Source organism: Grammomys surdaster, unplaced genomic scaffold (genome assembly GCF_004785775.1).
Source record: "Grammomys surdaster isolate TR1022 unplaced genomic scaffold, NIH_TR_1.0 271, whole genome shotgun sequence".
NCBI lineage: Eukaryota > Metazoa > Chordata > Mammalia > Rodentia > Muridae > Grammomys > Grammomys surdaster.
The window spans coordinates 7,541,956-7,614,044 of NW_021604712.1; the positions used below are offsets into that span (position 1 = coordinate 7,541,956).

Sequence of the window (72,089 nt, forward strand, 5' to 3'; positions counted from 1 at the left end):
CTACCAAAGAATCTGAATGAAAAAAAAATTAAAAGGGAAGGCCATGGCTGCGCCCAGGTATGGTGGGGGAGGTTTACTGTAGCTAAAGGGAGAGCACAGCCACGGGTAGGCACATCTGGGAGAGTCCAGAGTAGACAAGACCCTGAGCCTGGCTGTGACGGGGGCAGGGAAGGAGAGGCAGGAGAGTAAGGAGAAGACAAAAAGGGGCTGGGTAAGGAAAATGGCTGGGTTATGTAGGAAAGGGCCGCTGGGGGAAGGGCAGCCAGTGCCTGGGCAGGAAAAGTATGGGGTAGGGGACAAGGTATACCAGGCAGCCTGGTCCACTTTGACATATTAAATAGGCACCACAGTTAGCCAGCTGTCCCAGGTTTAAGACCTAATGGAATCCAAGATAGCCTTCCAAATTCCTGCATCTCTTTATTAAACTTGAGGCATGGTGTCTATATTGTGTTAGTCCTGGTAACATGGTGTCTATATTAGATTAGTCCTGGTAACATGGTGTCTATATTGGGTTAGTCCTGGTAACATGGTGTCTATATTGTGTTAGTCCTGGTAACATAGTGTCTATATTGTGATAGTCCTTGTAACATGGTGTCTATATTGAGTTAGTCCTGGTAACAAAATTTAGCCCTAAAGGATGAGGTTTTGGCTCTTGTAAGTTTCTCAAAACTTATAAGAAATAAAGTGAATAGGGACTTCACTCTGATTTGCAGATTTAGATTTAGATCAACCATCCCACTATAAACATAAAATGTCTAGGAAAATATATGTTACGTTTTGAAAAATATCAGGAATTTGAGGAATCTGTGACTCTCTCTCTCTCTCTCTCTCTCTCTCTCTCTCTCTCTCTCTCTCCCCCCCCACCCCGGGGTGTGTGTGTGTAGTGTGTGCATGTATATGTATAGTCACATGTACCACAGCACATTCGTGGATGTCAGAGAAGAACCTCTATTGTTGATTCTCAACTTCCTCCTTGTTAGAGACAGGGTCTCTGTTGTTCACAGCTGCACACTTCAGGCTAGCTGGCCCATGCTGCCTCCTGCCTCACCAGAGGAATGCTGGGAATATGGCCATGTGCTGGCATATGTTAACTTTATATGGGCTCTAGAAATTGGAATTCAGCTCCCCCCCCCCTTTTTTAAGACTTAAACTTTTTTTATGTGTATGAGTGTTTTGCTTATGTGTATGTGCGTGCACGGTATTTATGCCTAGTGCCTGCTGAGGCTGAAAGGGGACACTGGATGCCCTGGGGCTGGAGTTATAGATAGTTAGAGGCTACCTTATGGATGCTGGGAATTGAACCTGGATCCTCAGCAAGAGCAGCAAATGCTCTTCACCACTGAGCCACCTCTCCAACCTAGGAACTCAGGTCTTCACGCTTGCATAGTAAGAGATTTACCCACTGGGCTGTCTTCCAGCTCCTCAGATTGGATCTTGAAGGTCACTGGGCCATCTATCTCTTCACTTACAGAAACACAAACTACATACAAACAAGTTGAGTGATCTACTTCAACAGTTTGCCAACTGTTCAACAACCGCTGGTCCACTTTATGTCACTATAATAAACGCCTGAGGTAATCAGTGTATACAAAGAACAGGTTTATCTGGGGCTCCCAGTCTTGGAGGTCTCAGTCCATGGTTGATTGACCCCATCACTTTGCAGTCTGTCTTGAGATAGTATACCATGGCAGGAATGTCAGGCTGATCAAAATCATTCCTTTGTGTCCAGAAAGCAAAACTGAGAAATGGAATGAGGAGATTAGGGTCACACAGTTCTCTCTGAGGGGAAGTGCATGGTGACCTAAAATCCTCCTACTAGGCTGCACTTCTTAAAGCGTCCAACCCCCTATGGCATCACCACAGGGACCAAGTCTTTCACGCTTAGAGCTGGGGGGTGGGGGTGGGGGAGGCATTCAAGGTACAAACTATAGCAGGAAAAGACAGATGAAGAAAAATTCAGGTTTTCTGTCCAGAGCAGGCCTGCTCAACCCTCCTGAGACAAATTTTTTAAAAGTACCCAGTTTTAGTAAAAAGTCCTCAAAGTGGTAACCCAGGGTCACAGGGTATTGTTTCAGAAACTTCAAGAGAAATATATTCAGCACTGTTAAAGGGAGAAACAGTGGCTCTAAAATATGCCATAGGGGATCTCAAGAGAACCATACAGAAGAGCAGCTGACAAAGTATCAAGGAATCCCCATGTCTACCCCACTGCAAACCCCAGACACCTTGAATACTCAGGGTGTGTATAATCCAGAGCCTCAGAGCAAAACCAAAAATGTTCCATCTCCCAATTAAATGTTTTCGGGAACTGTGGGTGTGGCTCAGTGGTAGAGCACCTGCCTAGTATGCATGAGGTCCTGTGTTCAATTCTCAGCACTTCTAAACCAACAACCACAAAACAAACTGGGGATTCATGTGCATGTCTAAATATAGTGGCCATCAGCAGAGTGAGGTGAGACACACAGACTCATGGTTGAAAACCCGGGAAAGTGAGCAGGCTGTGTTCCACTAACAGCAGAGAAGAGAGGTTAAGTCAAGAATGTCCCAGGCCACAAGTCTGTTTACTGATGGACTCTGTGACTCAGAGGAGAGTGCTCCGTGGGAAGATTCCAAATTCAAAAAGGAATGCACAAGATATATACATAAAGGAAGCAGGCAATTTTCTCATTTAAAATTTTTATGTGACACTAAGGGATGAGTTGGTTTTCACTGGTGTGGTTGTCCGTTTGTGTCCCTGGTGGGCTGATTGCACAGCCTCTGTATGTAAGAGTTTGTATGTTCTTCAAGTTCTGTATATAAAGTAGCAAAAGACATGTATATAATTGACCCGGCCCTCCTGTACATCTCAAATCACCTCCAAGGTATTCATAATACCTAACATGATTTAACTCCTATGTGGACAGTGGTTCTCCGGGAATACAGCTGTGTCATTGGAAAGCACGCTGTACATATTTCTTATAGGTGCTTTTGTTTCAGAATTCCCATTCGAGTTTGACTGAACCCATAGATGCGGAATCCACAGATGCAATGAGCTGAAGTTGTCTAATTGTTGGTGATAATACCAACACTTTCTTCTGGTCAACCTTCTTCCGTGTATACAGTAGCAGGAATCCTGATCGGGATGGGGTTGGGGGTGGGGAATGGGGAGGAGTTCCTGTCGCAGTACATTGCTGTCTTAACCAAGAGAGGGTAAGGACTAGACGGGCAGAAAGCAGAGTGGCAACTTGAATCATGGGAAAGTCTTGTTGTTCTATTCTAACTTTGCCACAGACTTTTTTTTTGGGGGGGGGGTTGTTGGGTTTTGGTAGTGGTTGTGGTGGTGTGTGAGTGTGTGTGCATGAGTGTGTGTGCATGTGTGTGTTTGTGAGTTTTGTGTGTTGCATAAAAATGTATTAGTGAAAGTATAAAACCAATGCTTTAGAATGGCTATTTTAAAAGGCCACTGAGATGTATAGACTTTGGGGTCTGGTTCATTTTGGTGTGTAATGCTTTTTATTTGCAAGATTTTTTTTATAATAAAGTTTTAATAAAAAGATTGAAGATAATCTAAGTACAGGGAACTCTAACAGTAACAGACAATCTGGAAAAGAAGTACACAGGAAGAGTACAGGAAGAGGATGGAAACAGGAAGTGGGTGGGTACACCTGGTGACACACTTGACATACAGCTCAAGGGAGGATTTATGAGTGGGAAGTGCTCTGGAAAACTTTTTTTGACTGTGCCAAAAGATGGCTACATAGTCAGTTCAGGGCTATCCTGGGCTACATGAGATGCAGAATATAGGGCCCAAGATATGGAAGATGAAGAAAGGCTTAACATGTATCTAAGCAATCCCTGAAGACAAAACAGAGAGGTGATGCAGAAACTGTATTGGAAGAGACTATGAAAAAAAAAAAAAAGAACCTCAAGAAATCATTCAATAATGAAGCATAAGCAGAACAAATAAAAGAAATACAAACATTGATATATCATCGTGAAGTGTCAGCAAACCAAAAGCAGGCTGCCAGAGAACCAGAGTAAAGACTCTAGGACAAACAGACACATCATCTGTGTTTTATCAATTGAAGCAGGAGATGTCGTCAGACAGCGGACAAGGGTACCATCAAGTGCATGGATAAAACTGAGTGATAGGCGAGGTCCTGCACCGGAGAGAGCTGTCTGCAAAAATAAGACCAAAATAGGAATGTCTCTTCTTCCAGGACTTCTGTGATCAAGCAGCGTCCCCCGTGACCAGCTGTGCTAGCTTCTAAACCTCCCGTTTTTAGGAGCAAGCTGACTACAGGCATGGAAGCATCTTAATGAGCAGGAGGATCCAGCCTTGACTCCCAAGGGAGGATGGGGATCACAGTATCAGAAAAGATGGAGGTCTTATGTGGTAGTTTTAAGAATAAGAAAACAAACTTGCTTTCAGAAATAAAAACTGTGGATGGACCTTCAGTCACATTCACCAAAGGAGCTTCATTTTTGGTTTTTCTCTTTGTTTTTTTGTTTTTGTCCGTTTGCTTTTGAGATGGGATCTCAAGTAACCCAGCCCAGGATGGCTCTGAACTGACTATGTAGCCAAGGCTGTATTTGAACTCTTCATCCCCCTGTTTCTTCCACACAGTGTTGGGATTACCGTTGTGTGCTACTATACCTGGCTGATTTATTAGAAGGAATTTTAAAGGCAGAGATATATTTGCTTCAAGGAATGAAGAGAGACTGGGGAGAGGTCTCAGTGGGTAAAGTGCTTGCTCAGCAGACATGAGGACCTGAGTTCTAATCCCCAGAACCCATGTAAAGCTAGTGTGGGGGGTGGTGGTGGTGGTGGTATACATTAGTAATCTCAGAGCTCCTACACATCGGAGGTCCCTGGGGAAGTTCATGAACCAGTTTACCTGGAGTATGCAGCAGCAAAATCCAAGAGACCTCATTTCAAACAGGGTGGGGGATGATACCATAACCTGTAGAACTGAGGCTGGCTGACAGCAGGAGGGGAGTGAGTATAGATCGTCAACCATTTAGTGTGACAAGGATGGCAAGACATGAAAAAGGGCTTATTTTCAGATTTCAAATAGTCATCTTGGTAGTAGATTTACATTTTAGTGTTTTTATTGTGTGTGCTATGGGACCAGTTCACAGATGAGGTCGCTCTTGGGGTGGGCCAACTCAAAGCCCTAGATCTGGTCCTGGGTAGTAGCTGAGCCAGTCAGCCTGTGGGCTCTCCCTTATCCATGCCACCAGGGTGAGCACTTCCCAGCTGGCCCACCCAGAGCCACTGCTGGCAGGAGTGGGGGGTGGGGGACAGTTCTCCCAATGCTCGAGCTCTCTCAGGAAGGTGGGACATCCGGGACAGCTCCAGTGTGCTTCTCAGGTGAGGTTCAGGGCCCTCTCTCCTAAATACTGTCGTCAGTGAGAGGTGGGGCCAGCTCTCCACAGTGTCACAGCCAGTGAGGGGCAAGGCCGGTTCTGTACAGCCCCTGGGCATCTACATGGTCCCAGGTGGCTACTGAGACCAGGAACATCCCCCTGTGGTCTCTAGTGGTGAGCCATAGATACCCACACTGACCTCGGCTGCTGTATGACCAGACATGGCCCTCACTAGCAACATGAGCTGGAACTTCACCATGGCCTCAGGTGGTGGGACAGGCTCCTTCCATCAAGCTGTTCCTCTTCACCCTCCAGTCTCCAGTTCCGTCTCTCTTCATAGTGCTCACACTCTTTTTCTCCCATGGGTCCACCACATATTTGCACATTGTAGTGGCTCCCATTCTAATTGGGCCCCATGGCCGGCGGGCTCTGGGATGACCTCCTCTACCCATGCCGTGTGGCAGCCGGCAAGCTTCTAGGTGTCTACAGGCCACCCACGCCGTGTGCTGGCATGCAGGCCTCTGTGTGCCTGGTGTTCAATTTTTTTGAGCTCTTTATCTCTTACATTGTTGAAAATCAAAACTCATGACATAGAGGGGAAGGGTTAAAGCTACAAAATGGAAGTAAATGAAACCTCTTGATAGTTTTGAATTAGACCAGAATTATCAATATTGACTCACAATATAGTTTATCTTCAAAGATATTTGTGTATATATACATACATAGTATATGTGTGTATATATATAAATGCACATATATGTATACACACACTATATATACATATACCACGCACACACTTGTATTTGTGATCCAGTATGCTGGAGTTACAAGAAAGTGTGCGTATTTAGCTCCTCTGCAAACATACTGATCATCGACCTGAAGAAGTGAGTGTCCTTACTACTGGGACTGTATAGCCACAAGGATAGTGTACCCAAGCACCAACTCTCTCAAAGGAGCCAGGATTTCTTCTATAAATTAAATGACTTCAGGACTGGCCCAGGAAATAGAACGGTAAGTGTAGAAGATCTTGTCCCACTAAGCAGAGACCTTTCAGAAGGTGCTCTGAAACTGGCAAGGGGGAAAAAAGTAATCAATAGTTCTGCGCAGCTGTAAAGCCTACAGCCACACGGATGACAAGCAGAGAGGTACAATAGTGGTACAACAGTGGCTCTTCTGTCTCAGGGATGCTCAGTAACCACCTGAGAGGACTTAAGGCCCACACAGTAGTTGAGACTTCATGCCTGGTACTGTAAACCTAACCAACTATGGCAGCTATAGAGGTCATGGACCCTCAGGGAGAATCTACTACAGCACTTTCCTATACCAATATAATTCACAACTGCATCCTAAATACTTATCCTCTTCCCCTCAGGTAAATGTAGCTCTGGACGCTCACCGGAAACCACTTCTTTGCATTAGATGGAGACCATCACATAGACGCACAACTGGTCAAAACCCAGAGCCCCTCTGACTGTGAGGTGCCTGCCCACCTCCAGCTGATACATCTACAACACACACTACACCTCACCAAAGACTCAGGGAACACTGAAGTAGGGGGCTAGAAAGATTGTCAGAGCCAGAGGACCAGGGTGTCTTCCAGGAGATAGTGTCTTTTATACATGACAGGGAAACTGTGGCCATGAAATCTTAACAATATGGTACCCAAACTAGACCAATAACAACACCAGCTGACATGTCAGTGGAGATGGAGGAGATCTCACAAGGTCCCAACCCTGGATGAAGAGCTGCAGGCAATTTAAAACTGCTAAGAGACTAAAGAACCATTCTCCTGGGACCAGCCCTAGATAGGTTATCCAGTCCAAAGTGATCAGCCCTAAATACATATGCATATGAGCAAGCCTATATGGACTCAGCAGGCTGCATTTACACGTGTGTGTGTGTGTGTGTGTGTGTGTGTGTGTATACATCTGTTCGTAATGATAATTAAAGAAGAGGTCATGAATTTAAGAGGGAGTGAGGAAGCCATGGAGGAGTTAAAGGGAGGGGGTGAGGGTGGGTAGAAGTGATGCAAAATACATTATTCAGATAAGTGATGTAAAATATGGAATTCAGATATGAAATTATTGGAAATTAAAAATGTAAAAAAAAAAAAACCAAACACAATAGTGAAGAAGCTGCTGAAGACCTCAAGGAACCTGCCTGAAGAGGATGTCACCGCCAAAGCTGGGGCAGCCTGGACTGCAGTAGACAATGTTGGATCAGGTGTGGTGGCGCACACCTTCAATCCCAGCAAGTCTTGAGGCAGAGGCAGCTGGAGCTCTACGGGTTCCAACTAAAAATAAAGGCGCTCACTGACAAGCTTAATGACCTGCGCTTGGTACCTGCAACCTACTTGATGGAAAGGAGACCTCCAGACCACCACACAAATGCCACGGTGTCCAGGTGCCCACACACACACACACACACACACACACACGCACACACACACACAAACTAATTCAACCAACCAATCAACCAACCAACCAACCAACCAAACAAACAAACAAACTGAAAATTGGGGGAAAGGATTTCAGAATTTATCCACTTACTGTCAGCAAGTGAATTCCTGGCACCACAGTGTGAGACCCTGATGCTGGCCCAGATCCCCAGTGCTGGCCTTTTAAATGAATGATAGAGATTTAATAAGTAAATAAAGGAACGGGATAGAGGCCAAGTGCTAGAGGACTTGGGGCAGTTGGGAGCAGGAAGTAACTCTGGGAAGCTACTGGAGTTTCTAAGAGATTTAAGCATAAGCCTGTGCAACCAGCGCAACGATACTCACTGTGACGTCATCTCTAGCTGTCAAGTGTAGATGACCCAAATGTCCTACAGAAGAACAGGCCAACAGGCTGTGGTGTGTGCACGTGTGTGAGGCTGGAGTAACTAACAAACACTATGTAGCAAAAACTGAAGTATGCATGCACGTGAAACCTGAATTAGTCTTTAAAATATCAACCCTAAGGAGGCAAGCACTAATGATATTTGATTCTATGTACACAGGCAGAATAAGCTGAACTCTACGTGTTAGAACTACAGGATTCATCTGTAACCCCCGAATCTGCAGTGATTACAACCATAGCTTTGTGACTGGAGTTTCTCATGGCTCAGGAAATATTTTTTCTTTTTCAATTTGCTTTCTTCCTGTCTCCTTTTCCTTCTCCTTCTCCTTCTCCTTCTCCTTCTCCTTCTCCTTCTCCTTCTTCTTATTCCCTTCCTCCCTCCCTTCCTTTCTCTCTCATTTATGGCACATGTTCCTGAATGTGTAGATGTGTGTATGCATAGGGAGGCCGGAGCAGAATGAGGTGTACGTCCATTTCCCTTTCTCACTGAACAAGAAGCCCATCGCTTGGGATAGGCAGGTTGCCAGCTAGCTTTGAGGAGCCACTGGTTCAGATCCCCAGTGCTGGCTTTTTACGTGAGTGTTGAGGATTTGAACCTAGGTCCTTTTGCTTACGTAGCAGGCACTCTTACCCACAGGACCATCTTCCCAGCCCCAGCAAACATTTCCTGTCTTGATGTGAGTCCTGGCTACATGGATGAATGCAGAGATTAAGAATCAGTGACATGAACACCTAAGACTTGAATATTTTTAACGTCACCTTTAAGATCCAGAACACCATGATAAACTACAGTTTGGCTGACCATCTTCACTGAAGTATTCAATGCAAACTTTGAAACATTTCATTAAATGCAAAGATAAGTGTTTAGAGATGTGTGCACGATTCTTGATGCAAGAGACAAAAATTCTAATGTCATCTGTGGTCATTTGTTCCTTAGCAGAAGTAAAAATAAACAATTTTTTTTCCTTCTGCAGCAAGCATTTATTGTGATGAAATGAGGAAGACCAAAATAAACAATTTTTAAAGTGAAAAAAAGAAAAAAAACAACTAAGGCTGGGCTGTGGTGGTACGTGCCTTTGGTCTCAGTACTCAGGAGGCAGAGGCAGGCTAATCTCTGAGTTTTGAGCCAGACTTGTCTAAACCTTGTCTTAAAAAACCCAATAATAATAACAACAACAACAATAATAATAACAACAAAATAAGCATAAACTAGAACATATTCATTCATCAGCAAGCATGGCAGTGCCAAAGACAGTGACCGGTACAGTCTGGAACATGCACACTGGCTGACCAGGGAAAGGTCAGTGAGGTGGATAGGCATTAGTTTATGTCCTTTATCTTGTTTTAATGATAAAAAAACACAAAGAACTTAGTTGTCTGGAAGCTGAAAGCTGTAGCTGGGAGGACAGATGGTCAGAATCACATGGCATCATTAAAGATGACAATTTTGGAGGAAACCGGTGTCATTGCCACCACGGCAAGAGTGGCTCCTTTGACTGCAAGTCTGAAAAAGTCTGAGGCTAGAGTTCAGGGCAAGCCCAGCAGATAAAGGCCACTCAACACAATGTTCAGAAGCAAAATGTCACCTGGGAGAATTGGAAGCCAACAGCATACAGAGTGACAGAAGCCATCGCTGCGGTTCATATTACAGCAGCAAGGCATTTGACAACAGGTACATGCTTATGTGAGGGTACATTGTCAGGCGGTGAGCCTGGAGAACAGGTGTTGTCCTTTGACAAAGAGAAAATGCCTCCGATTGCTCGACATTTCCCAGGATGGCAAGTGGCTTTTGTTAATACAGGTATGCAACAGGTGGGATTCAGGAAAGGAATGGATTTTGCCCGAACCTGCAAATAAAGGTGCCGATTTGAATAATGAATCAGAAATGAACTGCTTTAAGGAAACGCTGTGCAGAGATAATTTGGGGACAGATGTTGTTAGCATGTTGCACTTTTAATTTTCTTTCTAAAAAGCATGTGGGCCAACCTCATCCTTTAAAAATGCGTACATATTTCAAAATTAGAAACAAAATTTTATTCTTCCAAACCAAAGAGGCAATTGAGTTTTGAACTCAGTAATTAACAACAACATAAACCTGTAGGCTGAGGGGAGATGGCTCAGTCAGTAATAGGCTTGCTGTACAAAATGGGAGTTCAGATTACCAGCACCCACATTAAAAGCTGGGTGCAGTAGCTTGAGGGTCTGTAACTCCAGGCTTAGGAAGGCAGTGACTGGGAGAGCCCTGAGGTTTGTTGATCACCCAGTCTAGCTGAAGAAGCTCCAGGTACAGTGTGAGACCCTGTCTCAAAAAAAAAATGAAGAACAAAGAGGTAGTCTCCAGTACATACATGCACATTCACACACAAATGTCATGCATGAACATGCTGACACACACGCACCACTTACACAAAATGCACATGAGTGAACACGTTCACCCACGTGTACCATTCACACGCAGACGTGCACGTATTAAATGAGTGTGTGTGTGTGAACCTGTACTGTTGCTAACGAGTTTCAATTTTACAGGAAAATAGTTCAGAGGATTGGTTACACCACAGGATGGATGTCCTTCAAGCCAAGGAACACTCCAGCTGAAAGTGGTTACGATGGTAAATTTGATTTCCCAATTAGAACAATATAAAGTGGCAAGACATTAAAAACCAATTTAAATACAGCTGATTGATATCAAAAGAGAAGGGAAGTTACTATCTGTGTCTTATCCACTTTTCTTTTCTTTTTTTTTCTTTACCTTACAAAGACTTAGGTTTCCTCAAAGAATTTCCCACAAACTTGTTAGCTTCTCTTCTCTGCTTCCTCATCCTATCCCCCTATCTTCTGCCCTCTGACCCCAGTGACCTCCCTTCTAATTTTATATGACCTTTTGCCTCCCCATCCTCTTCATATCTCTTGTTCTCCAAGTCTCTCCTGTCTAGTTTTTTGTTGTAGCCCCCACCCATGCCAACAACGCCTTCTGTGCATAATACAGCCATTAAGTTAGGAGTTCCGTCTGCGAGCATGATTCATGTCTTTATGAGACTGGGTCGCCTCACTTAATACACAACTGTCCAATTCCATCCGTTCCTAAAAAATTGTTTTTTCTTTACGATAGAGTGAAATTCCACTGTGTTTCTATGCCACACTGTCACTATCTGCCAGTTGGTGGACATCTAGACTGGTCCTACTTCCTTGCTATTCTGAATTGGGCAGCAAGGAGCACGGAAACTCAAGAGTCTCTGAGAGAAGTCCCTTTGGGTATATGCCCAGGAATGGTACTGATAGGTCATAAGATAGTAAACAGTATTTACTTATTTATTTGTTCATTTTTGAGACAAGGTATCATGTGGAGCCTTGGCAGTCCTGAAACTCACTGTGTAGACCAGGCTGACCCAGTACTTATAGAGATCCATCTGCCTCTGCCTCCTGAGTACTGAAACTAGAGACGTGCACCACCACATCTAGCCAAATATTTAATATTTTGAGAAATATTTACATTTATTTCCATAATGGTCGTGCTAGTTAATGCTGCCACCAGCAACAAATAAAGGCTCCTTTTTCAACATCCTTACCTGCATTTGTTTTCTTGACCATAGCCATTCTGACTAGGGCAACATGGAACCCCAAAGTGATGCTTGTTTGGTGGCTGGCCTGAAACTCACTGTGTAGCCCAGGCTAGCCTAAAACTCACTGTGTAGACCAGATCAGCCCGAAACTCACTGTGTAGACCAGGCTAGCCTGAAACTTACTGTGTAGTCCAGGCTGTCCTGAAACTCACTGTGTAGCCCACACTGGCCTGAAACTCACTGTGTAGACCAGGCTGGCCTCGAACTGCCTCTGCCTGCCAGCGCTGGGATTAAAGGTGTGCACCACCACCACCACATCTGGCACATTCAGGTTTCTAAAATAAAGTCTTGGTTCATTTTAAATTGATTGTTGTGCAAGATGGGAGATATGGATCTAAGTTCATTCTCATGCAGGTGGACATACCCGTTTGTCCCCACTGTGTTGCGGAACAGATAGTTTTTTGAGTGTACCTTCCTCATCCCTTATGTTAAGTGCGTATAGCTGTGTGAGTTATTTCTGCTTCTCTGTCTACCCTGTCCCATCAGTCCACATGCCTGTTTTCTGCCAGTACAATGCTCTCTTCATCACTTATGGCTCTGTAGTATGATTTGAGGTCAAGCATTGTAGCACTTGTTCTTTCTGATTAGAGTTGTATTGGCTATGCATTTTTTTTTGGTATTCATATGAATTTTTAGATGGCTGATTTTTTTCTTGCTCTATGAAGAATATCATTGGAATCTCGATGAGAGTTGTAGTAATCTGAGGATTATTTTTGTTAGTCCAGGAGCATCATCTGGGACCCCCTTTGATTTCTTCGTCCAGGGTCCCGATAGTTTTCACCGTGTAGGGCTTCCTCATCCCTGAGGCTTACTCTTTGGTACTTTATATTTTGAAAGCTATTATGAGTGGGCTGCTTCCTCTGTAACCACATCCTCCGTAAGCTCCTTATTGGGATTATGAAACTACTGCTTTGTGTCTTAATCTTGTATCCTGAAACTTTGCTGAAAGCATTTGTTAAGCGGAAGAGTTTTCTGTTGGCTCTCTTAGGTACGTAGTGACGTTGTCTGGAATGGAGGCAGTGTTTACTTCTTCCTTACCTTAATATTTGTAATTCTTTCTCCTGTCTTACTGAACTGGCTAAGACTTTGTATCTTACTGAACTGGCTAAGATTCTGTATCTTACTGACCTGACCTGGGTAAGATTCTCTATCTTACTGACCTGGCTAAGATTCTGTATCTTACTGACCTGGCTAAGATTCTGTATCTTACTGAACTGGCTAAGATTTTGAGTGCAATGAAGATGGATAATTACTAGCTACATCTTATTAAAACCTTTTCGCCAGTTAATGGATGAGATTGAAAAGGAAAAAAAAAAAAAAAGACAAATTACAGCCAAAGATGCCTGTGTGCTACTTAGAGTCAGGAATATGTAGAATTACCCTACATGGCTAAACAGTCATTAACTAAATATTTCAAGTAAACTAAACTTTAGAACCAGGTTTTTATATTACAGAATTTACAGTCTGGTGAATCCAAGCCATGAAATATTTTCAATCACATCATTCTAAATTATTATCTAGTGATAAAACAAGGGAGGTGATAAAAATTAAACTTGTTTAAACTGGACACATTGCATGTATTATTCATCTTTTTTTACAGGCCCACTTCATGATGGTTGATGGTAGACACAATAATTATGTCAGGTTAAGTGGGCTTTGTCTAGTATGCTTGGGCCCGGAGGTGTTCTGGATTTGGGATATTTTTCAGATTTTGGAATATTTCAAAATATACAGTGAGTATCTTGGGGATGAGAAGAAGGCTGAAACATAGATCTGTGACAGCAGATCCAGTGAGAAGCCATATTGGCAGGGCTGTGGGAGGGGATGAGATGAGGGAGCAGAAAGGTCCCCTGCTTTAATCCTTCCGGTTCCTCATGAATCACCCTCTCCCTCCCTCAGCCCAGCTAGCATCATCTCTCAGCAGGACCCTCCATCCGACTTCTTCCTGTATCTCGGTCCATCTTAGACTCACTGCTCACACACAGCCAAGAGTGTCCTCTGACCTAAGCCCCATCAGAGCAGCTCACAGGAGTTTACCCAGATCTCAACAGGGGGAAAATTCAATCTGGCCCATGCAGCATCTCAGCTCCCACTTCCAGCACTATATGTCAGGTACACATACCTCTTCCCTACTCTCAGACACCAGTGCTCCCTCCTGCCTCAGCATCCAGCCATGACCACCATTATCAAGTTAAATCAGGCAAGCAGACACAACTGGCATCTGCCCAGTCCTTGGTGTTTGCCTAGGTTCCCGGCAGATGGACCTCTCCTTCCTATTGGACTGCCTTTCTCTCTCCCTGAGGGTCTGTCTTTAGGAGTTACAGAGAACAGACCTGGGGTGCAGGTCAAAGTACAAGTCATGAGTGCTCTCCTACCAGTGTTCTACACCAGGGGAGGGCAGAGGCTGGCAATGAGCGTCCAGTCTCTCACCCATCGGGGCACACCTCTGCAGTGTGCTGTCTGTGGTCTCTCAGAATACCTCCAATGTCCACAGCACAAAGTTGGCCACTGGCATGCCCTTCAGCAACTGTGTTCTCCCTGCTTTCACTTACGAGATGGGCTCTCAAATCCAAACTTCATCTAGAGGTCAGTTTTAGGCATAAGTCTAAGTGAAGACAGATTGGCATATTACATGTTGCACAGCCCGAGCTGCATTAAACCTGATGCCCGCATGCTGCCTCTCCATGCTCCCTGAAATCAAAGTTTTACTCTTCACCAAGCTGGAAGACCCCTGACATGCTACCTAACACCTACTAAGTGCTCAAAGCTGTGTAAGGAATGAAAGGATGAATGAGTGGGGCAGTGGCTGCACATCTGGGGTCTCAGCCACTCAGGAGGCAGAGGCTGAGGGTTGAGGATTGTCCTAGCCCAGAGACTAATTACAGGCGAGCCTGGGCAACAAAGCTATAGCTCTATCTTTAGAAAAACAAAGCATGTGTTGGGGATAGAGTTCAGTCAGTAACATGCCCAGTTTGACCCCAGAACCCATGTAAAAATGCATATGCTTGGAATCCCAACTTTGGAGAGAGAGAGACAGGGAGGTCTACCCAGGGCTGCCTGGCCAGCCAGCCAAAGTCAGGGAGCTCTAGGCCAATGAAGGACCCTGTCTTGAAAATCAACATGGGCAGTCCTTAAGGAATAACACCCAAGTTTGACCCTCTTGCCATCACACACGCCATGTACAACCCCTAGAAACAATGGGCTTGACCCTCAGTCTGGTTTCATCCTCTTCTCCCTTGTGTGATTTGGGGAAACTGACAAGACCTTTCTAAGCATTAATTCCCTTGTGTAAAATGAAGCCAATAACAACGCTGGCTTCTTGGGGCTGCAGAGGGATGAAGGAGATAGTGTGCCAGAGAATGAACTATGCGGTGACTGCTGGATAGCTACATCCACTGTCACACCCCAAATCTAAAAGAAAATGCACAACTGAGGTTCCCAAGGAACTGATGGACAGGGTTGGGGGTCAAAGGATCAGCTGAGGCACAGAACAAGAGGGCAGACACATTCTGGAGGTGCAGACACCTTTTCCATGATCGTTTTGCCTGCTCTCTGCTCACTTGGTAGAAAGGGACACTGAAGAGCTCTTGAACCAACAGGTGCTCCTGACTAACACCAAAAGCTAACCTGGAAATGGGGTCCAGTGTCTCTCTGCCAGAGGACAATGCAGACAGGGAGACAGTATAGGGACTCTGCTCCAGAAAAGGAGAAGCTTTGTCCACTTTCTAACTCAGTTCTTGGGGTGCTCTTGAATGTGGGGTGTGCCTCTCTGCTGTTCCCTCAGCTCAGGGGACATTCGATGGCCACAGTCAACTTGACAAATAGATTCAAGTATAAGTGCTTGAGAAGCATCCAAGGGTCCACGGTGTCTAATAATGTGCCTGTTTGCTCTGGCACCAGCTTGAATTGCATCAGATCGGAGCATGAAACAAGTCAACACACAGCTTGTGCCCAAGCCCAGTCAACAGCCTGGCATGCCCCTCGGTGTGGACTGGTAATGTCTTATTTATAGTTGTTTGTGTGGTGACTCTCATTAAGGGTCCCCTGGGCTCCCTAGTTCTGCTAGTTCAGTGAGACTTTATTGCATTTTCACATGTACTTATATGCCATTATGTTATGGTAGTAGTATATTTGTACGTTTATGTCTATTTGTATATATTATATTGTTATGGCCATCTTATTAGTCTATTCGAATCATTATATATATTGTTAAATCATTTTTGCTACACTAGGGCATGAGGATTTCTAGATTTCTTGACACAGAATTCTTATGGACAGCAAGTGTGTGTGTGTGTGTGTGTGTGGTTTATACTCACATTTATGTATGTAGGTGTGTGTGCATAGATGTGGGTGGGTTTGGAGGCCAGAGGAGGACATCAGGTATTTTTCTCCTAACCACTATTATTTTCAGATAAGGTCCGGAAGTCCTACTGACCCCTCTGTCATGTCCTCAATAGTGCTTGGAGTGACTGATATGTGTGTGTCTACACTTTGCTTTTTGCATGGATGCTGGGATCCTACTCAGGGTCTCATGTTTGAGTGACATATGCTTTATCCACTGAGCCAGCTCCACAACCCAGACAGCAGTGTTTTCTTCTGTCATTTGAAGCTGGCCTCTGGCTGAGTGGACACAGTTCAACTTATCCCTTCCTGGCCAGGCTGATTGCTAAGGACCCTTCATGGCAGGACTAGTCACCCTTCAGGATTTCTGTCTTCTGACTGATAGCATAGAGGAAGGGAAGTACATGCCTGCTCTTCTTTCTTGCTCAGTATGTCTGGCCTCTTTTTACACACACACACACACACACACACACACACACACACACCTGTTCCCCCATTATTTCCCTTCAGGAACTCAAGTTTCTTAAGGCTTACTGGGGCTGGCCAGTGTAGGATGATCAAGGGCCAGTGAGGACGCCAACCTGAGAATAAAGTCACCCCAGCTGAGCTAAGGAAAAGAGCAATTGAAATAATGTTGTTCAACTGCTAAGACAAAACTGTATATGAAATTGACATCTCCACTGTCTTTTTCAAGAGACAATTAAATGTCTTTATTTGCATAAACAAGCTTGGGCTGGATTTCTGTCTTTTACAAAGGATGAATTCCGACAACCTGGGCCTAAAGGCGCTCTGTGTGGCTGTAGGATCTAAGCAAACAGAAACCCATCAGGATGCCCTGGGCAGCTGCAGTATCTCCTCCTCCACTAGATCTTGAAGGTAGACATGCTATGCATCCCATTGGCCTTGCTGCCAGCCTTGCACCCAGGAAGAACCATTAGATCCCCATAGCAGTCGCCACAGGAAGTTTAAAGTGTGTACCTCAGGCTTTGCAACTGTCCCCCCAAGTTCATCACTGGGCATCACTGCCCTTCCAAACAAGGACCATCCTTAGGAGGATGGTAGCTCAACCTACCTCAAGGCATGCACAGAGGACAAAATCCAGGCAACTGACAGGAACCAAATCAAGATTTTGAGACTATCTTATGGCGAGATCACTCTCAGAATGACGAGAAGAACAAGCCAACGTTTGAGTTGGCCAGCACACAGGAGGGGATAAGCCATGTTGTCATGGTGCAGGCTACTCACAACTGCTCCTGATATAGGGACTGGGTTCTGGGATGTCACAACCAAGATAGACAGCCAGTGACAGTGCTGTCATTCAAGCTGGCTCTTGAGAAGAGCAGAAGATCCTCCAAGGAGAGCCAGCTTGGCCTTCTGTGATATAGAACAGAAATGTCACAGAGGCCACTGAAGGCAGTCACAAGCCTGTGCGATTGGGAGTTTAGCGAACCATCTGGCTATCAGTAGAATTTTGACTGACTGTAACCAGTAAAACAAAGACTGCAGAACAGCCGGTTCCTGGATAGCCCTGCAGGAACTCCCCACACATGTGCTTGCTATGTGGCATGCTGAGTGAATTCTTGGAAACCAGGAGCCCACCCAAATTAATAGGAGCAGCTTAAAAACTGTCTCACGGAAAATAAAGATGTTCTTTGGATCTAATCTTGTTCACACAGACTTTAAGATAAAAGAAAAAAAAAACCCTCAGTGTGTCAATGTGTGAGACGGCTGCATAATCCCAACACTGGGGAGAGACAGGCAGACTTCTGGGGCTTGATGGGGGCTTGCTGGTCAATCTAAGGAAATATAAGTGGACAGCATCTAAGGAAAGAAACTGAAGTTGTCCACTGCCATCCACATGATATGCATTCACACACACAGGAACACGCAGACACAGCACATACAAAGAAACCAGCTACTGTAAAGCAGGCATGAACCTGTCATCCCAATAACTTTCAAAAGTTGTCCGTAATCATGCGACTTGGAAAACTAATGTCTTCCCAGGTGAAGAAACCCAAAGTGAAGGCCATTGTAGTCTCTGTCGGGGACAGGTGGAGAGGAGAGACTTGGGATGGGCTTACAAACAAAGGGGCTGCCTGAACCTTACCTAAAATAGAAAATAAAACCAAACCACAAAACAAACCAATAAAAAACAGCTTAGACCTGTCAGTTTTCTCTTTGGAGCCATCCACAGAGCAACAAGAATTCCTGCAGCAGACTGACCACCTAGGAGCCTTTTTGAAGGTTAAGTGAAAGCCCAGGAAGAGGGTCCACTGTTGGTCCATCTTTAAAACATCTGTTCTGTTTTGTTTTCAATGATTTACCCATTTTATGCTTTGTCTCTATGTATGTATGGACATCACAGGCATGCTTGGTGCCTGAGGAGACTGGAAGAAGACATCGATTGGAAGTGGAATTGTAGATGGTGGAGAATCACCTTGTGGATGCTGGGAATGCAACCGGGGTCATCTGCAAGAGAGCAAGTGTTCTTAACCACGGAGCCATGGCTACAGCCCAAATCTTGGTGGTGTTTTGTTTTGAGACAGAATGTTACCAGGTAGCCCTGACTGGCAGGGAACCCTCTGGCCTCAAACTCAAGGTGGTCCCCTGCTACCTGAGTGCTGGGTTTAAAGGCAAGTGTTAAAGCCACTACACCCTGTCAGCTCCCAATGACTCCCCGAAGCTTTACCTGGAGGGGTTACTGGAAGGGACGGGGCTGGGGGGGTTAGTTCTCAATCACTAAAACAAGCATTAGCTTTGGGGAACCAGCATTGTTCTTTACTGCTTGAGTGACCAGAGCCTTTCTGACCTCCAGATAAAATGGTGGCGATTCTTCTCTTGCAGGAAGGTGTAGGAAAGGAACCAACCACGTAGTGGTTAGAACTTAAAAGCTCCTCCTCCCTTCTCTTCAGGCCACAAGGAGGAAAGTGGGTCGCTTCACACCCCCAGGCTCACGGAGAGGCAGGAAGAGCAAGGAGGAGGCAGGGGTGGAGGTGGGGGTAGAGAGAAGATTGAGGGGGAAAAGGATGGGCAAGAAAGCTAATCTCCCAGCTGGTGCAGAGCCCCACACGGTGCCTTACTGACGCACATTCAGAGATTCGAGTTCCCTGCACCCGCGTGGGTGACTTTGAAACAGATTCCCGCCTGGCACAGCGTACTCTCCAGCGGCTCACGTGAAATCGATCACGGCAAAGTCACACCCTACAGCCAGAGCAATTCGGGAAGCTTGGCTCTTCCACAAACAAGGTATTGGGCTCTTTCCTCCCCATTCCCTTCCTCTGCGGCTCAGCTTCTCCCTCCGCATCACTGTCCACGTGCAGACTCAGAAGGCGCCCACCCCCACCCGGGCGGGTCCCCACCCTAGGGCATCGGATCCTGCGGGTTGTTTACCAGTTGGCCATCTCCCGAGGCCCTGCGCGGTGCCGCCACCTGCCGGCGGGAGACTGAACTGCACCCGCGGGTACGGGCCAGCAACTGCGGGCTGATGACCCAACGCCGCAGGCATCCGAGGATAACCTTTCCCCTTTCTTTCCAAGACCAAATAAGGGGGCTCTTCCCTCTGTGAGCTGTGCTTGTGGCGGTTAGGCCAAGGGGCGTGGAAAGGAGGATCTCAGAACGAGGCTGACAGTCAGCTAAACAACCCACTACATTGTTCCCGCCCCACATGGCCTCCTCCCTGCACCCGTCCCCACATGCAGCAGCAGAATAGTGGGTAGAATTGCCAGGGTATGGGACCATCCTGAACCCCATCAGCAGCAATTCCAGCGCCCCGCCCCCAACCTCAGGCATGAAGACCAAGGTGCCTGCAGTAGCTTGCTCCTGGGTGTTGTCGCTCTGCACCCTCTGGGCCTGGGGGTCAGTAGGGCTGAGAGGAGCCTCAGACCCTGGGGAGGGGCAAGGGGTGTCACTTGTAGAGGAGCTAGACAGGGCTGTCAGGCCTCTGAACCCTGGCATCACCCACACGGAGGGAGTCTCAGTGGCTGACAGTGTTCAGTAACCACAGAAACCAAGATTTGACCCATATTTTCAAACATGGCCTCAACTCTAGCTTCCCCTCCTTGAAATCGTAGTGAAAGCGTCTGACTTGACTTGCTATGAATGTTCCTCTTGCTTTAGATTCCAGGATGCCACCCAGAAGGCAAATCAAGAAACCTCACTGGATGGTTTGTGGATGACTTGGGAGGGTCCCAACGGTTCCAGGAAGGAGGCACAGGCTATCCTCGTTCACTGACTCTTTCCAATCACAGTGTCCTGTCCAAAGCTCGATAACACTTCCAGAGGACTAGATGATAGCTCTCACGATTGTCCGTGTCCGTGCTTTTTGACTGTCTGTGTGCTTTGGGTGTTTGGGGTAATGAAGTGGAGGGGTACAATCTGACACTTTGGGCAGGATGGCAGGATGCTTATAGTCTGTCCATTTCGAGCCTTATTCTAAATATCCCACATCATCACCATCTACAGTGATTACTACCTCTGCTAAAGAGAAGGACCATGCCTTCAGAAAGCACGGCTTTCCACTTACCACTCCGCCAGGTCACTAACTGGATTCAGGCTCAGGCCTTGGGGCTCCAGAGTATGTATACCCTTAACCCAAACACTAAGTGTTCGTTAATGGGGATTTGATCACTTTACAGCATACCCATACAATGGGATCTTCTCTGGCTGCTTAAATGGTAATGTAGAGTAATGTAGAATAATTGGCGGGGGTGGGGGTGGGGTTGGGGATATCCACAACACAGTGTTAAATGGACCCAGCAGGGAGCCAACATGGTGTATAACTGGATCTTGTCTGGTGGCTCTTCAAAGGGCACTCATGGCAGTACTAAGCTGTGGTCCTTGGTGGGTGGCAGGACTTTAGGTGGCTAATTTTACAGGGATGCTTTCTTTCTTCATTTGCTGAGCTCTTTGTGATCCACTGTCAAGGCTGTGAATAAATCCCCCACAAAGTCTTCCCTGATCCCCCGAATTGGACGCTGAAGATCCCCATGTCCCTCTGGTGTGGGAACTTGTGTGGGATGGTTACTTAGCTACGTGAGCACACGACTGTGTCGCCAGCTGAACCGCTGACTTTGGAAGGGAGACATGAGCGCTTTCTCTGGTTTCCATGTTTCCTTTGTGTTCACTGTGGGACTCAAATATTTACCTATAGACTGACATCACCCAGTGCTGATGGGAGGGCCCACTGAAGAATTAATTCCATAATTAGTCGTTTGATGCCACCCTTCTTTTAGTTCAATAAGTTCCCAAGGACAGAGACATGCTTTTCCTAATTAGCTCCATGTTCTGACACTAGGTCTGCCATAGCACACAGTAGGTACTCCATATAGGTTTACTATGAAAATGAGCACAGCCCTTCTTCTTCTTCTTGAGAAAGCAATATGGGAACACTCTCTGTCCCGATGCACTATCAAACAATTAAGCATCTCTACAAGACAGAGACTTTTAGTAGGAACTGGTTCTGGCTAACAGAGCAGAAAGGGGCAGTTTGGAACTGACACGAAGGCAGAAGAAGCCTTAAAAACTGGGCAGGAAACAAAGGAAGTCAAGCTGAAGGAAGACCTAGTCAGTGATACCAGGAAATAGCAGCTGGTTCCAGCACCCCTGAGCACTGCTGCCTGCTCCCACAGATGTTGCCAATGTAGCCAGATGCTGTTGCAGTGGTAGACCCTGGCTTGTCACTGGCTATTGGATCATTTACCTGAGACTCCTGGTGTCCAATGAGATCAACTGGCTAAAGCCAAAGCCATATACCTAATGACATACTGGCCAGTACTTAATCTGCATGCCAACAGGAAAAGCCACAGCCCCGTATCCTAGCATTTACTGTCTCTGCTGAAAACATCCCCCACCAGGGCTGATTTTCATGTCAATCATTTAACCACCAGCTCAAGAGACTCCTGAGACTTGAAAAGTTGGTGATGGTGGGCCTGATGAGTCATTCTCTGGTGTCTTCCTGTGTAGGGCATGCCAGCCAACCCCCTCCAGAGAAAACACATGTCCACATCTCAATGAGATGCTGACGCTGTGTCAGAGAGGCTAGGCAGAACGTAGGTTAATATGCTGTCTGGCTACTTCTTACAGGAGCACTCAGAACCCAAAGGAAGGTCAAGTGTAGAGTCCCAGAGAGTGTAGCATGTGGCTGAGGGAAGAGTCTGGAGGCAGAGGTGGATGACAGGAGAGATGTTTAGATCTGTACTAATCAGACTTCAGGCAGAGTCTCTATTGTGCATATTACAAACAACCTGCCAAGGACAGAGCATGAGAGCCTGCTCTGAATTTGTTGATGGAGGGTCATAGAAGGCCCTCCTGCCTTCTTCAGGAGGGACTAACCTCTCGCACTAGGTCTCAAGTCCAAGGGCTAAAATAGTTACATTCTGGATATAGTGCTATACAGAATTTACTGCATGTACAAGGCAGGACACCCACAGATCACTAGTGGGCAAGTTGCCGGGGGGTTTAAAGCCAGCCAGTGTGCTTGCTGAAGGCCATGGTGTTGATCATGAAGCCATCCTGACTTGGCCCATCAGTAGCCACTTGTGGTTGCCTTTGAATGAACCACAAGGCATGCCCACAGTTTGGAAAATAGAGACTCTGAGGCTTCGATTAAAGACTCTGTTGGGACAGTATGGTCAGGCTGACCTACCCTGGTATCCCAGGTCCATGCTTGCCAGCTTCCTCCCATGTGGAAATGCATGTGGCCATCCCCAATCCTGGGTAGCAGAGCTGTGTGAGCTAAGATGTGTGGCAGATAATACCTCACAGTCTGTTAATAAATGCAGTCTTATGGGATAGTTTGCTTAAGGTGAAATTAGTATAGGAACCACTTATTTTAGGAGTGTAAAATCATCTCTCATATATCACTTATGGACAGTCACTGTCAGTTTTGAAGTTGCTGGGAACTTTTTCAGCTTAAACTTCACTTAAGGATGCAGACATATGACAGATTGCTCCTAGTTACAGGAACAAGCTTAGCAAATGGTGTATTGGCTCTTCCAACTCCCCTGGGACATGGCCTGTGTTGTCTGCACTCACAATATACTGGCCTGGCTGAGAGGCGGCAAATCACCTGGCCAACTCTTAGCATATGGACAGCCTGGAAGATATTTAGTGACTCTAGAACTTTCGGGGAATCCTGCTGGAGGTATCCAGAGGACCATTGCCTGGGAAGGTAGGAATGGGACACTAAAAGTGGCTTAAGTATTTGGGAGTAAGAATAAATGACCCAGGAGAAAAATATGCCTATAGGGCCATGTTAGCATGGACCCTGTTGGCAGCCAACAGGGAAAACTTAAAAGAAGTGGGTGGGTGAACGGAAGTAAAAATGGAGGTTACCAGAAACATCAGAAATGAGGAAGTCCTCTGGATTCCCCACAGTGGAATGCCTTGTGGGTGACATGGATCCACTGAGGAGCTCTGGTTTCACTGCCAGTTGCAGGGGCCATGCCACACTTCTGAGCACAGGAAGGAGATTGACTTATCTGCCTCCTCCACCATAGGACCCTCCCTGTCCCTCCCGGAGCTGTGCAGAGTCCCTAGCGGTATGCTTCCCCCCCCCCCCACAAAGAGGTCTTCACAGCCTGGGAGAGGGTGGCTCAGCTGATAAAGAACTTACCACGAAAGCCTGACCGCCTGAGTTTGATCCCTGATGGCCACGTCAAGGTGGAAGGAAAGGAACTAAGTCTTTTGACTCGGGCCATGGCAGAAGTGCACCCAATGATGCTGATGACAATGAAGGAGGAGGAAGAAGAGGAGAGGGAGGAGGAAGAGGAAGAGGAGGAGGGGGAGGAGAACAACAGCAATGATTAGATGACTCATTGCAGTATCTACTTGAGTTTCCTTATTTAAAAAAAAATATGTGTGTATTAAACTTTAAACATGCAAAGAGAGCCTAGCACAGTGAATGCTTATGTACACACTGTGGACCCTGTTTGCAGTTACGCTCTGATGGTGACATCATCAGACCATCTTTGCACAGGCTTGGTCTGGTCCACACAACGAGCCTTGTTATTGTCTCTTTTAGCAGATGACAGAATTAGACTCAGAGAAGTGACTGGCCCACAGACACACAATGAGGGCAGCTGACAATGGTTTCCCTCACGGAAGGCCTGATGCTATCAGGGTACTCTCTCAGTCAGGGTACTCTCTCAGGGATGGGCAGAGTTTAAGCAGAGGCCGTGATGGGTATCCTAGCTAGGTTTCCATTGCTGTGATAAAACACAGACCAAAAACACTGTGGGGAGGAAAGGGTTTATTTCATTTTACAGTCAATCACTTTGTGAAGTCAGGACAGGAACCTAGAGCTAGGAACAGAAGCAGAGACCATGGAGGAACGCTATTCACTGGCTTGCTCAGCTGACTTCTTTCTACAACCCTGGACCACCTGACCAGAGGGAGTCCTGACCTAGTGAGCTAGGCCCTTAATCAAGAAAATGGCCCGTAGACATACCTATAGGAAAGAGACACCAGTGTCTTAACACGTGGCTAGTCCCCTGTGTGAGCCAGGCACCTCTACTTTGCTGTGAATCACAGGCTTGATTCCTAGGGTCTGGTGGAGACAAGCCCCAAGAAACTGGAAGGAGGTTCATCTCAACCAGGAAGCATTATGAAATTGAAGGGTGGGCCCCTTGGTAGTCTGTCAGTCACTCTAGATTTCATCCATTCAATTATCGTTTATTGAGCAACTATTCATTTCTAGCTCTGGGAACACAACGGTGAGTTCCAGCACTGTCCAGGAGAACTCTGCCTTTCCAGTTGTTTTTGACTGGTTTCCTCCCCTGTAGAAGTGGTAGTACTCTTTCAACCATTAATGATTAATCCTGTAATCTGAATTTTACCCTCATTTAAAAAAAAATGAGTGAAATACCAGCCCTCTACAACAGGGACTGTTGTGAAGACCAAGCGAGATGGCCAAGATCAGATCGTCTTGCCTCTCCCCAGTCTGGAAGGCTGAGGCATCAGCTTATGGGAAGAGACACTGAGTCAACCCATGTGACCAAGACCAGTCTTGGTATGGCTGGTGCTATCCTGGGGGATGCCTGGGATACAGGCACAACTGCTGTAAGAAATCAAAGCTACCCAGAGTGGGTTAGGCTTCCCATGGTCTGCTGGCTGAAGCCCCTCTGGGTGCCACTGATCAACAGAGTTTGGCAAGGACATGTGGACAAACGCTTGCCTATCCTTCTACACTGCCATTCTTGCTTGCGTATGGTTAGAAATATTTGAAGAACATCAATAGAACCTTTTACCTTAGGCTGCTTTGTGCTCAAATGGGTTCCTGGGAGAACCCATTAAGCAGTGGTTGATCCCCTTGCCTTAGTGCAAGCCTTCATTAAGGACCGTTAGAGCCCCCGTGTTCCCAGTCCCAGAGATACTCTGCCTGCCGGAAGGGCTAAGGTAGAAGCAAGAGCTCTGCCCACAGCCTCCGTCACTCCACCTGAACTACGTTAATTTGTTCTGTGCTGTTACATGCATATTACAAAGCTTCATCATTTAATGTGGCAGGAAGTGTTTTCTATATTAATGAGCCCGAGTCAAAGGGGAAAAAAAAAATCTCTAGTTAAGGTTTTATTCTTCCAGAACGCTAGGCTGTCCGCGTCTCATTACCCAGAAAAGCCTCCTGCCTCTCTGCCTCTCCCGTGTTATTAAAAACCAACTTGTTCCCTTGTATTCGTGTGCAGCTAAGTACTCAGACCACATGCAAGAAATTAGACTAGGATTGGGGCTGGAATTGGGGGTAGATTGGAGAGGGGGGGAACGTCTGCCAGTTCCATTTGGTGAAAGCCAGGTGGAAAGACAAAGGCAGCCAGAAACGCTGGCAGGCCTGGGAAGTGTTCACACACCGACGTGTGGAGTTGTTTAAAATCTCATCCTTCAGAGTCACCTTCCCCACTCAGTTGCTACCAGAGGATTGAGATATTTGTGGACATGACTCCGTGGTGCTGGCTGCTGGTATGTGGATCCTCCCTGAAAGAGATCACAGGGCTTAGGGAATGCTGATGGACTGGACCACACGTGACTCCCTGAATATGCTCTTGGCTAGTTGACCTACACTACAGATAAGAGACTGACTCTTCGGAGAGGGAAAAAAAAGTTTAAAGCAGTGTTTCTCAACCTTCCCAATGCCTCTACCCTGTAATACAGTTCCTCAGGTTGTGGTGACTCCAACCACATTATTTTGTTTCTACTTCATAACTGTAATTCTGCTACCGTTAGGAATCTCGACATAAATGCCTGATATGCAGGACAGCTGACATGCAACCCCTCTGGGGTCAGAATCCATAGGCTGAGAATGGCTGCCTTAACAGCGCTGCCTAGTGTCAACTTCAGAGTTACTGGTGATGGTTTCGAAGGCTCCCACCATTCTGCTATGGCTGATGAGTTCCTGGGGTCCCCTGACTCAGGTTAATAGAAGAGAAAGGGGAAAACATCTTCCTAACGCACTGTATGGTGAAAAGTGGGAGTCTGAAAGGAACCACACAGAGACAGGAGATGTGAACAGCTTCAAGGAGGGAAGCATGGGGAGCACACCTGTAAGGTCAGCATTCGGGAGATGGAGGCAGGAGAATCATGAGCTCAAGACCACCCTTGGCTACATAGTGAGACTGTCTAAAACAATGAACGCAATAAATAAATAAATAAATAAATAAATAAATAAATAAATAAATAAATAAATGTTAACAAGAAAACAACAAGAAACTGGAGGGCCACCCACCAGGACCTTGGCTCTCTGGTCACTGGTGGAAGCAGGCAGAAGAATGGATTCTAAGGAGACAAAGGGGTGTCTGTGGAGAGGCGATAAATGCTAGAACTGTAGCCAGTTTCTCAAAGGTCCCTGCTAGGGGAAGGGGTGTGAGGAGAAATTGGTCCACGAGTGTAATAGAGTCAGTGAGTGAGTTCCGAGTTCAATCCCACAGTAGGAGGACCACACTATCACTAACGTGTCACTCGTATTATAAAGACAGGGTCTTGCTATGAGGCCCTGGCACTTGCAGTGCAACTTAGGGTATCCTCAAACATACAGTAATTCTCCTGCCTTAGCCTACTTAGTGCTGAGATGACAGATATGCATGACCACAGCTTGCTTTTTATTGTACGTTTCAAAATAATACCTAGGAGAGTGGTTTTTGAATGCACACATCACAAAGAAATAATAAAAGCGTGAGAGGACAGCTGCTAACTGTCTTGGTTGGATGGACACAGAATGTAAATGGTGTCAGTGTGTCAGATTGTACCCCAGACTGTAAATGTGTGTCAGTGTGTCAGATTGTACCCTGAAGATACACAACACAACTATGTCAGCTAATTTTTTAGTATTTACTTTATAATCTGTTTATATGTGTGTGAATATTTGCTGCATGTGTACAGGTATGCTCACAGAGCGGAAGAGATTGTTGGATCCTTAGAGCTGTGAGCTGCCTGGTATAGGTGCTGGGATTTGAACCTGAGTCTTCTGGAAGAGCATCGAGTGCTCTTAACCTCTGCACCATCTCTCCAGCCCTCGACTAAATTTCTAAAACAGTTTTTGTTGTGCTTGAGTGTGAACATGTAGAGGCCAGAGGTCAGATCAGAGTGGCATTATTAGAAAGTGTGGCCTTGTTGGAGTAGATGTGGCACTGTGGGTGTGGGCTTGAAGACCCTTATACTAGCTTCCTGGAAGCTAGTATTCTGCTAGCGGCCTTCAGATGAAGATGTAGAATTCTTAGCTCCTGCTGCACCATGCCTGCCTGGATGCTGCCATGCTCCTGCCTTGATAATGAACCTCTGAACCTGTAAGCCAGCCCCAACTAAATGTTGTCCTTGTGAGAGTTGCCTTGGTCATGGTATCTGTTCACAACAGTAAAACCCTAACCAAGACAGGGTCCTGTCTTGTCTAGAAGATATGATCAGTTGCCCTAAAGAGTGTCTTAAAACAATTCACTTAAGAATCAGTACCTCAGGCTGGAGAGATGGCTCAGAGGTTAAGAGCACTCACTGGCTGCTCTCCCAGAGGTCCTGAGTTCAATTCCCAGGACCACATAGTGGCTCCTAACCATCTGTTATGGGATCCGATGCCCTCTTCTGGTGGGTGGAACACAGAGCACTCATAGACATAAAATACATGAATAATTAAATCTTAAAAAAAAATCAGCTTCTCCTACTTTTTAATCTAACAGTACACCTGCACTGGGGAAGGCTCCAGCTACCCCTGTAGCTGGAATACACATTCTGTGGCGACCTCATCTCCAGCCAGTAAGGTTGTCACAGATCATTCCATGTGACCTCTTGTTTTTATGGAAGAAGAGGTTATTTTCTCTAAACCAGTCCTCTACCAAACATAGGGCTACGTTGTTCCCCAGTGCCTCTAGTAGGTACATTTGAGCTTTCATCCCTTGATACAATACCCTTCTCCCCCAAGGCAGATGCTGGGGAGTTTTCCTCTGGATAATATTTTTCTTAAGGAGGGATCCAGGCCACCTGCGGCACCCAACTGTTGTTTGTTTTCAGAGAAATATTAATAATAAAGCTAATATTTATTGAGCACTTACTCGGTGCCTGGCAACTTTCCAGGCTTCTTCCATGAATTAACCTATGTAATTTTCACAGCGAATACAATCGTTGCTGTTTTCTAGATGAAAAAGCAGAAACATGACACACTCAATGCCCTACCCAGCATCTCTCCATGGGAAGTGGCAGAGGCCAAGAACTCCATGGGGCCTAGCAGGGAGTGTAGCTAACCAGTCAGCAGCCCTGCTCCTGCGTGGGTTTCCGGAAGCAGCTTTTGTAAGTTTCGCCTTCAGAATGGGCTGGACCACAGTACCACAGAATCCCTCAGGCTTTTACATCTGCCTTCTGCCACGAGATGACCAAGTGCTAGCTGGGGACGTCCTGATGCTCTTGACAGAACTTCACCCTCGTGAACATTGCCGCGTTGGAGAAGAAAAGAGGGCAGGCCTCACCATTAGCGGTGTGCACTTTCCAGGGGAGGGCAGCTTAGCATGTCTGCCCAAAGTCAACCTCATGATCTAACTGAATTTCAGAGGCTGAGGGTAGCATCAAATGCCTGCAGAGTTGCTGAACCATCCAGGAAAGATGGTGTAGGGCTGGCCTGCAAGGGAGACATTGGTGCTTCTTGGGGATCCATGCATTTCTGCTTAAGAACCACATTTCTGTGGGTTAGGAAGAGGCCTTTCTCCTCATCTCTCTTTCTACTACAGAGCAGATTCTTGCATTGAAAGAGGAATTTCCCCCTCTGCCAAGCCTTTGCCTAGGCTCAGAGCTGCCTGAGTCTCTCTTCCCTGCTCTACCTCCACACCCATCCTGTCCTTTTTTCTTCCTCACAGAACTCAGTTGGGGGTGGAGGGCAGCTCTCACTCCTCTGACTGGAGAAACCCTCCTGCTGTTTTTCACAGCACCTGGGGCTACTTCACAGCTTCCATTACTGATTCTCCTGAAGGAGTGAAGCTCACTGGCAGAGCAGGTACTTGGGGGCTGGGCATGGCTGAGTGCAACCTGAGAATACAGAGAGTATTCTCAGTGTCTTGACATGCTGTGTGTGTCTCCAGTAATAGACTGAAAACTTCATGAAGGCAAGTTCCAAGCCTAGCTCATTCACCTGGAATACACGTGCACACACACATAAACATGCATGTGTGCACACACACACACTTGCACACATGCACACACACATAAACACAAACATGTACATACACAAACACACACACAAATATGGTACCTGGCAGAGTAGCAGGACACCTCACAATCTCCCCTAAGGTCAAATGAGTGAATGATAGAGACACAAAGCTGATAGACACTAACATGAAGAACTGTGGTTTCCTGTTTGAGACCTCAGAGAAATGATATGGGGGATTTCCCCAGGTTCTACAGGTCTGGGATGGAGTCAAGATAAGAAAGTACATAGAAAAAACTAATGGGGCCTTAATCATCCCACAGCCAGAGCCCCTGATCCTAGTAGAGTGTATAATCTCTGAAGCCACCGACAGAATGCTAAGGAAGGACACAGGGGTGGTAAGAAGCTAAGGTATTGCCGGGCGTTGGTGGCGCACGCCTTTAATCCCAGCACTTGGGAGGCAGAGGCAGGCGGATTTCTGAGTTCGAGGCCAGCCTGGTCTACAGAGTGAGTTCCAGGACAGCCAGGGCTATACAGAGAAACCTTGTCTCGAAAAACCAAAAAAAAAAAAAAAAAAAGAAGAAGCTAAGGTATTGCCACGTCACCACTGCAGACCATTTAAGCATAGCCACTGGAAGCTCCATCCCAGAGAACTACCTAGGGTTTCCAGATAAGAAGTAAGAGAGCCGGAAAAAACTCTGTCTTAGTTTTTATTTTTGTTTTTTGTTTTGTTTTGTTTTTCTGTTGCTGTGATAAACATTCATCCTGAAGGTCAAAGGGCTTACTTTTGCTCACCGTTTGAGGGTATAGCCCTCTGTGGCGGGGTTGTCCTGACATCAGGAGCTTGATGCAGCTGGTCACATTGCATCTGGAGTCGGGAGGGACAGATGGATGCTGGCGTTCTCGTTTTCTTTTTGTCTTCCAGTCGTCGCATGTGTGTGCATGTCTTGTGTGTGCTTGCTTATGTGTCTACATGTACACGTGTGGAGACCGGAGGTTGTTGCTGGGAATCAATCCTCTTATTCACTGAGGCAGGGGCCCTCAATCAAACCAACAGCTCCTAGGTAAGGTTACTCTCAGAAGGCAGGCTGCTCTGAGCATCCTCTGTGTCCACCTTCTAAGGCTGGGATCACAGGCGGGCCGGCATGCCCTCCGGGTATTTACAAAGCTTTCTGGGGAATCTGGAAGTGCTTTAACCGCTGAGCCGTCTTCCTGACTCCACTTTCTCCTCTCTAGTCTGTCCAGGATGCATACCCAAGGAGTGGGCTACCACAGTGAGCTAGCCTTTCTACAGCTGATGTAATCAAGACGATCCCCTCAGGCATTCTCACCCACTGGTCTTCCAGGAGCTTCTAAAGTTGAAGATTAACGCTAGCACTCACCAACTTGGACTTTTGAGGGCCACTGCCTGTGGGCCGCTCGCGGAGCTGGCAAAGCAGACAGAAGGGCCATAGCCAACAGGAGTCTGGAAAGTGCAGCACCTGCGTGTAGGAGGAGCAAGGACCATGGCAGGCACAGCATTCACCCTGTCTCTTAGGAAAAGTGAGCCTCTCTTCCACTCACTGAAGCATCTGCCATGGTGAACGCCGAGGTTCCGGTCTGAGGTCCTCAAAGTCCGTTCGGCATCTTCTGGACCCCAGGCAGTGTCCGAGTGTCCTGTGGTAGACTCCAGCAAAGCTTGCTTAGACTTGATGATTATAGTCTCACAGTCTCTCTGTTGGTTTTTTTCATCTGTGGTTTGTCATTGCTTTTAACAGAGACCTTCAAACATCACTTGGCTCTGTTTGTTTTACCGTCTCAAGCTGGGGGGCTAGGTACGAAAATCAGGCAAAAGATATTCTCTGCTCAGAAGTTCTTGATAAAGCCACAAGGGCCAGTACCTGGAGAGGTGGTGTGAAGGTTGAACAAGGTATTGTGTCACGTGAGTGTGATGGTCAATCTGGTCAACTTGATAGACTGAAACACACCTATGAAATTAGGAGCTCACACTCCTGGGTGTGTCTGCTAAGGGCCTAGAGACAAGCAGAGCCTAAGGGCTGTCACCTACTGGGTGGTTCATCCATACATAGACTCGGAGTTTTTATAACTTATTAGGAAATGGTAGACTATGGAAGGTGGGCCTGCCTGGAGGAAGTGGGGTGCTAGGAACATACCTTCCAAGAGTGGCCATCTGTGTTCCATCTGCTTCCTGGATACTACAAGGAGAACCTCTTTCTTCTACTGCTCCCTGCTTCTGTGCTATCTCTGCTGTGTGATGGGCACCCAAAGGAGAGAGCCGCCATCCACTTGTGAGTTAAAACTGGGTCCAGGAGCCAGAGAGAATCCTTCCTTCCTTAAGTTGTTTATTTCAATCATTTTGTTGCAACAGCGAAACACTAAGCAACATGGCAAGTTTGGAGAGCTTTGCAAAGCGTCACCCTCTTTTGAGTGACCGCAAAGCACGCAGGCATGTTAGAGGCTCTGGGAAGGTCCCGCGGGAAAAGGCTTCTGTTTAACGGTCTTACCCAGGACTTCCCAAACCTATTTGACACTGGAACTTTTTGTACCAAATTGCTTTTATTAACACCCCAGGGAGCTAGAATCCCATGGCATACACTTGGACAATGCTGTTAGGTTTGCCATCCAGTGGACTGGTGACTTGAACTGATCAGGAAGGCGCTAACACACCACCCAACAGACATCTCCTGATTGGAGCTAAGCTGAAACAGTCTCGCTGGCTTTCCTGACAGAACCCACACCATCGGCTCTCTTCAGTCTCCAGTTTGCCGTTACGGACTCCTCAGCCCCCATAAATCCATTATCCAATTCCTCACAATCAATTAATTATTCTACTGGTTCTGTTTTCTCTGGAGAACCCTGTCTAATTGGATTTTGGTAGATAGGTCCACTGGGCCTGAAAGTTCAGACTAATGAGTGAACGGATGACCGTGAAGGTTGTTTCCCATCCTGCTTGTTGTTCTCCAGCTTGGAGATGTAGCCAACATCAGTCAGGAGTGCTCTGACTTCAGAAATACGGAAATTATACAGTCCGCCAAAATGAATATATTATAAACTTCGATGGGAAAAAATCCAAACGGCAGAAACACTGATACAGTGATTGCACTTTGTTTTAAAGCTAATTTTATTACAAAAATTGTCTTGAAGTCGTTCCTCTGGACTTTGCCCATAATCATTGCATGTTGAGTTCTTACAGGGAATCAGCAGATGGCTCTTTAATGAACCAACAGTGCACGACCAAGAAGTGTAGAGGCTGGTGTTTATTTTCAGATCAAAGGGAGAAAAATTAAGCCCAGAGGTACTTGTTTTCCGGAAAAATCACACTCTTGTGTGTTAGGGTGACAGGAATCTTCTTGATTTCACAATTTTCTCCTACCCGCCCCATTTACTCCCACACTAATCTGAATCTATAAATAGGGTTAAACATTGCTCTTCTGAGGCTGGGCGTGTTGCTCGGTGGTAGAGCAATTCACTTAGCTTGCAAGAGGCCCCGAGTTTGATTCCAGGATGAGCAAAAGTCAGTGATAAATACATAGTACCTCTTGGCTATTTGCAACAAGGCGAACTAGCTACTTTTAATTAAAAGGTTTCCAAAAAGCCTCATTCCAAACAAAGGGTGTGGCCTTTCTATAAAGAATGCCTTGCTGTAATTTACACCCAAGAAAAAGACGTAAGCCAAGAAGAATTGAGGGACTGCCTCACTTTGACTGCAGAAAAAAGCCAGGGTTAAAAATATCTGATGGTTTTGTTCCTTCCCTTTCACCTTTCTGTACCCCTCAGAACTTTAAAAAAAAAAAAAGAAAAGAAAAAAAGAAAAAAGATGCCAGCCAACACGTGAGGCCAAGCCTGCAGAATACTTGATCTCACCTCTCCTAGCTTCCTGATTGCCCGTGGTACAGTTCTGGAAACACCTGATATTGAAATGCTGTCGTGTGGACAATCCGCCATCTAGTGGCCAGAGTGAGAATTGCAAAAACAGCTTTCGGAGTTATTTGCCAAAACTGGCCTTCAGACCAAAGTTATTTATGCCAATAATTCTTAGGCTTTGCTTCACATTATAACGTCTCAGGGAGCTTGTAAAAGTCTGATGCCAAGGCTATACCCGCATACCAATTAAGTCGGAGTTCCTGGGAATTGCAATGGATTGTGCTTGTGACCTGCGTTCTTTGCAACCAAAGCAGTTGATTAAAACAAAGAGTCAGGCGGTATCTTGTATTTCTGAGAGATACTGTGTGTGCTGATTTCTTCTCCCTTCTCTCTCCTCTGCTTTTTATTTCCAGACAAGATCTCGTGTGCTTCAGGCTGGTCTTGAGTTTCTGATACTCTTGCCTCCACTTGACCCTCCCCTCCCCCACTCATTGCTAGAATTATAGGTGTGCACCACCAGGCATGGTTTTGATTTTCTCCCTTCCTCCCTCCCTCCTTCCCTCCCTCCCTCCCTACATTCATTTTTTCTTTTTATTTCATTTTTTAAAACGGGACCAATATACAGAACACTAGATAGGTGGCAAGCACAAACTTAAAGTTTAACTTCTTGGAGCGCAAACATGTGCTTAACCAAGACACATCTGCCACGAGGACCTTTGGTGACTGATTCCTATGACTCACTGGATCACTGTGTAGGTTCCATGAGAATCACTGTGTGTTGTGGTTTGAATGTAAAATGTAGACCCTTGTCCCACCTTTGCTTTTGTGATTGAATATTCAGTCCTCATACAGCGGTGCAGTTTGGGGAGGCTCTGGAACTTTTGCAGCCAGAGACCTAGTTGGCACAGGACCCAGTGCCATATGGGCAGAGCTACAGAGGCATAGCACGCTGGCTTCTTGACCTACGGGGCTTAAGGAAATCGTGCTACAGACTTCCACCACTCCAGTCTGGTGTCGTGGGCTGATGAGCAGCTGTCCGACGGCGTGCACCCCTCAGAGTGTGGACTGAAATACATAACATAGCAGTGAGAAAGTTAACCACACACAATGAACCACTTAGACCTGACCTGACTGCACAATAAATTCTATTTAGATGAATTTTATTAGGAGTCTATAACATTACCTTTCACTTGCTTTTTTGAAAGATTTATTTTTATTTTTAAATTACATCTATGTGTGTCTGCGCACAAGAGTGCAAGTACCCATGGAGGCAAGAGGCATCAGATCCTCTTGAGCTGGGGCTGCAGGCAGTTTGAGCTGTCCAAAGTGGGTGCTGGGGACTAGGCATTCTATAGATTCTCTCCACTGTTGGGTCATCTCTCCAACCCTTTAACTTGAAACTTTTTAAAATGCTATTTTAAAAATTACATTTACTTAGTGTGAGTGTGTGTGTGTGTGTGTGTGTGTGTGTGTGTGTGTGTAACCTGTGCATGCACACACATGTACTTCGGAAGGTATGTAGAAGTCAGGGAACAACCCAAGAAAGTTATTTCTCTCACTCACAACGTGGGTTCTGGAAATTGAACTCAGGTCGTCAGACTTGGTGGCAGGTCCCTTTAACACCAAACCATTTCTCTGGCCCACTTTTGGAAATTAATGTTACAGGCACCCCATAAAACTAATGGTACTTCTAACTTCTTTCCAACAGGTGTGTGGAAACTGTCTATGGATACATGTCCCTTGACGTCTGGCCTCCACCAGGATATTGCCTGGGTTAAATTCCACATATCTCACCCTGAAGGCAGCACTGTGAGCTTCCTTCAGCTGAAGCAAGCCCTCCTCCATCTCTTCTATAACGTCGTATGTACGGGGCTCATCGAGCAATTTAAATCTTTCAAAATGATAGGTGAGGAGTGTGAACATGTTTGTTGGTGTACGTTGTTTTTCCCTAGCAGGCAGAAGGGAACATCTTCCCACAGGAGAGCAAAAACTTGCCTTCTACTTCCTGAAGGTTTGATAATTAAGTCTCTGAATTGGACAGTAAAAGAGTCAACAAGTGGCAGACTTTGTAATTATGTTTGTACCTATGCATGTTCTACATAACACTGGATTTAAGGGTAGGGTGGTTAAAACTTTATATATATATATATATATATATATATATATCTCACAATACATATGTACATTATATATTATGTTATATGTTTGTTATTTGTTATATGTTATATGTTATACATTATATCACACATATATATGTGTATATATGTTTATATATATGAAAAAATGTATATCAATGTCAAATATATATATATATCAATGGCAAGGCAAGGTTTCACATTGTGGTCCAGGCTGGCCTAGAACTCACTTTGTGACCCAGGCTTGCAACTGATGAATTAAAAGTGTCGCCCACTAGTGAAGCGGGGTGGTGGCATCAAACTCATAACACTTTTCCTGTCTCAGTCTCCTGAATGATAGGATTACAGGCAGAAGTCACCACATCCAACTTTGGTTAAAGCCCAGTGGAACCCTGAGCAGTGAAAAGGAATGGGGGTGGGGCGGTAACAACGTGAGGGGGGTGAGGGAGGTGATTGTGTAATGAATGAAGCTCTGGTGTGTGGATAAAAAGTGCCTACCTTAGACAAATCCTTTCTCTAATGTCAACTTTTCTCTAAGTTTCTTTGACCCAAGGAAAGACCTCAGAGTCTGCAGCCAGAGTCTCTCAGATAGGCAGCTGGAAACTTGCTGCAGAGTCTTGTTTTAGGGCAGTGTAACCTGTTTTATTAGCAGTGCTCCACAGCTGGGTCTGTGTATTGCCTAGCCACCCTGGTCCACTAGTGGCTGCCATTTTTAATTCATCGGTTGCAAAGAGCTAGTAGTCCATCAGTTAATAGTGTGCAGAAAGCTGATTTTATGTTTTAATTTTTTATCAACAAATTTGTATTTCCTCCTTATGAATTCTAGCTTTTCTGCATTGCACCCCCACAACAACCCCACACTAGCTTTTCTGCATTGCACCCCACAATCTCCATTCCCACTATCTTGAGCTAATGTCAATTTTCTCCTGATTCTGGTTTTTTTTTTTTTTTAATGTTTTAGATCCAGGCTAACCCATTCAAGATATTACTTGTGGTTGATGTTATTTTTCAAGTCAACAACCAGTTACAGTAACAGCACAGATTAAACAAATGAACAAGCTATCTCTCTGCCCTGCACTGAAATGATATCTTTCTTGTGCTTTGCCTCTGAATGGACTGGACATGATTGCACACGGCTTTCAGCCCAGCACTCTGGAGGCAGAAGCAGGTGGAATTCTGTGAGTCTGAGGCCAGCCTGGTCTACAAAGAGAGTTCCAGGACAGCCAGGGCTACATAATGAGACCCCCATCTTGAAATACAACCAACAAACATTGAAGTGCGTCTTGAATGGCTTTTATACTTCTTGGTCTCCTAATCTACAAACTTGTTGTGTCAAAGCCCTGCAGCTATCATGTGATTATATCAGCTTGGTCCAGAGTTTTAGCATCTGGCACAACTGTTCTACATCAGTGTTTTTCACAGACAAAATGTTGCTCGTGAAACGGAAATATTTAGAATTGCTTCGACATAAATGTTAAAGGCTTTATAGGACCCAAGAAAAACCCCGTTGACGTTCTGATTAAAATTAAGGTTCTTATCCCTTTGGAAATCGCTGACACTTGTGGTTATTAATCCCTATGATCCAAGGGCATTTCACACTTCCCTGTTAGTTCAAATGTGGCTTTTATAACCTGTAACAAAATGTCATGATTTTCTTTAAGAAGCTCCTTTAACTTCTGATATTTTAACAGCTAACTTTACAATGTAATAAAAATAGAAATTCCCCAAAGAACTGAACGTAAGCACCCCATGTTCCCTGACTGTGTTGGGTGTCATTATCATCATTTTATCTGTTATTATCTTTACTTGTCCTTATTAAATAAAATCATAGAAAAGATAAACCTTTTAAAGACTGCACACTGGTGAAACTTACCACAGTGTCAATATTGTGAAGATCTTGTGTCTCCCCTAAATGGCTCTATCAATGCGCTGTAGTAAAAATTCTAGGAGACTGTGTATATAAATTTACAAGTTGACTGTAAAACATATGTGGAAAAAACAAAACACCAAAAATGGCCACACAGATCCTGACAGGGTTTTACACTAAAGGGTACCAAGATTTGTAAGGATGCTCTGACTGAGAGAATACCGAGTCTAGACAAGTGTCCAGCAGAGCCGAGCGCTGAGAAGCTCACACACTGTCCACGTCTAACAAAGTGACATAATGACATTCTCATTTCATTTTGTTGTTGAGGTAAAACTCTGAGACCTAAAGCAACTTTAGGGACAAAGGGTTTATTTGACTCAGTCTTAGGTCACATCTGATCACTGAGGGAGGTCAGGTCAGAAACCAAAGCCCTGGAGAAGGACTTCCATGGAGGAAGTCTGCTTGCCGGCCTGAGTCCTGGCTCCCTTCAAGGTGCATGAGAGCTAGTTTTCTTGTTTATTTTTACATGATTTTTTAAAAATCTGTTTTTAAGCTGGGCAGTGGTGGTTCATGACTTTAAGCCCAGTACTCAGGAGGCAGAGGCAGGATCTCTGTGAGTTCAAGACCAGCATGGTCTACAGAGTGAATTCTACAACATCCAGGGCTACACCGAGAAGCTTTGTCTCAAACAAACAAACAAACAAACAAACAAACGAAAAACAAAACCATTTTAAAATTAAATAGAATTACATCACTCCCTCCTTTCCAGTACTTTCGAGCTATCTTCTTTCAAAACCCTCTCATGGCTCTCCACTCTGGAGTTAATAGTCCCTTTATTAGTGTCATATATATAGGTATATGTGTATATGTAATGTGTATGTATGCACAAATACATATATAAATACAATCTGCTGAGTCTTTTTATTCTTGTTTGTTTGAATATGGTTTCAAGGCTGTCCACTCAGCCTTGGACAACCAGTCAGAGGCTCATCCGTGGGTCAGGCTGACTCTCCTTCTCCCAGTAGTCACTACTTGTCTGTAGTCCTTTGTCTAGGGTGGGACCCCAGGAAAGTTTTCCCTTCCATATTAACTTTCCGCCCACACTGCCTCTGTTCCTGCCTTGCATATGCAGCCAGGCCTATGAGAGGCTGATTCACAGCAGACTTCCTAGTATTTTGGCCCTTGAAGTCTTTCTGATCGCTCTTCTATGATGTCCCCTGAGCTGAAGAATCAGGAGCTGTGATACAGATGTATACAACTGGGGTTATGTCCCCTCCCCCAAATCTGTCACTCCCTACAGTGAAACCAGTTGTGGTTTTCTGGGATGCTTTCCATTTGCTCTAAAGAGAGGCTTCTTTGGTGAACGGTGGTAGCTACATTTACCTGTGAGCATAAGGCTAAGATTTAAAATGTAGGTTATGCTGTTCTAGCAAAATGATGGTGGCAGATTGTTTTCTAAGATCCATGACCTCACTAGCTCTGGGTAGCTGGCTAGGTTTCCAGTGCGGAGCATGGTGTCCCTCTTGTTGATGGAGCCCTATGTCCAATTAAGTAGCTGTTGGTCTTTTCATTAAGCAGTGATGGGTCAGTTCAAAATCAGTGTAGACAAAAGTGATGTTTACCTCCATAAACACTTTTTATGAAAATTAATTCCAGATTTGTGTAGGTATAGATACGAAAGCTCAAACAAGAAGACAAGTAAGATAACACAGGGAGATCCTTGTGATCTTGAAATAAGCAACTATTTCATAATCAGAATACAAAACCAAAATCTCTAAAGTAAAATATTGATAAACTGACCTATATTAAAATTAAACATTTCTTGGAGTTGGAAGTATGGCTCAGTGGTTAAGAACACTTGATATTCTTATAGAGGACTCAGGTTTTGGTCCCTGTACCCACATGGAGGCTCATAACCACCTGTAACTCCAGTTCTAGGGGATCCAATGCCCTCTTCTAGCCTCTGTGGGCACTACACTCACATGGTACAGCACACACACACACACACACACACACACACACACACACTCACACACATTTATCTTTTTTAGAAAAGATTTTCTGCCTGTCAAAACTCAATTAGTTGGTTCTACACTCAGAGAACCAATATATGAATGATTATATATCGTTATATTTTTAAAGATTTATTTATTTTTATTTTATGTTTGTATGACTATTTTAGCCGTGTGTGTGTGTGTGTGTGTGTGTGTGTGTGTGTGTGTGTGTATCATATATATTCCTGATTCTGTTGGAGGCCAGAAGAGGGTATTGAATCCCTTGTAACTGGAGTTACAAACAGTTGTAAGCCACAGTGTATGTGTGTGCTGGGTGGTGTTCTAGAAGAGAAGCCAGTGCCCTTAACCACTGAGCCATCTGTCTAACCTTGCATAGAACATCATATTAATGGAGGGAGCCAACACAATTATCTCAGTTCAGGAAAATCATTTAACAATATCCATCATATTTTTTTAAAAGATGAAACCATACACACACATACAGAGAGAGAGAGACAGAGAGACAGAGAGACAGAGAGACAGAGAGACAGAGAGACAGAGAGAGACAGAGAGAGAGAGAGAGAGAGACAGAGACAGAGACAGAGACAGAGACACTGAAACTCAATAAACTAGCAATAAAAAAAGGATTATCTTTAATCCAATAAAGGACACATAAAAATCCAAAAGTTACATCAAAAAGTTATGTCAAACTTAAGAAAGACCTAAATGGTGAAAATGACAGAAGCCCAAAGATTCACCAAAGACCAGAAAGAGAAGAATGTCGGTTCTCTCTGTTTCTACTCAGTGTTGTTCTGAGTCTGTACCCAGCAGGATCGGCAGGCAAGAAAGTGAAATTGCATAGACGTGGTGTTGACAGAGAAGATCTGAAGGAATCTATCCCAGAGTGAGACACTGGAGTAAATGTTCAATGGCTTCACAGGATGTAAGATCAATGAACAAAAATCCAGTTGTATGTCTACACTCTAATGCTAATGGATCTGAAAATTAAATTAAGGCAACGATTGCCTGGACGCTGACATCACAGAGAGTGACATTTAGGAGCAAATTAAACGAAAGAAGGGCAAGATTTGTATCATGAAAACTTTAATATCCTGACTACTATGTTAAAGAGTGTGTAAAGAAAGATGGTGTTGAAAGCAACCTCTCCTTGTGGACTAAAACATCTCAAGTTGTTAAGATGCAAGAGTCTACAAATTGTTCAATATTTTGTTCAGAAGTTAAAAATCTGGAAATCATGTGGAATTTTATGTTTTGAGACAGGAGAGTCAGAAAGATTTTAAGGAAAAATAAAGCTGGGGGATTTAGTTCCTCATATCGAAGCTGTAGCTTTGACAAAACTCTGACAACGACTTGGTTGTTCTGATGTCGTACGGCTGTGTGTATCAGTGCATGGAATTCAGAGGCAGGAAAAGCATATCTATAGTTGATCAGGTTTTTTGCACACAGTTGATCAGGTGGTAAATGGTGGGAAAGAAGGTCCTTTCCAAAATATTGCTGGGACTCGAACACAAGGGACAAGATTAGATCCCTACTGTGCTAGTTATGTCAATCATTGCTACGACAAAACACCAGAGCAAACCCAGCATGACAGAGAGAGTTTATTTTGGCTCACAGTCATTGTAGCCAGGAAACCATGACGTCCGATCAGAGAAATGTGGGTGCCAGACCTCTCGTTTTCTCCTTTTTATTGAGTAGCCTAAGGCCCCAGGCTACAGTGCTACCCACATTCTGTATCTTTCTATTGCAGTCAACTCTCCCTGCAAATGCCCTCGTGGGACTCCTAGGCCATACCATGTGGAGTCAAGCTGACAGCTTTAACCATCACACTTACCTTACATTATACCATAAACAAACTGAAAATGGATCATAACGCTAAAACATAAAACCTTCAAAATAGAAAACCTAAAAATCATGGCCGTGATTCCTTTGCTATGATGCTTCAAACACAAATAAGCAAAGAACAAGATACACATGTTAGATTTCCTGAAAATGAAAACCTAGCTCATGACTCTAGAGGTCATGGGCCCTAGGAGGGAATCTCACATCGTCCTGCTAAATGGACATGTTGTCAAACTGCCTCCTGAATATCGGTGCTCACACCTGTAGATTAGTGCTGCGCTCAGCCTTTGCCAGAGAAGCTTTCTGCAGGAGACAACGCAGAAAGCTGTACTGAGAGTAAGTGGCTGTTGAGCACTTGATTCTAAATCAAACATCTGTATCAACGCTCACAGGGCTCAGGGAGCATCTCTGAAGAGTGGACAGGAGATGCAGAGACAGGTGTGAGATACTAACTTCTGCACATCCATGATGAGACCATATACTCATAAATTCACAGGGCCTATTGCTACCTACACAAGGTTAGATAACAAGAGCCATCAGCACTCCTGCAGGCAGTGCCTGCCGATGGACAGAGTGGGTCACAAGGAATAAAAAAGAGGACATGCCCTTTTACCCACTTTAACCCCAGCACTTGGGAGGCAGGGGAAGGCAGATCTCTGAATTCAAAGCCAACCTACTATACAGAGCAAGTCACAGGACAGCCTACAGGGATGCACAAAGAAACCCTGTTCCCTATCTTCCCCCCCAAAAAAAAAAGACATGAAGGTGGGTGGGGAACATGTTGGGGTGTCTAGGTGGACTGAAAGGGAGATTAGGGTGAGAATGAGTAAAGAATAAATAAAACTATTTTAAGAATAGATTGGAGTATATTAGAACCTTTTATGTTCCAATGACTGCTATCAACAAAGTAAAACAAGAACCCACGGAGTGGAGAACATGCATCTGATCCCGGGTGTGATGAGGAATTTGAGTCTGGAATGTACAAACCTTACAACTCAACAGAAAAACACAAACAACCCAACTGAAAAAAACAAAGAATCTCAACAGATATTTCCTCAAAGAAGACATGAAATGGCCAGTAAGTGCCCTGAAAGACATCAAATATCACAAATTAGAAAACAGTAAGTGAAAACAGCAGAAGTGACACCTTATGTCTTATAGGATGGCTGCATCGTCTAAAAGCTAGTTATAAGTGTTGGCAAGGACGGGAGAAGCTGCAATCTTCATATCTTGCTAGTGGAAATATCAAATGTGGCAGCCATCTTGGAGAACAGAGTGGCCACTCATTGGCTGCTGTCATTTTGGGTTTTTTTGTTTGTTTGTTTGTTTGTTTGTTTTTAGTTTTGTTTGAGACAGGGTTTCTCTGTGTAGCCCAACCTGTCCTGGAACTCACTCTGTAGACCAGGCTGGCCTCAAACTCAGAGATCTGCCTGCCTCTGCCTTCGAGTGCTGGGATTAAAGGTGTGGGTCACCATCATTTGGCTTGGCCACCTCTTTGAAAGTTAGAGCTGACATAGAATACAGAGGCTCCACTCTCAGATATAACTCCATAAGCAATCAAAACATATACTACACAAAACCACAGTCAGGACTGTTCATAGCACCATTATTTATAATAGGAAGAAGTCAGAACAAACTGAGATGCTTATCAACAGATGAACTGGTAATCAAAACGTACTCATCTCTAGAATGGGGATGAAGTTTGACACATAGAGAATTTTTGAAAAATTTTTATTTGTAAAGTGTTAGAAATCGGACACCAAAAAATGGTGTATTGTATGGTCTGATTTATAGAAGTGTCCAGAATAGGCAAATCCACAATGATTAAAAATTAGATTCATGGTTGACAGGGGTGGAGTATCTGAAAGAAATGAATGTTGGCAGTTAACGGTATGATTTTCTCTCTGAAGTGAATGATATGTTCTGGGTTAGTGATTCATGCAGCACTCTTGTGAATATACCAAAATAAACTGTGAACGATGTCTTCTTTTCAAGTTGATAATATTGAGAAAGGAACAGCAATCTCTAGAGAGCTGGGGAGGCGGCTCAGTCAGCTCTTGCCACATAAACACAAGGACTTAACTCCAAATACCTGGCACCCACATAAAAAGCTAAGTATGGTTGTAACTGTACTTCCAGCCCTGGGAGGCAGAGACAGGGAGATCTTTAGCACGTACCAGCTAGCCAGTCTAGCCAAATGGGTGAGCTCCAGGTTCAATGAGGAACCTTATCTTAAAAGATAAGGTAGAGAACAATAAAGAACGACATCTAACATCAACTTCTGGCCTGTGTATGGCACACACAGGTGCATACACCCATATGAACATTATCTACACACACACACACACACACACACACACACACACACACACACTGCTGCCTGTGATAAAATACTTGGAATCCATATCATCAGAGGGGGTATAGCCATAAGAACAAGAGAAGAACTGCATCCAGAACGTACAAAGGGAGACCAATGAGCAGAAAAAGATACAAACGCCTTCAAAGGCAGACCAGTCAGCAAGAAAATATAGAAGCATCATCTTCAGCAGGAGCTGCAGAGATGGCTCAGCGACGACCCAAGCTGGGTTCCTATCATCATTATTGGCTCATATCACACAAAGTCTAATTCTGAACTCCTCTCCCCCAATAACGAAAACAATAGAAATATAGCCCCACAGGTGTGTAGGTGTGTATGGGGGAACAACAGGAAAACCATATGGACGCACCATGAAAAGGATATACAGTCTCTCTCTCTCTCTCTCTCTCTCTCTCTCTCTCTCTCTCTCTCTCTCTCTCTCTCTCTTTCTCTCCATAGATAGATAGATAGATAGATAGATAGATAGATAGATAGATAGATATAGATATAGACATTCCACCTCATTGTTAGTAGCCAGGAAAATGTAAAATCCTGACCCTAATTCTATTACCCCTCTCTAAATCCATCCCTAGGCTCTAACTGCTAACTGCCCACTGCAGTAACTCATATAAGATACCAGGAACCTCTGTGGTACTGCTGACCCCTGTACCTGAGAAGGGAGTCACTGCTCTGATTTCTAGCCACACAGCTTGGTTGTGTTTTATTTTTAATATGTATTTTTTTTGTTTGCTTAGCCTTGATGTTTGTGGACTTTACCTGCTCTTCTGTGGGAGATGACAGGTCATTTATTTGGATTTATTTGGGTTGCTGTGCCATATCCCACGGTCTGTCTGGATCACCATTTGGTTGTTTGTTATTCCTGTTGTCTGGATCATTCCCAGTTTGTGTCTATGACAACGCTCTGTGCTGACTGAGAGAAGTCTGATGCGTGAGAATGTGTGCTTCATGGCTCCGTTCTGTAAGCTAAGCCCCTCTGCGGTCTAGGAAGAAACATACTGGAGGCTTTTGGATGCTGGATGTCTTGTTTCTTCTTGGTGGAGCGTGAGTGTGAGCTTTCCAACAATGTGGGCACTGAACACACTTAAGATTTGAGCGCTTCCACACATCAAGTACAGCCTACTTAGGAAACTCAAAACCCACTTGGGACCAAATCAGGCAATATATTTTCCTTGCTGTCCACAAGATATTAAAGCTGCTCTACAAAGGCAGGCAAGCTGCGGCTGCTCCGGGGAGAAGCTGGTCCCAGGGACATTGGAATCCTCTTAGTTGCAGGCCGAGCACTCCTACGAGGCTCTTCTGCCTTTTGGGTTTCTTCCAGGATACTCTTGGTTCATAGGAGACACGCAGTGCTTGCTTGTCTTTGCCATTTCCTCAGAGCTGTTGGTGATGGCTTAAAAAAAAAAAACTCTAACTATGTGTACTGAGATTTCATAGTCCAAATGAATGCTGAATCCCACATTTTTTATGGACTTCCTCTACTGTGAGGAAACACTCAGCAATGATGGGCATGGTTAAAATGGCCTCAAGAAGACCAGTTCTTTCTTCTCTTCCTTCTGCCTTTCCCCCCTAACTTCCTTCCTGTGTTTATTCCCAGTGCTAGGATCAAACCCGGAGCCCTGTATATACTAGCTAGCAAGTAGTCCACCACGTAACTACATCCCTAACCCTGGAACATTTTATTTATTTGTTTGTATTTTGAAAGAGCTTTTTATTGATTTTAATTATGTGGTTGCAGAGGTAGTCTGCCCTACAGTGCAGATTCCTGTAGAAGCCAGTTAGGTTCCGAGGTCTGCTTTCTCCCTCAGCGTGTCCAGGCACCACTGCGTGGAGTGGGGAGGAGAAAGTCTTCTGTAAGGACTTCAGTATTACAGCTCTTTTAGATGAACCAGCCCTCTCAGGGGATATTTAGTGGAACAGCTAGTGCACTTTATTTGGGATGAATAAGGGCTATATAAACCTTGGAGAATGGGAAGGGTTTTAAGGGCAAATGCATATTGACTGGGGCTCAAGGTACTGAGACTCCCTCATTTGCATGGAGGGGCGTTCCAGGTGCTGGCCAGACAGGTTCTTATCAGGAGAAAGGAAGTTGGACCTGTAATTTCTGACAAGGACTATGTGACATTCCTCAGGTAGAGGATGTGGGGATCGGGCTCTCCAGATAAAGTCAGGAGGAGACAAGGAAGTCCCACTGGGAAAGGGAGTCTTCCATGTTTTGAGGAGCTCAGGGGAGATGAAGACATCAATAGCAAGGTTTTACAACAAGCTAGAGGGATTGGGTCTCCTGGAGCATAGGTCACAAGTGGTTGTAAGCCTCTTGACGTGGGTGCTGGGAACTGAACTTGATTCCCCTGCAGCAGCAAGTACATGCCCTTAGCCACTTAGCTTAATTCTTCGTAGCTCTGGGATTAAACTCACTGCTTCTGCATGTGATATGTAAGAGACGACAGGGACTTGAATCCACAGTAGGACTATGACTTAACTCCTAAATCTGGTTACAGACACAAAACAGTTGCCCTGCTATACATTTTGGAAAAAAAAGTCAGAATTAAAAGGCCCAGAGCAGTGTTATTTCTACTCTGAAGGACAGTGCTTTGCAGGAGCATCCCCCAACGTCTTCATGCACAGGGGCCCCTCTCTGCTATCTCCCAGCGTCTTCATGTACAGGGGACCCTCTCTGCTATCTCTACTTGACATCTAAGATGCTCCATAATATATTTTTACTAGAACAAGTGTTTTAAAAGCAGGTGACTGTAAATGTGGTATATGGGTTGACTGTCATTACACTGTCATTCATGTAAGACAATTCACTACTCTAAATTTGCTGTCTTCCAGAAGACACACTAGCCCTTTGGAAACTAATTAAGCATGTTTTATTATACAGCCGTGTCTCAATTATGCCTCAGGTGGGTGAGCATTTACTAAGAATATATAGTACTTTTAACTCCAAATGGCTACATATCTTTGCAGATATCTTCTCCATTTTTGCTCATAATGTCCACTAACCATTTACATGTTCAGCCCTGCCCCACCTAACTCCTATCATGGCCCCAAGATGATGCCTGACATATGCTGCTGGCCAGTCATCTGTCCTTTAGAAGTTGGAGGTCACTCTGGACTATCTTGGTACCTAATGTCCAAACATCTGGATCGATAGATCCCTAAGCTATGCACATTAATTTTCTTTGGCTTTCTAGAAAATTCCCCATATGTTTGAACAACTGGGCCTTTTGCCTAGGTCTTCACAGCTCAATATTCACTCATTCTCAGGCCTGAGATGGGAGGATAAAGCAGGACATGCTGGTCAGCTAGCTGCCTCGCTCCCTGATCCTTATGGAACTGATGAAATAGACACCCAGTTCACTTTCTACACCAGGTTTTGCTGAGTTCAGACAAAGCCTAAGAAATAGCTTCTCTAGAATAACAATGGACACAAAAGAGGAAGGTTAAAAAAGAGTCAGAGAGGCACAAAGTGGACTGATTGGTCATCCACTGGAGGGGCAGCCTAAAACTGCAGCCCAGAGCCATGCCTAATCGCCAGGGCAGCTCAGTTATCTGGAACCAGGTGCCATGTTCTGCCCTCAATCTAAACTCAAAACACAAAAACACCACATGCACCTTCCTTAGTTCTTTACAAGGTCATCAGAGCCCTCCTGTTCCTGAGTATTGTGGGAGGTGAGGCCAGCAGGTGTGAAAGTGAGCCTAGAGAGTAGAAGCCAGGAACAGAGGTTCTTTCAGGGCACCGAGAAAGATGTTCCCTTGTGCCCCTTCTCCATGTGTGTGCATATGTGTGTGTGCACGTATCTATGCATGTGTATGTGTACGTGTGTGTGTGTCTGTGTGTGTGTGTGAGTGTCTGTGTGTGTGTGTGTGTGTGTGTGTGTGAGAGAGAGAGAGAGAGAGAGAGAGAGAGAGAGAGAGAGAGAGACTGTGATAAGACACCATGAATGACCAAGGTAACTTAGAGAAGGAAGAGATTATTGGGACTTACTATTTCAGAGGATTAGTTACAGTCTATGGCCATCATAGCAAGGAACCAAGCAGCAGGCAGGCAGGGCATGGAACTGAAGCAATATCGAGAGCTTATATTACGTGTTTTAGTTTTTGAGGCAGAGTCTCTCTATGTAGTCCTGGCTGTCCTGGAGCTCATGATGTAGACTACAATGGCCTCAAACTCACAGAGATCTTCCTGCTTCTCCTTCTTGAATTCTGGGATTAAAGATTTGAGAGCTGTTTCCTGGGAGCTACCATCTTGATCAATAAGTACAAGACAGGAAGGGATAACTGGGAATGAACGGGCTTTAGGAAGCTTGTCAAGGACACACATCCTCTGATAAGGCTACACCTCTTAATCCTTCCTAGACAGTTCCACCAACTTAGGACCAAATAAAAAAATGAATCTATGAAGATTATTCTCAGTTGAATTCCTCCTCCTCCTCCTCTTCTTCTTCCTCCCCCTCTTCTTCTTCCTCCTCCCTCCTTCCCATCACTGTCTTCCTCTTTCTCTCTCCTCTTCCTTTCTCCCCCTCTCTCCATCCTTAGAAATAAAATCATTTGGCAGTAGTCAGGGAGCCATCTCAAGGCCTTTCTATGTACATTCACTGTGCAATGCTGCTGCTTTCCCTAGGTGTTAGGAGCCGCATCCGCCATTGCAAGATGGCGCCGGTTTCCTGCTTCCTGGTTCTTCTTGCGAGCCTTGCTTGAATGTGCGACTGCGAAAGGGCGAAAACCAGTATGCTAATTTGGCGACATCATAAGAGCCAATGAGTGTGTGGCACGTCTCCTAAAGCTCTATATAAGCCATAAGCTTTTGGGGCTTGGCGTCCCTCGCCTCACTACCATCTAAGAGAGCTGTAACACTAAAAGAGCTGTAACAATAAAACTGCTGTCAGAAGAATCCTGAGCGTGGCGTTCTCCTTTTCGGCGAGGCGGCGCCCCACACCTAGGAGATTCAGCCACCTTCCCAGACCAATCCCTGTCTTCTGAGAAACAGCAGCTTTATGGAGGTTCTTCCGACTAGCACGCTGTCCACAGGAACAGGGCACAGAAGCTCCTCTTGGAAACTATGGCACTGCTGCTGACCTTCATAATAACTCTTCAGCTCCATCAAGTGTGGGAAACTATCCCGGCTGGGGACTGAAGGTGAAGGGCAAAGCAGTCCACTGGACCTCCAGGACTGTCTCCTGGGTCTACAGCATGTGCACAGATCCTTCTGTAACTCTCACACACCAGTCACTGGCAAACCCTAGGCTGCTGCCTGGATCTGCTTTCCCTTACATCTGCAGTCTTCTTTCCAAATGACATGGCAAGCCTGCTGATGCAGTGGGGAAGAACAGATTTGGATGTTACTTCAAATATTACCACATGTTCCCCAGGATAAGCCTTAGACCCTTCATGCCTATGACTGATTAACAGATAAGGGCAGGGTCCAGCTGACCCAGCCATTTGTCACAGCTTCCTGACTTTGAGTCCCGCTTTATGAAGCCTAACAAGAATGGCTTGACTTGAGCTATGGCCATGGGCATTTCTGTACCATGAGCTTACACTAGCTCTGCAGAGGAAGCTATGATGGTTGGGTGGTATTCTTTGCACCTTTCACTGAGATCTCTGGGCCCAGACCCTCCATGATGCCAATGAGAAAAGGTAGATGGGACCAAAGAGCTCTTGGAACTTGTTAGCACATCATTTTCCCCAATATCTTTTGACACGGAACTTGTTTAAAACCCCAAGGCTCAGTTCTTGCAACATTAACAACCTTTGTGTCTTTCCTTACTGACAGCTCTGTGGCAAGACTCACTGAAATGCCAGGTGACTGTCACTACTGGAACAAGAGTTTATGGGACTCAAGGTGCTTTGACATCTATTGCCACAACATTCCTTCCAAACACGTGGTTTCACTCCCCACACACAACTTTATCATGTTCACAAAGGAAAAGCTGGTGTTGCAGAGCAAAAGTGTGTTCAGCCCCATGTGGTACAGATGCCAAAAAGAGAAAGGGCTCTCTGTAAGGACCAGGACTGCCTCAGTGATGTGGTGCCGTAGAAAGATGTCTGGAACCAATAGCAGCTGAGCCAAAGAACTTTCTGGTTTCAAGTCCTCTGAGAAGTGAGACTCTCAGGCTGGGCCTCTCTTAGCGGCTCAATTTGCCTCTAGCTTCAAACTTCTTAAAGTCTGCCCAGACTGCTTCTTTATTCTGTATACCAAAAGGTCCTCAAATTTCATCCAGCAAAGATCACTTTAGTCCTCCCTCCTTCCCTCCCTCCCTTCCTTCTTCCCTCCTTACTTCCTTCCCTCCTTCCCTCTTGGTTCCTTACCTTCTTTCTTTTATTTTCTTCTCCTGGTGCTGGGGATGAAACCCACGGCTACACTTAAACTAAGCATGTCCTCTCCACTTGGACTCCATCCCAGCCCCCACTGGCCTTTCATCAAATCTATATTGAGGGTCCCCTCCATGATGGTCTAAATCTGGAGACACATTGAACAAGGAAGACACTCGTCTTCCCAATGTGCCCTCCTCCATGCCTTCCCAGAACTGCTCTGTAGTCACCCTAAAGTCTTGACAGGTTAAGCCTCCCTCTTCGAAAACTCTGACATCCAAAATGTTGCAAAATCCAAAGTGTTTTGAGCACTAATGTGATGCAACAACTAAAAAACTTCACCCCTGACCTTGTGTTGTGAGCTTTGATCAAACTGCAGATAGAAATATTGTATAAAATTACCTCCAGGTTATGTCTCGGGGTGGGGGGAGTGGCACAGAACGCAGACACATTTCAGTTTTAGACTTGGGTCTCATTCACCCCATGACTGTCTCTGGGTATGCAAATCTCCCCAGATCCCAAACACTTAGCTCTGCAAGCATTCCAGATAAAAGAAACTGGAGTCTTGCTATGCTCACTCTTGGAACCACCACCTGCTCATTTCATTGAGGAGCTCTTCAGAGTCCCCACCCACAGCTAGAGGTGACATGGGTCTCCTTAACTAACCCTCCTGCCTCAGGATTTTCTTCTCCACAGAGCACTTCAAGGCCTCGTAGAACTCTTTCCTCTAAATTGAAACATTCCTTTAGAAAGGAAGGAGAGAGGCCCACAAGACACCGAAAATAAACTAAACTTACAGGTGTTCCCCTGACACCATCCCCAAGGGTATAAAACCAATAAGCAAGTACTGGGCGAAGGGGACTCTGATTAGCTAAGCTGTCTGCCTGAGCTGTGCAGGGAGTTCCAGGCACACAGCACTCTGAGTCTTGGCCTATGCTGGAGTGGGCTTTTCAGTGATTCATCTGACCCCTTACCCACACCCTTGAAACCACGCTGATTACTCACTGACTCCATTCCGCTCGGATGAATAGATTCTTTGGTCTGTGGTAGTCTGTCATCTGGGCCCTATCTGGGATGTATAGACATCTGTTCACAACACACAGTACATGGGACAGTAGTCTCATTTCCAACAGAATATCTCTCTTGTTCCTTCTCATCCTGTCAAAATTCTTCTCTTTATACATCCTGATGTGGCAGTCCCAACTCAGGGCTGTCTCTTCAGTTATTTCTCTAGAACTTCCCTTCTTCCCTGGGGTTTCGTGGGTCCCCAGACTACCTGGGGGAACACATGCATGCATCACACTCTTCTGGGATAAATTTCTAGAGATGCAACTCAACACTGAAAGCATTCAGATATGAAAGGAGTGACATGATCCTAATTACTTAATGTATCTGGACCCCCACCTTCATTTGAGAAATAAGGGGTTCAACAAGGCAAAAATCAATGAAACCATGAGAATCTTCAGAAGAACTGCTAAGATAAATATTGTCACTCCAAAATCCATTTAGATACGATTGGCGTTATCTTTTTACTGTGGATGGAGGAGAAAGCCTGAGGATCTGAGATCACATGCCCAGCACTGACATAAAGGGCAAGCTATGGTGTTTGCCTGTCATCCCATAGGTGAGAGACAGGCAGGAGGATCTCAGCGTCTCTCTGACCCACCAGTCTAACTGAACCAGTAATTTCCAGGTTCAGTGAGAGGTCCTATCTCAAAAAGTAAGGTGGGAAGACACACACACACACACACACACACACACACACACACACACATGCATGCACGCACAAACACATGGAAGGAAAGAAAAAGAAATCATCCTTTGATGGTTCTAACTGAGCGTGGGAATCTGGTGTTGGAAATCGGCCTTTCTCCAAATACAATAAATGGCCTTATTTCAGGGTCTTGGGGTTATGTTGTCTGCATTAGTCATCTCTTGACTTGTAATAAATTACTCAAATCAACAATTTATTATGTCAGAGTTTTGGAAGCTGGGGAATGCAGGTGTGGCTTGCTGGATTCATTTGGACCTCAGAGTTCTTTTATGAAGTGGCAACCACACTGCGGCCATTTCAAGGACTGACTGGGGCCAGTGACTTGGTATCTAAGCTCACAGTTGTTGGCAGTTTTTCAAGGTTATTGACCAAGGGCTCGAGTTTCTCACTGTCTAGACCTTGCAGAGGGTTGTCCATGTGGCATCAAACTTCCTCCAGTGGATCTAAAGGAGGAACAATGTAACAAGAAGGAAGCCACTGTGTATATGGAGTGAATACACACACATACACACACACATATTCCATATATATGAATATATATATATATCTCCCAGTCTTGGAAGTAATGACTCAGTCATCCCTGTGTTCCAGTTTATTTTCTGTTGCTATGATAAACACTGTGACCAAAAGTAACTTGGAGATGAAAGGATTTATTTCATTTTATACTTTATAGTCTATCCTTGAAGAGAGCTAGGCAGGAACTCAAGCAAGGCAGGACACAAGAGCTGAGGCAGAGACCGTGGAGGAACATTGCTTACTGGCTTGCTTCCCTTAGCTTGCTCAGCTAACTTTTCTACAAAGCCCAGGACCACCTTCTGTCTTACCCCAACTACTTATACAGCCCACAGTGGACTGAGCCCTCCATCAATAAGCAACAAAGAAAATGTTCTGCAGAGAGGTCCAGGCAGTTCTAAAGGAGATAGTTTTTCAGCTGAGATTCTCTCTTCCCAGGTGTATCTAAGTCTGTGTGAGGTTGACAAAAACTGACCATAGCACCCTGATACAGTGAGAGTGTGAATAACAGGGATTGGAAGTTACTGGGGGCCATATTGGAGGTTGGGGACCATGAAACCTTAGAGATGTCAAAGTCTAACTCCCTCCGTAGCAGTCAAAAAAGTTGAGGTCTAGAGGTATTGTGTTAGCCAAAATCACATACCATAGGTTAATATCCAAACCAAGACTTGGACTCAGATTATCTGTAGCTTAGGACTATGTAATTTATAGACTATGTTTTACTTATTCGAGTACTTATTGAAATCAAGAATTGGAGTAGGCAATCTAGAGATTCTGGGATAAAGAATGCACTGTGGTCCTTACGTACAATGTCACAGCCCTGGTATAGAGAAGGGTATACCCAATGGGAAGACAGGATAGAACAAAGCATCTTACATCGGAGGGTGGCAGATGAAGGCTCTCAATAGTTCAGAGTTTAAAGACAGCATCAGAGAAGCCTGCGCCAGTATGGCCAACTGTGACTCGGTCTAAAGCCACTCTGCAGACATTTAGGCTGATGGAGAGGAATGAGATGCAGCTAGGATAGGAGTCTATGATTTGTCCCAAGTCTCCAAATCTAACTCTGTGTGATTTAGATTATGAAAGTATTCATTGAAGGGTCAAGGGCTGAATTACTACTGCTAGTGATGGGTTGCAGCAACCCTGAAGGAGAACCTTGGCAGCTTTTCAAGGACTCCAGTTGCCTTGGCTACCAGCACTACACACACACACACACACACACACACACATGCACACATACACAGACACACACATATACACATACACAGACACACACATATACACATACACGCACACACATATTCACTGATTTAAATGTATACTTCGAAAATTCCATAGTGAACACGATGTAATTTAATATTATCTACATCCCTCCTTAACTCCACATTCCCCCTCAACTCCTGAAACTCCCCCAACATAGCCTCGTCCCAACTTCATGTCTCTCTCCTTTTTTAACCCATTGAATCCAATTAGTGCTGTATTATGCACGGGCATAGGGCCATCTGGTAGCTAATGGGCAACCCACCTAGATCACTCTCCCACCCCACAAAGTTCTCAGAACATTTGAAAGAGGTAGCAAAGTTTCTAAGAGTCAGAGGTCAAAGAAGATTGTTGTTAATCAGTGTCCTCTGGACATGAGGGGGCCATCCCATTCACAAACTCACAGCATCCATGGTTACCTAACCAGGATCAGCATGGTTACCTAACCAGGATCAGCATGGTTACCTACACAGGATCAAGCCAGTCAGTATCCAGCACGCACAGGGAGGGGCATACAAGACCACCACCATCTTTACTGGTAATGGTAATATTTTGTGATGAAATTTAAATTAGCATCCAGACCATAGCTAGCCAATGTCATCCAAGATCAGTCAGGGGGAAAATGTTCTTTTCACAGAATGATCCTTGCCCACTAATGTCCCTGACTGGGAATTTATGTGCAATTCCCTCATGAGGAGATAGTAAGAGGTTAGAAAGGGTAACCTGGGGTGGGTGCTCCATTATCCCAAACACAGGCCAGGAGCTTGAAGAGGGTAGAAGTTAAAGAGGGCCTGGAGGAGCTCTGTGTTTGCTTGATCTGTTCACCATGGTGTTTAGAAAGCCCACAGGTGTTGATGAATGCTGGGCCAGTGTTATGAATTAAGACAGTAGCTGGCATTGATCAGTGATGACTTGGAGGTTAGAAGTCCATACTATGTGCTAAAATGTGAAAGCAAGCACTCTAACCACTGAACTACCTCCACACCCTCTCTTTCCATTTTTTGATGGATGATGTCACCGGACTCTGCCAACAAGAAGGCGCTTACCAAAGATTTGTCCCTTGACATTAGGATAGAACTGTGAATCAAAAGTAAACCTGTCAGGCTGAGGTATTGGTACCAGCAAGAAAAACTCGGCCATGATTACAGCCAACCATTCAGAAGCAAAATGAGTGATCTACTTTTCCTGGTGTAAGTAGCTGCCGCCTCCCTGGGGAAGGATAGAGATCATGTGTATTCACTTGTCAGAGAGGGGTTGGATCCTTCTTCTAATGAGTTGGTTCTGGGTATAAGAACTGACTCGGAGCCAGAAATTGAGCAGTGATGACCCATAGGGAAAACTGGATCATGACTGCATAGCCGTGTTTTAAATTATGTCTGTTTAGTGATGTGTTTGTGGGCAGCCTGTTCACATTCCCCTTAGGAACATCATGTTCTGTGAGTCAACCTCCCAATACACACTTACGCATGGACGCACACACGCAGACATTTGCAGTTTAATAGACAGTTGTTACAAATGCCCACCCTAGGGCTGGGTTTGGGCTCAGTGGGAGAGCATTTATCTAGAGTGAGAGTCCTTGGGTTGGGCCAGGCAGGCGCTCGCTCGTATTCTAAGTTGCTGAGTAAGAGATCTCAAACTGGTATTTACTAAATTAATAACCCAGCATTGAGAGTCTGCTGAAAGGAAAAAGGGAAGAGCACCAGCTTCCTCCAAACCTTTAAGCGCCCATGCTATTGAGCCCCTCATCCTACGTCCCCTCCCACCTGGATAGCGCTCAGTCCATTGCAAGCACAGTCTGCAGTCTCCATCCACCTCAGCCTTCCTTCTAGACTCCCTTCCCCCCATTTTTATCAAACTCAAATCCTCATACTCACGAGACAGGCTCTTGATCAGCTGAGATATCTTCCCACCTAAGCCAGGTGGCTCCACTGTTAACAACCTCCCTGGGCTTCTAATTTTAGAGAAAGCCAGAGTTCTTTTTTTTTTTTTTTTTTCCGAGACAAGGTTTCTCTGTATAGCCCTGACTGTCCTGGTACTCACTCTGTAGACCAGGCTGGCCTCGAACTCAGAAATCCGCCTGTCTCTGCCTCCCAAGTGCTGGGATTAAAGGCGTGTGCCACCACCGCCCGGCGAAACCCAGAGTTCTTAACTGCCCAACCCCTGCATGGTGTGGAGCCCTGTGTTTCTGCTGTAGGCACCTTGGCTAGGCTAATGAGAAGAGTTTAGAGGGAAGAGGAACCAGGGAACTTCCTCATGCCTTAGGTGTTCCATAATGTTTTGTGTTTTGGTTTTTAAGACAGGGTTTCTCCGTGTGGCTCTGGCTGTCCTGGAACTCATCTGCCTTCCTCTGCTGGGATTTAATCTGCTGGGGTTAAAGATTTGCACCACTACTACCACCACCTCATGGCTAGTGTTCCACATCTTGACGGTGGTGGAGACACAACTGTGCACATCTTCCAGATGCCTTACAATGCACACTTCAAGTGGGAAAACTTTTAATGTAAAATATACCTCAATACTGTTGATTTAAGGAAACTATCTGTCTCAAGCAATTTTGTCTGTAATGTCACCTGCTGGAGACATTTTTTTGTGTCAAAAGTATTTTGAATTAAACGCACACTAGAAAGATTTTGAGTCGTCAATCATACTTAAAATTGTGACGTTTGCGCCTTGGTATGTTTCATGGTACCCTCTGTGGGGTTTTAGCAGAGAGCCAATATGAGAAAAACTGTTATCCACCTGTGTCTTTCAATCCATTCTGTCCGTGCACAATAATCAAAGGGAAAAAGAGACATTCTGCATGGTGTATCCCTGCAAGTAAAATAATTGGAACAAAAGCCCCACAAATCTCTCCAGATCTCTCTACTATTGAGATCTCTTTTTAAGATGATTTCACACACACATACACCAAGACACCAAGTCCTGGTTTTGATCCCCAGCATTGGATAAAACAGACTTTGTGGCACATACCTGTAATCCTAGCACAGGACGGGGCAGGTAAATAGATAGAAGTTCAAGGTCATCTTTGGCTACATAGCAAGTAACAGACCAGCCTGGGCTAGAGATGCTCCCCTCAGACAACAGAAGGAGAGTTCATCTTTGCCTTCTGGTTCTGGTCTGTATCATTTCATAAACACAACAGAAGATAACAATGGCCGCACTGTCCTAACATTATCTAACCCTGATAATTATTTTCCAAAGCTCCAGGTTGAAACACTTCAGCACTTCGGTTGGGAGAGGAGCACATAGGCTCCTCTTAGTGTCTCGCTGTATGAATTAAACTCCAACATGAGTCTCAGAGGAACCAAACTTCAGTGACCCATTGCTGGTGTCCACTGCAGGATGCGGATTGGCATCGTCACTGGTGATCCATAACGTATCATATCTTATTAGAGGAAGAACAGCCAGGGATCATGGTACAAGCAGATGCCAGACTTGAGACTCGGTAGGTTCAGAACAGTTTGCACAGAGCGGAGAGGGTTGTTGAATGATGCTGGGTATCCATGAGGGAGGGAACAGATCCCGTGGTAGACTGGAGCAAGAACATCCTCTACAAAGCCTCAAGTCTTAGGAGTGGGTGTGTGTGGAAGTGTGTGATGTCTCTCTTTTTTTTCTATGTTCCTAGGAGCCACCCTGCACCAGGTACACAAGTGCGACTCAAAAGCCAATGTCTGAGTTAGTGTTGTTAGCATCCTGTATGGGAAATGTGCTTTTGGGGGTAGTAAGTGCCAACATGCTATTCTTTTTTAAAGGTAAATTATTCTGTTTTTTAGTTATCTGTTAGAAGCAAGCGAGAAGGTGTCTTGAGCCTGTCGAGATAACTAGCCAGGGGGTGTTTCCTTGCCACTCGTGGATCGTCCCCAAGTTCATTTGTAATGTACGTGGCATAACTTTCCAAAGTAAGAGAGGGGAGTTATGCAGCTTAAGTTACTGAAGTTTTTTTTCACATGACAAGTGTCATTTTTGCATCATTTGAAAAGGCAATCTGAACCCCATCGGGAATCTGCTGTGCTCCTATGAACCAGTGGTAAACAAGCCATCTACCCACCAGAAATAGCCAGAAGAACCAAGGACCAAGTAGAATGCCCTGGGCTCTGGAGAGGCTGAGTTTAAATAGGTTTCCCAATGGGACAGGCATGAGGAAACATGTCCTGAGGCCCTTCCATTCTCATTTAATCCTTTGAGTAACCCCCTGAAGAAAGAGCTTTACAGAGGAGACACTGAGTCTGGGAAGTTCAGTTCCCTGGTCCCCAGCACGCTTGACTCTGAATTCTGCTGAGAATCAGTGTTCTGCGTAGTCTCTTTTTCTCCCCAGCTTTCCCGAGATGGCTCCCTGGCCATCTGTCTCCCGGTGATGCCTATGCTTTGAACTTCCAACCTTTTTACCCTTGAGCATGACCCAGGTTTACTGAGGGCTGTGTGTCAGTCCCTGGGCCATGTGTTGGTGAGCCTTCTCCCCTCAGATCTCAGAACAGTGACCAGCACATGGGAGGGCTATGCCAGGACTAACTGATGATGTAAGCCAGCCTTCTGTTCTGGCTGTGGTTCTAGGCAGGTACCATCAGCTTCACTTGAGAGGGCATGGCCCCAGCACTCTCCATGTGACAGGCTGCCCAGGATATACCCTGGATAGCTCTGTGGCAGTCCACAGAGAGATGTTCTCTTCATCACATGGGCAAGGCAATGGGCCCAGGGAGGTTGTTAAGTGCAGGTCACACAGGTCTACTGCCACTGTGCCCCCCTCAGCCCTCACTGCCAGCCTGGGGGTGTTCTCTTCCTCCCACTTGCTTGTTTGCTACCTGTCAGCTCCTGTGTGGACAGACGTGTTCTCAGACACAGGCGTGCAGAAAATGATGACATTTATAGTGTCTGCATCTCATCCTCAATTTCTGCTTTGAGCCTCCATTTCCGCCAGGAGAATGGGAACTCAATCTCTGTCAGTTTAAGCATCTGATCCCCTTCCCTGGAGGGACTTAAACGGCCACAAGGTACTAAGGCTGGAAGCCTACTTGGTCTTCACGTCACCGATCCCAGCATTCACTAGCTTACCCTAAGAGTCCTTAGTTTTCATCAACCAAGGCAAAGCCTGAGACAAGGGGCTACCATGGGGTCGAGCGGCTTGCTCACTGCCTGACATCTGTCCAGAGGAGGGTTGAGTGCTGGGCTTGCTAAGGCTTGGATAAAGGTGCCTCAGCATCAAGGAACTATCCAGCAAGAAAGCTGTGAAGAGTGGGCTCAAAAAGAGTACCTTTCTGGTTTGTACAGTGTTTGTACAGTCTTAGAGGGTTCATCCGGTCCTGCTGGTGTCCCCATCTCTGCTAGAGTGGTTCTCCCTGGCCTGATGTATAACAGGCTCAGTATATGCCTTTGGGAAATATGGGTTAGGTTCTTATAATGGATCTCATACTGTAACTCGCTTTTTGTTGAGTTGGCTTTGGTTTTTTTTTTTTTTTGGAGACAGGATCTCATTCTGCAACCTGGGGGCTAGCCTGGAACTCCCCATGTACCCACAGGCTCACTTTCAGTTTTTATACAGTGATTCTCTTTTCTCAGCTTCTTAAGGGCTCTCAGGGTAAAGGCATGAACCATGATGCCCCAGTAGCCTGAGTTTACCTGTCCCCTTACAGCTCTGCCCAGGACAGGGTCACAGACCCTCTGTGCCAGGCGCTGATCACCATTGTGCCTTCTTACTCCCCTTCTTCAGCTCTGGGAGAGCCCAGCATCCCTGTGCTCCGGCGCCTAAGATCTTCTCCCCACTTCTGTCTAGCAGAGATCGTCCCAGTGTCCCTAAAAACTGTGCCAAACGTAAGATACAAAAGTTAGTTAGGCTCTTCCTTTTAGGCTTTCTGCCTGGGACACAGCACTTCCCTATGCTGTGAGCTGGAGCAAAAGGGAGAGAGGCTAACATCTTTTAACATTCTCGTGGGCCAACTGGGTGTGGTGTGGTTTTGAGACTCCACCTCCTCCTAGCTTGAAAAAGATCCCGTATTTCTCCTTCCCCAACCCAGCACAGAGGCCCCTCTTGTTCTAGGGGCTTTCTATTACTGACTAGCTGTTGGATCCCCTCCAGAAAGCCTAGTTCTACTCTCAAGGTTGTGGAGGGGGTGGCTTGGCCTCATGAGCCCTCTTGACTCTCCATCCTTGAGCACTCCCTGTCAGGAAGTGTTCACTACCTCCAGACTTCACTAAAAGCCCACTTCTTAATTCTGCTCTAGTACGGACATCTCTTTCCAATACAATGGACAACCGGTTAGATAGATGGTTCTTGAGGCATTTGTTTGCCAAAGAGGATTGTGGTAAAAACAACAATAATACAATTTTAAACTATTGCCTTTAGTGGAGCCTGGTGGGAGGGATACAAGTTGGAGGCCCGTGGCTACGTGGTGAGTTCAAGGTCAGCCAGGGCCTGAGAAATTCCAAGTGGTTGGGGCTAGATACGTGCTCGAGCAGACACACAGGCACACACACACAGACACACAGAGCCTCCCATCTCAGTCCCCAAGGCCACCAACAAACAAAAACTCAAAGAAATACCATTTTTAACACAGTGGTAAAAAAAAAATCTGTTTTATGTTAGGACAGTTCTAAAAAGAAATATTTAGAGACCTGTGAGGTTTGAATGAGAGTGGCCTCCTGAGGCTCGTGTGCTTGTATGCTTAGTCTCCAGGTGATGACCTGCCATGGAAGGATTAGGAGGTGTCCTGTTGGAGGTCCTTATGGAGGAGGTATGTCACTGGGGAGGAGGTGGACTTTGAGGTTTCAAAAACTCAAGCCAGGCCAACCCTCAAACCCCTTTGCTGGACATCAAGATGGCTACATCTCAGCTACTTCTCCGGCACCTGCACCAACACCGTGCCTGCCTGCATGCCACCATGCTTCCCAGCACGATAATGGACTAAACCTCTGAACCTGTAAGCAAGCTCTCAGTGAAATGCTCTCCTTTTAAAGGGTTGGTGTGGTCCTGGTGTCTCTTCACAGCAACAGAACAATAATTAAGGCAAGGTCTATTTTACATTCAAAGTGAAAAATTTTTTAATTCCATAGTGAAATATATATTATCTTTTAATATATATGCTTTTATTTGCACAGTTTAGATTACTTACTCTATTTAATAAAAGAATGAAAGCCAGAAATGAAGACTACAAGGATTTTTTTTCTAGTAAGATATTAACTAAAGTGCATACCTTTTTATATTGTGGTACCACTGAGACAGCTTTCACATTTTTATTATAAGCAATAGCAAAATATCCAATACTCTTTATCACAGACTTCATATAATCAATTGATTCTTCTGGAATATTCTTGTGGCTTTTTGAAGACTTGGATATTAGTGTATGGTTGCAGTTGATGAATGGGTATAGCATTGTATGAATTCTTGTTAATATTTTTGTTTATCAAGCAAGGCAAAACAGTGAAGAATCTTCATTCGGAACTTTGCTGAGCTGGGTAACAGTTTTGAGATAATGAAAAAGGTGTTATGCTACTACCAAATCAATAGCTACAGCATAACATACTGCTAAGTTTAACGTTTAGTCTTCTGTTGTTGTTGTTTGACTGTTTGTTTTTTGAGACAAGGTTTCACTGTGTAGCCTTGGCTGTCCCTGGAACTCAGTCTGTAGAGCAGGCTGGCCTCAAACTCACAGAGATCCACCTGCCTCTGCCTCCCCAGTGCTGGGACTAAAGGTGTGCACTGTTGCAGCCACCATCTGGCTAACCTGCAGTCTTAACAGAGGTACACAAAAGGCAACACTAAAGCTAGACAATCCACAAAGCAAGGTCCCAGCCAAGGATAAGAAATCACTGATTTCTATAGTGCAAATATTCAACACCCTGACACGATGTTCAGGAATACTATCCATGCAGAACTTCAAGAACAGATAAGAAAGTGCAGATGAATGACTAGGACATGTTAAATTTTGAGTATTTATCTCCCTCTTGATGTATTGTGAATTAAAAGCATGTATAGTTATTTTCCACAGGAGCTGTGCTGACCCTGTGGTTCACATGTAACAGCTGGCAGTCTCACACAGCAGAAGACCTATCTTATACACCGTGGCCAGGCTTCAGCAATTACTGGCTTCCTCAGTGGGAGGCAGGAAAAGTGAAGCTATCCTTCTCCCTTCTAGGGTATATTCTGCAGCTCTCCTCCATCCAGAGGCCGTCTCCCAGAGCTCCAGGCTCCCCCAGCACTCGGACTAAAGGCTCTTGGTTTGCTGTTCTGTAAGTCACTGGTGCATCTCTACCCCCATAGTCCTTTGCAAATAGCTCTCTCCTCACTCCCACTCAGTTATTCTCTTCTTTTTTGAATGTGCAGCCTTTGCCTGCTCAGGTTGGCTTCCCCGGTCACCTCTGATATGCTTGCTTCTTCTCACACTTTGCAGTCATGTATTTAAGGACATTAGCCCATGCCTCTGAATCTCAGTTCTGAGGATTGGGTCTGATCAGTGGGATATTGCTTTGCAATATTAAGCAGTAGCACACATTTTTGTTTTTGTTTTGTCTTTTTCTTTTGTTAAGTTATGCCCCGGAGCAATCATATTTCCTTAGATATGGATTTTCAGCAGAAGAGAGGAGACGTTTTGAGTTTTACAATCCAACACTCTGGCGGATGGGGCAAGAAAAACCCAAGGAGTCAGAGCAAAGCAACCTATTAATCGGGGCCACTGATGTGTGATGGCTCCCTACCCCCAGCCAGAGCTCCTGGCAGTGTAGACATTTAAAGTGCTGAGAGTTAATGGTTCTAGCTGAGTCCATGTGACTCTGTAGCTGCCCCATGAGGATCTGCTATCGTGGGGTGGCCAGGGGCAGGAAGGTCTAGGGATGATCATAAAGACCAAGTGTTGATGTGCCCCTGTGAATGGGAGAACAGTTAAGAACAGGGGTCCAGGGCTTCCAGCCCAATGTCTTGGTGCTGAATACATCCTGCCCCACTTAGCCTCAGCAGAAAAAGAGAGGGCATTCTGACCTGGGTGACATGTACATGTGACACATCCATTTCTATCTCTTGAAGAATGGCACCTTGGAAATGGGGTCTTTGGAGAAGCAAAGGCTCAACAGTTCTTTGTGGACAACTTGTCCTTCCCAAGGAGAGCCCTGAAAGTGTCCTCAGGTGACCTTGAGCCATCCATCTTCCTATGTCCCTGCAAATACCACTGACAGGTGGCCTTGCTGAGGAGAGTCCTGCGGCCACTGGGTGACTTCTTCAGACCTCCTCATTGCTCTTGTGCCATGCAACCACAGGGCCAGCTGCACCTATCCCAGCGCTCTGGAATGCTACTGACTCCAGTTGCTGTCTTTTGTAACTTAAATAACTGCATGTAATGCCATGAAATGCAAGTATGGCAAAAACTGAGAGAGCTGTGGTTTCTATGGTAATTAAACAGTGTTTTCTTAAGGGCACACTGCTGAAAGAAAAGACAGGTCCTCCCCTCCCCAGCTGTCACAGTAGGGGTGTGTAAAAGGCAGTTGTAAAAGTCTGGAGAGATGGTAGGTGTCTAGAATGTTCTGTGCTCAGAGCACTTCAGAGTCTTTCTAGGTTCTTTCTCCACCAGAATGATGCTAATATTGCAAAGCATGAAGTTCCATAAAGGTGGTTTGTGCAAGTAAGAAGGGAACAGGGTTTCCTACTCTGCATGGAAAGAAAATCTTACCGAAACATAAAATATTGGCAAATGGAGATGCATTCATGCCAGAAGTTAAAGATATATATGTAGGGCTGAAGGGATGGCTCAGTGGTTAAGGGCACTGGCAGAAGATCGGATGGTTTCAGTTCTCAGTATCCACGTTTTCGTTATCAATCGCCTTTAACTCCAGTTCCAGGGGGATCTGACGCCCTCTTCTAGCGTCTGTGTGCACAGCCGTGGTACAAATACACACATCCAGGCAAAACACTCCCACACATAAAAAAATAAAAGCAAAATTACTGAAATGATAGGACACTAAAAAAAAAATGTAACAGGTATATACGTATATGTGTATGTGCAATATACATGCGCAAAGTTGTTTTATGGTGGTGCGTTTTGATATCTGGGCCTGGCGCACTCTTTATCTGGCAAGCTCTTTATCTTTGAACTACAACTCTAGTTTAAAGAATACACCTGCCCCCTCCCCCGCCCCCATCTCCAGAGCAACCAATTAGATCCTCTATGTAAATGATCTCTCACTTAATGGCAACTTATTTTTCATTATGGAAAGCTGGGATTTAGAGGTGCCTTAGATGCGCCCTAGGAGTAGCAACAGGGAGCCTCATAAGGTGTCCCAGATAGCCAGCACGCAGCAATCCGATAACCCACATAGGATTACCCTGGGCCACCAGGGGGCCAGTGCTGGGCAGCCTCACCATGCCGCGATCTTTCCGGCAGGGGGCGCTGTCCGGCCGCAGTGGCAGCGCGGGCCGAGTCCTGATTGGTTGGAGGCAGTGGCCAAGTCCACGGCCGCGCGACCGGGCCACTAAGTGGGAAAGCTCGCCAGTCGGTGCGCCAGTCCAAGGGCCTCCGAGGCAGCGGCAAGGCGGGCGCGGCGCGGCGGGGCGGAGGGGACAAGATCAGGGCAGGAGGCAAGCAGTTAATCGAAAGGGCCCGGCACACCCAGCAAGATGCTGTCCTGGCGGCTGCAGACGGGCTCCGAAAAGGCCGAGCTCCAGGAGCTCAATGCCCGGCTTTACGACTACGTATGCCGGGTGCGAGAGCTGGAGCGCGAGAACCTGCTGCTGGAGGAGGAGCTGCGCAGCCGGCTGAGCCGGGAGGACCGCTGGGCCGAAGATCAGGCGCTCTACGCCGAGGAGGCGCGCAGCCTCCGACAACAACTGGACGAACTAAGCTGGTCCACAGCCCTGGCCGAGGGCGAGCGCGACGCGCTGCGGAGGGAGCTGCTGGAGCTGCAGCGGGAGGGTGTGGAAGCCGGCACCGTCCGCAGCCGCCTGGATGCCGAGCTGGGTGCGCAGCGGCGGGAGCTGGAGGAGGCGCTGGCCGCGCGCGCCGCCCTCGAGGCGCTGCTGGGCCGGCTGGAGGCTGAGCGCCGCGACCTGGACGCTGCCCACGAGCGCCAAGTGCGGGATCTACGCGCCCGAGCCGCCAGCCTCACCATGCACTTCCGAGCCCGCGCCACCGGCCCCGCCGCGCCCCCGCCGCGCCTGCGGGACGTGCACGACAGCTACGCCCTGCTGGTAGCCGAGTCGTGGAGGGAGAGCGTGCAGCTGTACGAGGACGAGGTGCGCGAGCTAGAGCAAGCGCTGCGCCGCGGCCAAGAGAGCCGGCTCCAGGCGGAGGACGAGGCGCGGCTGTGCGCCCAGGAGGCGGACGCCCTGCGGAACCAGGCTCTGGAGTTGGAACAGCTGCGCGCGAGGCTGGAGGATGAGCTGCTGCGGATGCGCGAGGAGTACGGGATGCAGGCGGAGGAGCGGCAGGTCCGTGGACAGGGACCGCGCCCCTTCCCTATAGTCTGTTCACGCACCCCTGCCCACCCAGTGGGCGAGCAGCAGGGGTTCCCGGGACATGCAGCCGGTTCAGCCCCACCCAGGGAAGCGAATGCTGCCAGTAGCTTTGCTATTTATGAGGCCACAGGATTCTGGCGTGTAGCTAGTCTAAGAATAAGGGGTTAGTGCAATGATCCTTAAATCGGAGGGCTGACACCATGTGACGGGTCCCGGTGGCTAGTCTAGTGCCCATCAACTTGTTAGTGTCACCTTTAGATCCAGACGTGTTTAGGCACATCCTGATCAAGGATCCTGCTAGTTCTGTTTTTGATCTCCCTCTCTCTCTCCCTCCCTCCCTCCCTCCCTCCCTCCCTCCCTCCCTCCCCCTTCCTGTTTTCTTTTCTTTTTTCTGCGCTTCGCTTCGTAGTGCTGGTAGCCTGAATCCAAAACTCAACCCAGACCTCAGACCCGGATAGGCAACAAATCAGAGGGTTGCAAGGCACTGCCTAGTCCTTACCTGGAGACCGGCCATGCTTAAATAGGGCTCCAAGCACCTTTTTTTATTTTGCCAGAATTATTTCCCAGCTGGAGGCAGCTGCTTGCAGCTCTTCGGGCAGCTGTCATATTTTTCTGTTTTTTTGTTTGTTCCCGTGAGAGGACTAAGTAACTGTCATACAGAAAAAGGGTCAGAGCTGTTTTGCTCACAGTGTGAGCTGAGGGCAGGTCTCTGGGTTGTATAAAAACCAGGAGAAAGCAGGTCCCTGTGGTGAGGTGTTATTTCAACTACAGACTAATATAAACGGTTCTTATTTCAGAGCAGCTGAGCTGTAACCCTCTGACACTGGGTACGTGTACCTGTGGCAGATTTATTGTCTGTGCACTCAGTTCGGCCCTAGTGTTTGGCTTCCAAACTAGCCCAGCCCCAGCCAGAATTGGAATTACTCCCAGATCACACCATTGGGGGGGGGGTCTCAGGAAGTTGTTCTGAAGTAAGACAAGCACAGCTTCAGAAGTATTTGAAGAGAAGAGTTTGCAGCTAGGAGCTGAACATTGGAGATGTTGTGATATCATTTTCTTAAAAGTCACAAGCGAACACGAGATTTGTGGAATGGATGACTGGGATGATAGGATATCAGGTACTCAGCATCTCTTGATTTCTTCTGGGTCCCCAGTGATGGGCTAGTGTTTTGGTAGCCAAAGAGCTGGAGAGTGGGTAGCAGATCATGGATCTTGAAGCTCTGGCTAATAAAATCTTCAGGGGCAAATCTGAGACAGACAGAAGCGGAGTTCCCCAACTGGAGGGTGATTGGGAATTGGAAGTACATATAGAAGCACTGTGCAGCCCTTCCACAAGGACTCCAGACGATAGTGAAATGTCACCTGAGGTCACACCTGACTTGCAATAGGACCCCACCCGAAGCTCCCCACCCTGGGGTCTCTCTGTTTCAGACTTGGCTTTCCCCCACTGGAAATGAGAGGCAGGACAGTGTCGATGAGGACCCGGATTTCTTCTTCAGTCCCAATTTGTTTAGGTTTTGCTTTTGTTAAATGCTGCCAGCTGCAATCTTAACTACATTATGATTCTGCCCAGTTATCTGAAAGCAACTGCATTTCAGATCCGACTCTGAAACACTTCTTCAACAATCATAAACAGCATTCAGAATTATGTTAAGGAGAAAAGATTGTTTCAACCCCAAGCTTTTACTTTTTTTTTTTTTTAAGTTTCTTAGATGCTCAGTCTGGAGAGACTGAAAATATAAAGACTGGCTTAGCTGACTCTTCTGTAAAAATGTTGCATTACTGACAGCCTTGGGAGGTGTCAGGCCTAGTCTATGTATTCACTCTTAGTCCACACACCAATCTCAGAAGGTGAATACTAACGTTAGCCCTGTTTTACAGATGCTAAAGACGAGGGTGGGCCACCAATCAATAAGTGGCCACAACAGAGTTTCCTCTCTTCTATTTTATTCAAGAGAAACCTTTAGCTCTGCATAGGTGGAGTGATAACTGCTCTTTCTAAGGGCCAGCCCTGAGGTAGCCTGCTATCACGAACCTGAGGACACTTTCAGACCCCTTTTCCTGGTGTATGATCCTAGCTTTTATTTTTATTTATTTATTTATTTATTTTTGGCTTTTTTCTGTATCCTGGTGAAGGGGATGTTAGAAGACCTGCAAGGGGCCTCAGAAAGGCCTTGAAGATGTTGTCATTTACTCAAGCCTTACCCTAGAAACACTTATTTTCTGTGATGGGGACTCTTAGCTGCCAGCTCCAACTGTGAACAATTCCAAAATAATGAAGGAAACACTTCTTTTGAAAAGAAGGCAGACAGGATTAGCTGTGTAGTTAAGGCTCAGTGTTCTTGTAGCCTTCCTGTTTGGGGCTGAATTCTGACTCTCACTCTATCTCAGACTGTAAGATTTCCTCAAGATTAACCTCATTAACCCTTGTGTGGTCCTGCTTCCTCCTCTGTGAGAATGAAAAGCCGTTCACGGGTTGCTATTGGTTGGGTGGTTTTAATTAATTTATGCAATTAATGGTCGTTGGGCCCCCGGGTCTCCCTCTTTGTGACTGGGGATGAAGTAGTGAAAAATAAAGAAAGAGAACAGGCCATGATGTGAATGTCTTGACGTGGCAGCAGTGCACACTACTACTCCTTGGGAACTCGGGAAGCCATCAGGGCTGGGACAGTGAAGCAAAGGGTGGCTGGGGTTTTTTGTTTGTTCATTTGTTTTAGATTTGTTTACTTGTTTTTTGTTTGTTTTTATGTAAGTACATTGTTGCTGTCTTTAGACACATCAGAAGAGGGAGGGCATCAGATCCCATTACAGATGGTTATGAACCATCTGCTTAGAATTGAACTCAGGACCTCTGGAGTAGCAGTGAGTGCTCTTAACCACTAAGCCATGTCTCCATCCCCAAGGCCCTCTTTTTAAATCTGAGTCCCACTGAAAGGCACCAGGGAGTCCTGAGCAGAGTGTATGTGGTAATGGATCAGTCTGTTCTGTGTTGAGCATAGTCTTCATGGACCAGTGTAGGAGCAGTGCTAGAACAATTGAGGCCACAGGAGGCTTGGTCAGGGGTCAGAACGGTAGACTGAGGGAAGGCTCTTCTTTCAAGTTGAAGCTATATCAAGGTTTGCTGATAGGTTGGATATAGTAGTAAGGGGTGGGCTTGGGGTGGGGTGTCAAAGTTGACCACAGGACTGTGAATGGCAACCAGAAGAAGGGCACTCTTTGCAGAAGGGCACACGAAGATCAGAGGTCTGAGTTCAATTTAAACACAGCCAGTTTGAGATGCCTCTGAAATGCCCTGGAGTGTACTGTGCTGCCTTGTTCAGCTATAAACACACAGAACACACAATTCATGCTGCTGCTGCTGCTCTTCCTCTTCCTTCTCTTCATCATCTTTCTCTTCCTCCTCCTCCTCCTCCTCCTCCTCCTCCTCCTCTTCCTCCTTCTCTCCTTCTCCTTCTCCCTCTTCTTCTCCTTCTCCTTCTCCTTCTCCTTCTTCTTCTTCTTCCTTCTCTTCTCCCTCCTCTTCCTTGTTTTAAGATAAGGTCTCTCTGGTCTATACAGTCCTGGCTGTCCTAGAACTCACTATGTAGACCAGCTTGGCCTTGAACTTACAAAGATCCTTCTGCCTCTACCTTCCATTTGCCAGAAGTCAAGACATATACCATCACACCTGACTCAATCCATGCTTCTTATTGGTATATTTAATTTTGGGTATGAATGAGATATCCTAGTATTCAGTTCCCTTGAGTTCTAACGCTTAAGACCTGAGGTGACTAGGACATTAGCAGGCTCTGGCCATTCTATCTGATATGCTCAGTCAGGGAGGGCTTGAGCTCCTTGAAGAGAGAGCAGCAGCACACTGTCCATTGCTGACGAGGTGGCTGGAAAGTTCTCTGCACAGCAGCTAAAAGACTGGGCTTTTCCCTGAGTTGTTGCAGCCTTGGATAAAACTGCTTCTGTGTGGGAGGCCCCAGCACTCTCGGCCTGGCCCATGGCATGAAAAGTTTCAGCAGAGCCAAGCCAGAGTCTGAAGCTATCTCCCACTGGCAGGATTGGTTGTTATTTCATTCCTGCCTCTAGAAGTCAACGGCTTTTCCTTTCACCATTTGGGAAGAGTTGACTCACGGGGAAATTAGCTTGGAACTATATTTGTTTGGACTTCAGCGTGGTTTTTATTTTCCTGTTCATATTCTGTGAGGTAGGGTACAGAAAACTAGCCTCAGTACTGGGGGAGGAGAACGTCTTCCTGGGCAGTGCTGTGGCATGGTTCTTTGGTTTTAAACTATGAGTGGAGAACTGAGTTCATCTGGTATTCTTTTCTAAGAATTTAGAAAAGTTTAGTATCACTTAAACTTCTTTGTGAGACATAATTGATAAATCCTCAGGTTTTACTGATTAGGTCACTTTTCTTGTGGTAGAAAAGCTAACAAGCCAGGTATAGTAGTGCATAGGTACAGTGCCAGCACTCTGGAGGCTAGGAATTGTGAGTTACAGGTCACCTTGGGCTGTAGTGAGATCCTCTCTTAAAAATGTTCAACATGTGCACTCTCTTTCTCTCCCCCACCTCTGTCTCTGTCTCTCTGTCTGTCTGTCTGTCTGTCTGTCTCTCTCTCTCTCTCTCTCTCTCTCTCTCACACACACACACACACACACACACACTCATAGGGAGGGAGAGAGAGAGAGCCTTTTAGATTTCAACTTTGCCTCTGAATTTCTATTCCCTCTAAAGCAGGAGAACAGAGGTTTTTTTAACGTGAAGACTTTACTATAGAAGGAATATATATTATTGCCAAATCTGAAGTCTCTGTCACTTGAGATTGGCAGGTGGTCTGCTGCCTTGGTGAACTGCTTTATCTGCCTATAATGCCAGTTTTGGAAGCTGTTAACATGACATGCCCTGGGATATTAATGGTTCTTTTTAAGGATTGTTTTATTTTATGTATTTGTGTGTCATATGTGCCTGGTGCTCTCAGAGGGCAGAAAGGGCCACTGGATCCCCTGGAACTAGAATTACAGAGGTTGTGAGCCACCAAGTAGGTGCTAGGAATAGAACCCAGGTCCTCTGTAGAAGATCAAATTCACTTAACTCTGAACCATCTTCCCAGCCCCCTCCCCACATTAATGCTTCTTAAATGTATTTCTTTGCTTTAAAACTAAAGTAATTTTGCTTTAAAAATATTGTAAACTGAGAATGTAGGATGGCTGAGAGGTTAAGTGTGTGAACTGCTCTTACAGAGGATGTGAGTTCAGTTCTCAACACCCCTGTCAGTAACTCACTTCTGGCTTCCATGAGCACCTGCACTCACATGCACATATTCACACACACACACACACACACACACACACACACAATTTAAAATAAAATAAATCTTTAAGAAAAATTAAAAAACTTGGCACCCTTTGTAAACAGAAAACACAATCATTGGCTTAGAAATGGAAGTGCTACAAAAAGCCGATTTATCTACATAATAATCTTTTTTAAAAAAATGATTAATCCAGCTTGCCATGATGAACATCTTTAATCCCAGAACTTGGGAGACAGAGGCAGGAGAATCTCTGTGACTCTGAGGTCAGCCAAGTCTGCATATAGAGTTCCAGGACAGCCAGGGATACATAGGCAGACCCTGTCTCAAATAAAATAAAATAATTACAAAATGTACATTAATTAAAAGATAGTATTGTCTTGAAATGGACATTTTGAAGAGGATAATATTGTCTCGATCATTTAATCTTAAATTTGGTTTACTTGGTATGTATTATGTGACTGGTCTGTGGCGGTTTCTGGTCAAGAGCCTGATTACAGGGCTAGCATGTCTCTCAACTTGGGAAAAGACAGATCCAGTGGAGGGAAACAACCAGGTTGGGAGAAGCTTATTAACTACATTCCAAAAGAATTGTTTATGTATGGGTCTGTGTTGGGATTTGGTTCTAATGCTTTGTCTTATTTTGGCTCCCAAAAGTCATGCTTCCAGACCTGAGGGTCCCTGTGCCAAGCTGGCTTTGATTGATAGTAAAGAAGAGAGAGAGAGAGAGAGAAAGAGAGAGAGAGAGAGAGAGAGAGAGAGAGAGAGAGAGAGAGAGAGAGGAGACAGAGAATCACCATGATGGGAAAGCAGAAAGATGAAACTTAAAGGCCCATCAGCATGTAAGAATCTGGGAAAGTGACCCTAGGGGCCACTTCCCTAATTGAGTCCAGGGCAGCAGAGTTGAAATACAGATTTTAAAAGATATTAACTCGGTATTACCGGAGGGGAGTGTGTGTTAGCTGCTGGGAGGTTTAGAAGTGCCCAACCATTGAGCTAATCAAGGCCTATCAAAATTAGCTGACGTTCGTGAGTGAGAGTGTGTGTGTGTGTGTGTGTGTGTGTGTGTGTGTGTGTGTGTTCAAAGCTCTTGGGCAGGTGCAGCACATGTGTGGCACCAGCTAGAAGCCAAAGCAGTTTAACTAATTCACCGCTACAGGTCTTGAGTTTGTACATTTATGTCAGAAATACATTTCTCTCCAGATTATTTGAAAAGATCATTTTTAGGTAAAATAAAGGTATTTCTTTTCACTTATCTGCTGTTATTGGGACAATGATGAGTTTGGGAGACATTTTAGTTCATATGAGAGTGACTTCTGTTTTAAGTATCATAAAAGATTTCCGGTCATGGCTAACGTTTAAATACCATCCTAGTTACCTGGTTGGATGTATTTGGATCTCTTACGTGTCCTGATGTCTGAAGCAGAAGTGATTTTAATAAACTATGCCTTCATTTTGTGAGGAAGTTCAAAGGGAAATGCATCTGTTCTATAAAAATCCTCCACATGCAGTAAAGGAAGAACCTTCCACCTGCAAGAGATTCATTATTTGAAACTGTCCCTACCCAGGTTACACCTCTTTTTATGCCCTGTACTGTTGGTATGTTTAGTTCTGTTTATGAAGCTCTGAGATATGGATCTAAA

General features: G+C 45.6%; 1 protein-coding gene, 1 long non-coding RNA gene and 1 other non-coding gene across 5 annotated transcripts in view; all 3 read left to right on the forward strand.

The window, feature by feature from the left end:
• Positions 1-2,310: 2,310 nt before the first annotated feature.
• Positions 2,311-2,382, forward strand: Trnat-agu. Its single transcript has one exon. It is a non-coding gene; the product is annotated as a tRNA-Thr (tRNA).
• Positions 2,383-19,822: 17,440 nt separating this feature from the next.
• Positions 19,823-37,484, forward strand: LOC114628706. The gene is made up of 3 exons (XR_003712520.1): positions 19,823-19,949; positions 35,329-35,526; positions 36,717-37,484. It is a non-coding gene; the product is annotated as an uncharacterized LOC114628706 (long non-coding RNA).
• Positions 37,485-64,231: 26,747 nt separating this feature from the next.
• Synm (synemin) overlaps positions 64,232-72,089 on the forward strand; it is a 27,221-nt gene continuing 19,363 nt past the window's right edge. Inside the window, exon 1 of one of the 3 annotated variants that reach the window (XM_028776735.1) lies at positions 64,232-65,119. In XM_028776735.1, the coding sequence (XP_028632568.1) occupies positions 64,310-65,119 (810 nt within the window). In that variant the 5' untranslated portion in view covers positions 64,232-64,309. The remainder of the gene's footprint in view (positions 65,120-72,089) is intronic. The other 2 variants (XM_028776733.1, XM_028776734.1) reach the window with 2 other exon arrangements.